Genomic DNA, 69,623 nt, shown 5'->3' on the forward strand with positions numbered 1-69,623 from the left:
AAGCTCCAGCTGTGGAATTGCTTCCACTACCCACTCCATCACGTCCATGGACGCATCTCTCCATGGATTTCATCACAGACCTGCCAGTCTCTCAAGGCTTCAATACTATCTGGGTTGTACTAGACCGATTCTCTAAGATGGTCCACTATATACCTTTGAAGAAGTTACCTTCTGCTCCTGACCTGGCACAGTTGTTCGTCCAACACATATTTAGTCTTCATGGCCTTCCTGCTGAAATTGTCTCTGACCGTGGTGTGCAGTTTACTGCAAAATTCTGGAGGGCTTTGTGTTCTGTTCTTCAAGTGAAGTTAAACTTTTCCACGGCCTACCATCCGCAAAGCAACGGCTCCACTGAGAGAGTTAATCAAGATCTAGAGACTTTCTTAAGAATTTTTATGACATCTTCCCAGGACAATTGGGCTGCCTTGCTGCCGTGGGCCGAGATTGCTAATAATGCTTCCTACCACTCATCAACTAACCAAACGCCATTTCAGGTTGTAGATGGCCTTCATCCTCGTGTTCCCGAATTCTGAAGCCTGCCTGTTTTTGATGTTCTGGCCGTGGAGGACACGGTGCGGAATTTTGCTGCCATCTGGACTCAAGTACGGTCTGATTTGCTGAAGGCATTCTCTCGCTATAACACCCAGGCCGATAGGAAGTGTAGAATAGTTCCATGCATGCAAGTTGGAAGCCAGGTCTGGTTGTCCACCCGGAATCTTCGTCTGAGAGTTCCTTCAATGAAATTTGCACAACGCTTCATTGGTCCCTTCACCATAACAGAAGTCATTAATCCAGTGGCCTATCGTCTATAGTTACCCCCATACCTAAAAATCCCTAATTCCTTCCATGTTTTCTTATTAAAGCCCCTAGTTCTGAATAGGTTCCACAGTGCTCTACCTGCTTCTCCTCGAGTCCAGATGGAGAGAGGAGTTAAGTTTGAGGTCGCCCAGGTCTTGGACTCTCGTCTACGCAGAGGTCATCTACAGTATTTGCTGGACTGGAAAGGTTACGGTCCAGAGGAACGTTGCTGGACCGATGCTCGTGATGTCCATGCTCCCACGCTCATCAGAAGATTCCATTCTGCCAATCCGGAGAAGCCTGGTGAGTGTCCTGAGGCCACCCCAAAAGGGGGGGGGTACTGTCATGGCCAGGGTATTTCAGCATGGCGCTAGGCGGGTGTTACCTGTTAGGTCGTTGTGGCGCGGGCTGTCTGGTGGCGGAGCTGGTGTCTGGCGGGGGGCTTTGGCTGCGCGCGTTGTTGTGCGGGCCTGCTGTCACTCTGTGCTGGTAAAGCTTGATGGCATCTCCATTCCGTTTGGCATGGGCGCCGCCATCTTGCCTTCTGGCCATGTGATGCGGCTGGCCAATCCTGGTGAGTCACATGTTCCCTCCGGCCAGTAACAGCATGGCATGGGGTATTTAGGAAGGGTCAGTGCCTTCCTTCTTTGCCAGTGCAACGTGTATCTGAGCCTAGCTGAGAGGGAGTTCTCTGTGCATATCCTGTTCCTGTGAATTCGCTGTCTGCCAGTCTGCCTGTCAGCTCCTAGCTCCCGCTGGACTACCCCGCTTCCTCCATCACCCTTGCCCATACCAGAGTGCCTGAGCCTGCTGACATCCTGCTCATTTGCCTTAGTTCACTACCTGCATACCTGGCTTATTATTTCCTGCATCACTACCTGCATACCTGCTTGATTATTTTCAGTCTCACTACCTGCACACCTGGACAGCTCTAATTGTTTCTTCTTGGACATTAACCCATTACTCCCACCACAGAACTCCTTGTGCACATTTATATATTCCTGGACTTTTATTTACTGCCATATTTTATGTCTACTCAAGCACTTATTAAAAATCCTAGTTTTATTTTCAAACCCTCTTCTGTGATCGCTCCTGCTACCACCCCGGGTCCACATACAACCCAGAACATAACAATCGTGACAGTCAGATGTATTGGTGGTTGTGGATAGTGGGAGTGCAGGAAAGAGTCACTCTCTTCCTCCTGTGTACAGCGCACCCACCCAGGCCCCATATATTACCTTGTTCCGGCAATCAGATCCTCCATCTCCCCTGCACCATCTTTCCAGTGACATTTGGGAAGATGGCATGCATATGCAGGGGTGCCGAGAGGGGGAGGGAGCGAGTACTAATTACCAGGCCCGGGCTTGTTGGAGGGGCCCGGCGGGGGCCCGGTTCCTATGCCGCCCCGCTTCCGTCCTACCTGTCAGCAACTCAGCACACAGCAGTGGGAGACTGCTGCTGCTGAGCAGCAGCAGTCTCCTCTGTCTGAGGGAGGGAGCGATCACACTGATCGCACCCACCCCCCCTGAATTTGAACCGGGCTGAGTGGCTCACAGAATACTCCTCCCCAGTGCACAGTGCCGCTTCGAGGCACCACAAAAAGGTTTCAAGAGGGCGTGGCCACGCCTCCAGCATTTAGGCCACACCCCTTCCCCTGGGTCTCTGCTTTCACTAGGCAACACCATTTTCCCAAAGACGTCACTGTGAAGATGGTGCCGTGGAGGAGGAGGGAACCGCTTTCTGAAGCAAGGTAAGTATACTTTGGTTGCAGGATGTGCATACCATGCATCCATTATAAATATGCCTATGCCATGATGCTGCAAACAAGGGACATTAAAGAGGTGACCTAGTGCTCACTGGAGTGTGTGCTTGTCAAGCAAACAAGGGCTCATACACAATCTGCCACTCTCAGCCCCAGGGTCCTAATTAGGTGTGGGCGAGCAGGACCGCCAGACCTAGGAGGAGGCGCGGTCTGTGGCACCTGTATTCGGCGGCAGGGTGCCTGGAATTGCAGACTAGAAAGCTGCCGTCTAGTACATACTTGGACGCTCCTGGCGCTCACCATCTCCCCGAGCTCAGCAGCAAGCTTCTGCAGGGCCTCATAGAGTGCCATTAGGACAGTCCAGGCGCTCAGCCTCTCCTTGGTCTCAACAGCCCTGCCCCCTCGTTGTGATGTAATGACATCAAATGTTCAGGAGGCGGGGCTAGCACAGGGTGCATTCTTGCCCTGCACAGCGCTGCCGGTAGTTATAGTGTCAGGGGGCGGGGCTAGCACAGGGTGCATTCTCGCCCTGCTCAGCGCTGCCGGAAGTTATAGTGTATGTATTGTCATTATCCTTTATTTATAAAGCGCTGACATATTAGACAGACCTGTACATTGATGGAATCGTGATACGGATACATTACTGAAGGTAAGCTGGGTACACACTGAGCGATGTGCACCCAGTCGATGTGTTTGCCCAACGGGCTGACATATCGGGTCCTGGGTACACATCTGAGTGAGGTAATGAACAACATTATGATACCTTGTTCCGTCCTTCATTACCTGCAATGGGGCCGCTTGCGATATTGTCCGGTTGGACATGCAGCACTGCCGACTGGACCATGTCGCAAGCATCTGTGGGAGTGTGGCATATTGGCCTGTACACGCTGAGCGATGCGGCCGAGATATTGTTCCGGTTTGGCCGGAAATGACATATCGTGCCGACATCGCTCTAGTGTGTACCCGACATAAGAGGTGCAGCCTGCAGAGAACAATTGATACAAAGGGTGGCAGAATAACAATTGCTGCCACTGGTGGGAAGAGTGTGTGCGGCTACTGTAAGACAATCATTAATAGCCATTAATATTAAATCAGCCATTAGTGACTTGCATTTCTGTGCAGAAGGCCACCTTATTCAGCTCATGGCAGAAATATATGGCAGCCATGATATTTTTAACAAAATAATTCCCAAATTGCTAAGTTAAAAGAGAACAGTGGGCATTAGGCTGTTATTTTGGCCATAGGGTGGTACACAAATATTTAGGTGCTTCAGTGTGGAGTTTTGTTGAGTGTTCTGCAGTGCACCAGGTGGGTAAATATAACTGCAGTGAGCCGATGAAAGAAAATGGCCCCACTTATGTGCTTGATGGAGCGGGAGAGAAGGTTTTGCTGTAAGTATTAAGGAGAGTGACTCCAGTGGCATCACAAGGGGGGTGCGGGCCGCATCCGGGTGTCAACAAAGTGCCAACTCCCCCTCAGCGACAGGAGCCGGGTGCTGCACTGTAGCATTACGTGCAGCACTTGGCTCCTGACACAGTGAGGGAGCTGACACTTCAAATACACTGGTCCCCGGGGTCAGTCCGCACCACCAGGACCCCCCAGAGAGACTAAAATGGGGGTTCGGGCACAGTGGCCACGCCCCTTATAGCAAAACCACGCCCCCTTGCTTTAAATCTGGGCACACTACACTGCTGTAGTACTGACATACTGGGTGTCACCCAGTGGAGGGACGCCACTCAGTGACTCCTTCTGTAGCCAGGTTGATGGGTAGGCAACCTATGTCTCCATTGTAAGGTCACACAGCCATGTTTAAAATCCCAGCTGTGCCTTCATACTGCCAGCACAGCTTCCTGTAAGATAATTCACCCCTCACACTGAAACATATGGGGGTCTATTTACTAAGCAGTGTTAGGAGACAGAGTGAAAAGTGATAAGGTGCCAGCCAATCAGCTCCCAACTGTCATCTCACAGGCTGTGTTTGAAAAATGACAAATTGGGAGCTGATTGGCTGGCACCTTATCACTTTTCACTCTGTCTCCTAACACTGCTTAGTAAATAGACCCAATAGTTTTAAAGGTACTGCTGTATTTGTTCACTGATTTCTCACATTGAAATACAATGCTGATCTGCCTACACAATCCTGTGTGGGAGAGACTGTTGTTGGAAGGTGAATGGACAGTGAGAATGTAAAAAATATGGCTAGAATACCCTTATGCCTCAGAATCTGGATTACATAACATAGATATATAGGGCCTGATCCTATTCCTTTAAAAAAAAAAAGGTGCACACAAAAGTATTTTCAACAATTTCCAAAGCCAAATGCAGTTTTTAACCAACTCAGCAAATGTGTGTATATCCTCAAATAGGCTCTATTTGAAGAATTTTTCTTTAAACAATTCAGTTAGCGGTTCGGCCACGATATGCCATTCCAGAACGGCACATTGCAGCCAACATCGTTACATCTTTCTCGCATCCCGTAGATGTTGAGCCTACTGTAATTGGCTGATATGTACGCAGTCGAATATCTTTGAATTGGTCCCTTAATGTATATTCTGAAGACGAGTCAGACTCGTCCTTAGCACTAATGGAGTTAAAGTATTATTATTAAACTCTGATACAAATATATTACATGCTTCTTTGATAATGGTTACATTTCTTCATATTCTTACACCAATTCCTCTATGTATTGCACATTGCCAATATTATGAAAACTTCCTCTTTGGAACCAATAAACACTTTAGCACCTTCATTAATATGGTCACAGCTACATACTGTCACTGCAACACGTGACAATGTTACAATGTCGACATTCTGCAGGGAGTGGAGGGTAACAGTTAGGCACTAGGGGGAGGGATAGTCGGCGGGAGGGGATATTAGGGTTAGGCACTAGGGGGAGATTTAGGCTACAGGAGAGGAGGATTAGGGTTAGGCACTAGGGTGAGGGTTAGGCACTAGGGTGAGGGTTAGTTTGGAGGAGAGGAGGATTAGGGTTAGGTCCTAAGGTGAGAGTTAGTCTGTGGCAGAGGAGGATTAGGGTTAGATACTAAGGTGAGAGTTAGTCTGTGGCAGAGGAGGATTAGGGTTAGGTACTAGGGTGAGGGTTAGGCTGCGGGGAGAATTAGAGTTAAGTACTAGGGTGAGTGTTAGGCTGTGGGAGGGGAGGATTAGGGTTAAGTACTAGGGTGAGGGTTAGGCTGCGGGAGGGTAGAATTAGGCCCTAGGGGAAGGGCTAGGATTAGGCCACAGGATGGAAAGGGCTAGGATTAGGAGTTAGCGTTAGTCATGCTGGAACCGCTGCATGACAGCCAAAAGTCACCGTTATCTGACAGCCGAACCCAGAAGACACTGCCGGAGCCACAGGAGATCCACTACCAGCTAAGTAACCACCGCACCAGGAAAACACTGTTTTGTTGACTTTCTAATCATGTCGACACTTCAGCCGTGTTCACGTGATGAATGCCAATATGGTGAATGTCGACATGCCAAGCATGTGGACATTACGAACATGTCAATATTGTCATTACTAAAAGTACCAATAAATAATGCAGATAGCCTAAAACACATTAGTATAATGTTAGCTACAACACACAAACAAAATAAGTAGGTATGTTAATCCAAAAATAAATTTGATAGACTAGCAAACCACAATACAAAAAGTCTCATACAATCAGAGGGGGAAATAAAGGCACCTTGCTTATATAAATCAACAGAATTCTGTGTGTGTGCATGCAGGGGTATCACAAACATTTCAAGATAAAGTGACGTATTGGGGAATGAATAGCAGTAATTGTATTTATAGTAGTAATTATAAAGTGTCAATAGTTGCAGTCTTACCATACACAATCGTATAAGCCGAGGCAAACATCATTTAAATTTAATTTTGTATAGATAAGTGTTTGTAGACATTCACTTTGCTATCGGTGTAAACAAAATAAATTCCATTTGCTGGGCCGACGAATCAGTGACTTCACAAATCATCCAATCAGAACTATTTATCTACCAATCTAATTATCTACCAGAATTACGTAACGTTGCCATTTGTCATTATCACACATGTACAATTGCCTTGTAGCGGGTGCAAAACTGTACTTGTCTTATGTCAGGCTGCCCCATTCCCTCTTGTTCCCCCTTACCAGCATATACACAGCAACGTCGCACATTTTATGCTATGCTAGCTAGGGTAGTACTCACTCAGCATCAGCCACATGGAGTGGCAGAGCCACATATAGTGCTAGGTAGGCACCCTAGCACAGCCAAAGTGGCCAGGTGCAGTCATCTTCTGATTGTGTTTACTGTAAATCTCAATCAACATGTAAGAGATTCCAATCAGATACTGACATACAGGGCGGGATGCATCAACTGCAAAAATGCGGTCAAACCTCCGAGTTTGACTGCATTCCCCATATGCACCAAGCTTGACCAGATAGGCAATGCCATCTACAGATCATACTTACCGACTCTGCTGCCCCCTCCTCCGGGGACAGCAGAGAGGGCGTGGTGGGTGAGAAAGTGGGCGGTGCAGGTATGACCACATCATTGTGGCCCCACCCCCCACTATACAATGCCGAGAAAACTGGCATTGTATAGCAGAGACAGGGCTACGATGTCATCCCCCCCCCCCCACTTATGCTCTGTAAGTGGGTGTCCGCGGTTGGGCGTGCGAGTGGGTGGAGTGAGGCCGCGAGGGTGCAGGCAGTGGAAGATGGTGCGGGAGACTTGACTACTTTTCCGGATGGCTCCGTCGTGCGCATGCGCGAGACCCGGCTAGCGATGGGTACTCCGTCGCTCTGGGTCTCGCACCAAAGGGGGCGAGCTGACGATGTTGAGTGACAGCTCGCCCCCTTTGGTGGGCATGCTGGGGGGTTGGCTGCCCAAATGGAGGAGTTCCCATGAGAACGCCTGCCGTTTGGGGGCGGCCCCACTGACATCACAAGTTATGTCAGTGGAGAGATTCCGGCTCTGTTAGAGCCGAAATCTCTCTGGGGCTTGCGGCCACGAGACCCAACCACAAGGGTCTCATCGCAAGCCCGATGGTCGCGATGGTCTTGACCATCGCGACCATCATCATGGCTGCTCGCAATAGCTGTGGGCTGATCCAAAAAAAAAAAGCCCGGCCCTGATTCAGAGCGAGCGGCTCTGAATCAGGCCCACTGTTATTGATGGCTATGTATTTCCCATATGGCCTAACTGGCTATCAAAGCATAAACATGTAAAGACACTTTAAAAAAAAAAGTATTAACTGTAAAATTAAAAGTATTACTGACACACTAATCCTGTAATATGCAAATATATCAGAAAAAATAAATTGTGAGACAAAAAACAAGAGGATACAATCAGCTACTGCGGGTCTGCGTGGGGCATGTTTACCAGTGTCAGCTATTTGTTTTTACTTTTTGCAGTAAGTAAATTTACTGATAGATATTAACTCTATACCTGTAACCAGGTTTTCTCTGCAGTGTTGTCTTTCCCATAGTAAGTAACAGAAGGGGATCTGGGAAGAAAGACTAGTTTTACATGAGTATAATGTAAAGGTTATAGTGGATTCAGAGCAGCATGTAGCTGTCAGATTACCTGCGGCCTCCACACTGCAGTAAGCGAGCTCACTAGTGACAGATAAAGGTATAATCTGAGTGCGACTGTCTCTGCTCATCCACACACAGATGTCATAATGCAGCCTTGTAGGAGCTTCCATAATCTCTTCTATTACCTTCTTAACTTCTTGTCCCTATTCACTGAGCCACCCTTATCCTTCCTGCAATGTGTATTTGATTTCTCCCTTTTGCTTTATTGCTTATTTTTGCTCCTTTATCTGTCGGATCTTTATTCTGGCAGTCTTGTTAAAGGTCAAAACAAAACTAAACATATAAAAAAAATTAAAAAAAAAGGTCCTCTAGCGTGGTGACTTGCCATGTGAAAACTTAGATGCATAGCAATGGTTAAGCCTCATTTTGTAGCACTGAAGTGTAAATTAGACTTAAACATAGCTTTGATAATTAGCTTTGATCATTTGCAATACAGGGCAAACTGCATTTTCTTACCTTTCTCCATGTACTCAGTGAATTATTTTCATAGTGGGGCTGATTCAGAGGTGGCCGCATTGCCAATATTTGCTCAGTTGTCCGATGTTTTTTTGTACTGCACATAGTCCCGATGGTTACCGCTGGGGGACGCAGAACGAATTTGGACGCAGGGAGAGACATTTTCAGGGGGACTTACTGGGTGGTAATGGGGGTGGCTAGCTAGATGTGTGCGTGTCCTACATGTGGAGAAACAAAGTCGCCAACCATTTCCAAAATAAAAAAAAAAACAGTACTACAAAGTCGCTTGCTATAGTACATTTAGATGTGTGTGGCCTAATGGAAGTTAAGTCTGTGAGTGGATACAGATACTTTGTGACATTTTTAGATGACTTCACAAGGATGACGCCTGTACTTCATCAGAGAGAAATCAGAGACTTATAGAAGATGAAAAAGGTTACAGACTCAAGACCCTGAGATCTGATAACGGTGGAGAATGTCTCAACAGAAAGGTGAAACTATTCTTAACAAGATATGGCACAGACCATCAATTGACCATCAATTGACCATTGCTCATACTCCTGAGCAGGCCCGCCGAGAGCCGCGGCGGGCCCGGGTAACAGGGAGCGTGGCCTAATCGCGGGAGGCGTGGCCACGCCCCCCTTCCAGAAAAAAAAAAAGCTTTGCAGCGCGCTGGGGAGGGGGGCACCATGAGCCCCCTCAGCCCTGCTCAAAGTCAGGGGGGGCGCGATCAGTGTGATCGCTCCCACCCACAGGCCTAGGAGACTGCTGTGGCTGCTGCTCAGCAGCCACAAGTAGTCTCCCACTGCAGCTCAGCACATGCTGTGTGCTAGGCTGCTGTGAGGGAGGAGGGGGGGGCGCCGGACCCGGGCCCCAGCTGGGCCCCTCAGAAAGCCCGGGCCCGGGTAATCTGTACCCGCTCCCTCCCTCTCGGCGCTCCTGCTTCTGAGCATCATGGCGTAAGTGAACGAGCAAACCACACACTGGTAGAGCAAGCTACATGAAGGACGCAGGCCTAGACAAGTAGATATGGGAGGTAGCCATGTCCACAGCAGGTATAATACATCTCAGAACTTTTGGATGAATGCCTATGTGCATATCCCAAATGAGAAAAGATGCAAGCTGGATTCTAAATCAGTAAAGTGCATCATGCATGGCTATTGCCAGGAGAGCAAAGGTTACAGATCGTGGAAAACAAATACCAGGAAGATTGTTAAGTCACAAGATGTTATCTTTAAAGAAATGATACAACCTGTAGAAAAGTTGGAAGCTGATATGCAGAGCAAGTATGAGTCACTGGACATGATGAAGATGTATCTAAGTTGGAGACTATCAACATGGCAGTTCAACCACAGAGGTGGTCTTCTGCAAGGTCAAATATTGGAAAACACCTAAGAGGTATGATGAGCAATATGCAAATATTACAGACAGTGAGTTTCAAGGTATTCAGAAGCCGAGACCAAAATCTGATCGGTGTGAATGGAAATCCAAGATAGGCAAAAAGATTATGCAAGATTTAAAAACCATAAGTGTAAAAGCTTCAGGAATGGTGACAGTTACAGCAGTCCCAAGTTTGTGAGTTGAGATATTGTTATTATGGCCCATGCTATCAGTAAAGGGACTTTTGCTGCTGCAGCTTCCATGAAGGCCAAGCTAGTCACATAATATATTAATATATTTTCATGTGTTTAACCCAATTTATTCTACAGGTCACTACACAAAAGCTGAAATTAAATGTTTCTGTAACATGGAGAAGCTTGTAGTGAAGGGGGTATTGAAAGAGGAGTGCGCTACTGCAAGGCTTCATACCCTTTCCCATGATGGCTGCACTGATCACTACTGAGCATGTGTAGGGGTAATCTTGTCTTTAGGGCCTGATTCAGACCCTCCCGCAAGCGGCTGCTTGCTCGTACGTGGCCGATGTTATGCATTTGCACATGCGTATGCATTGCAGTGCACATGCGCAAACTGTTCGAGCGATCGGGAAGCGCTCGCTCACCCAGCAAAGACAGCCCAGTGGAATGAGTGACAGGAGAGGCCATTTGTGGGTGGTAACAGGGGCAAGCCAGTAGTAATGGGGGAGTGGAGTTGCGAACGCAGGTGTGTCTGAGTGTTTCAACGCCGTTTCAGAGGCGTGCATAATTAACAGCCAGCGTCAGAGTACACGTCACCTGGCTGGTTTTTACACAGAAATGCTTGCAGTGCTTGCAGTAGGGTAAAGGTAACCGCAATCGCTGCGGTCAGATCTGATGGAACTCCATGTACCGAGTTCCATCGGATCTGACCGGATCTGTATATACTTCCTGGAGATGACGTGCACTAGTGGGTGGCTAAAGACAGACTAGTGGGCGTCTATAAACACAAAGTGATCGCTCGCCATGACATTTTGGGCCTTGCCTTGTGCCTTGCCGTGCGATCGCCTGCCTTGATGTCACTTAGCTGAATTTGCATACACGCTGGGAGCGAGCAGCCGCATCTAGCGAACGGGTCTGAATCAGGTCCTTTCTGTGTCGCTGCACAAAGCCCTGTATCGCTGCCTCATGGATCCTGCATCTGGCTAGCAGGGTGTTTGGAACGGCACCGTGCTGCCAGAATCGCTGCTGCAGTGCTGACCATAGCATCCTCTGGATGCTCCAGACATGGACACCGCAGCCTATACAGCCCCCAGGAGCATCCTGAGCATGCTTCGGGTACTGCTGTTCTTCAGGTCACTGGCGGCCCAGTGACCCCTCGGCATGATGTCATGCGCTCGGGGGGCATGGCTAGCATAGGGCACCATAACACCCAGCTACGGCGATGGTGTAAAAATGACATAGTGGGAGACGGAAGTCTCCTATTTAGCTCCTAGAGAGAACCTAGTTAACACCTGCTTATAATGTTATTCCAATATACTGACTGCTATTCGTTTGCAGCGTACACTCACCGGCTGGCGAGCTGTATAAAACCCTGTTCCGCTCCATTACCAGTGTGCATGTAACAGTGAGTAAGGCTGTACCTATTATACTTCAATAAACCAACACCACTGGTTAAGTAACTGTGCTGTTCAGTTTGAGTCATCCACTGGTTTGTGTCTACATAACTCGGCAATATTAGCACCTGCACACACATCATTTCCAACAAAATTAACAAGTGCTCACTTATTGCCTTAATTTATATAGCACTACCATATTACAGAGAGCTGTACAGAGAATATTTAGTAATTCATATCAGTTCAAGTGCCATTGGTGCTTACAGTCTAAGGGCTCGATTCAGACTCGCTCACTAGATGCGTTCACACGCTAGATGCGTATGCAAATTTCAGCAAGGCAAGCGATCGCACGGCAAGGCATTAGCACACCAACTATGTCTTAGCGTGCGATTGCATTGTGTATGCAGATGCCCACTAGCCTGTCTGAAGACGCCCACTAGTGCACGTCATCTCCAGGAAGTGTATGCAACCATCGGTACATCAATTACCATCGGCAGCGAACTCAGCACTTGTGGCTGACCATACCCTACCGCAAGCACTGCGAGTGCTTCAGTGTGAAATACAACCAAGTGACGCTGCCTATTAATTGTGCACGCCTCTGAAACGGCATTAGGACGCTCAGGCACGCCTGTGTTTGCACTTCCACTCCCCCGTTTCTAGTGGCCTGCCCCTGGCCCGTCACCACCCACAAACGGCATGACCTGTCACTTATTCTGCCGGGCTGTCTATGCACAGTGAGCGAACGCTTCCCGATAGCGCGGACTGGTTCTCACACTGCGATGCGTACGCATGGGCAGAATGCAGAAATCGGCTGGCTACATGCAAACGCTTCCTAGCGAGCGGGTCTGAATCGGGCCCTAAATTCTTTTTCTCACACACATTAACAATGAACTACCAGTATATTCCTGGACTGTGGGAGGAAAGCAAACATGGGGTAAATCTATAACCTCCACACAGGTTGGAGGTCTGGAGGGTGCAACGCTGCAAGGCAGGACTGGATTACGGATCACATGGGCCTGGAACTGTGTAAGAACCTATCCTGAGAAGGGGAGGAACTGTGACCAGTGCTGTGTGGGTGTGGCCAAAGCCACGTGGGAGTGTACACCCCTATACTATCAGCCCCGCTGCCTCGCTAAATTCATAAAAATAGAAAAACTGCAGAATTTTGTTAGAAAAACAGAAATACAATGTTATTACTTATGATTTATGGCCGACTGTGTGACCAGCTAGGCATCTAATCATCATCATGCCACAGTGGCGTCATGACGGGGGTACGGGGGCTGTGGGCCGCAACCAGGTGTCACCCTCAAGGCGTGCTGGTAACATATGGGTCAGGAATCAGTGGCTGTGTTCAGGGCTGCCATCAGAAATTGTGGGCAGATAGCTGTGTGTTAAATAAAAGAGGATGTGACTGAAGGTGCTTGGGGAGGTGGCCAGATGTAGGGGGAGTTGTCCAGGGAGGAGATAGGGGCGGCCAGGAGATGCCGGGATAAAAAAAGAGGAAGCTACAAGTGAGATTGACAGGCCCAAACAGCGCGGTGACACATGTCGCACCACCCTAGTTTCGGTCCCGGGTTAGGGTTAGGCTGCAAGAGGGGAGGGTTAGGGTTAAGCTGCGGAAGTGGTGGGTTATATGCTTGTACCATAAACTGGCATCCAATTAGGGCAACCAATGAGATCACCACCCAGTCAAGGGTATACCATGAGAGATATCATACAAATAAAATAAAAAGATTTCTAATGCATTACTGGCTTAAAAAAAAATGTAATGCACAGATTAAAACAGATTTTAAAAAATGCAATATGGCAGCTTCAAAACACAAATGGGGAAAATCCGCCTATCAGAAGAGTAGTACCAGCAAGTTGGTACAAATTAGCATCTGAGTTAAAAGCAGGTCTCCGGAATACCATGCAGGCAACCGCTCCAATGGAAGGGGAGACTTAACCGTCCCCGTGCTGTGTGTGACCACCGACGTGTTTCTACTCCGAGTGAGTCTAAAAAGGCTATAATATTTTTTTGTTTTATCTATTTGGCACTTTGCATCTCTGTATGGTGATACTATTTTTTTATTGTCTAGGCGAATTCTTTTTCATACTACTTTTGTTTGAAATATGATTTGTATATCATGGAGCTGATGCAGAATGGTAGCATAGTGGGCGTAATTTACTAAAAAGAAACAAGCATAACAATATAGCATATTTCCATACATATGCAGAGCTGCATGCATCTGGAGATGAGTATACCTCGGCATCATAAGCACCTAGGTTACTACAAGTCACCATCATCACTAGTCTGTACTTGCACATACACTATAGTAAAAGCAAAAGAAAGTGCTCCTAATAGACGTATTTGTGCTTAGACTCTTCCGGCCCGATTCAGAGATGGACGCAAATTCTGTCGCCACTATGTCTGTGTACTCAGCGACTGGGTGAAAATGTGCAAATGTCGCAGCCGCCGGGTTTTGTATTGAGACGCCCACCGGCGGCTTTGCTAATCCAAGCGACTGCATACAAAGACCCAGCTTCGGACACAGATCTGTCAATCATCAAACTTCTGAGTAACCCTACGGATACTGAGTGGCCATCGGAACTTAGACGTTGGAGTCTTCGCAACTGCATATGGAGTCGCAGGCTGAGACACCCCCTGAAAATGGTCGTGACATGTCTTTATTTGAGTAGCCCCCCATTGCTGCCCACATACAGGACCTCATTCAGAGTCGGTCGAAGCGGCCGCACGGTCGTACGGGAAAAGGGGCCGGATATGCAAATTATTCCCTTGCAAGTTGCGGCCCTAAGTTCGGATCGGTAGCTGGCCGACCAAGGGGAGGAAGCGTCTGGAAGTCAATAAAATACGCCCCCTTCTCGTACGCATTGCACGTCATCTCCGGGCATATAAGGATTAATCGAGACCATCTGGAACCATCGGAACTGGTCGTAGAGCTTAAGGTTGACCATACCCTCTCTTAAGCTCTACGATCATGTCAGTGTAAAAACCTCCCATGTCACATGTGCCATGACGCTACTTTGTTAATTATGCACTCCCATAAACCGTATGCACTCCCATAAAACGCCGTTCGCATAATTAGGCACGCCTGCTTTGCGATCTCCACCCCCCGTTTTCAAGCACCTTCCCGTTACCACCCACAAACGCCTCATTCTGTCACTCAAACTACTGACCTGGCTGTGTTCAAGGAGAGAGAAATTTCTGATCATAGCGGCTAGTTTGCGCATGCGCATTGCGAACTTTACGCATGCGCAGTATAGCGAAAATCGTTGGTGTACGACCGTGCGGCCGCTTCGACCGACTGAATGAGGTCCACAGTCCCTGCCCGTCAATCACAAATAAATTCTCACTGCTTCACCATCGCAGGACCATTGCGGCATAGTGTGGCTTATACGCATGTGCAGTACAAAAACAAAAATCGCCCATTTGCAAAAGTATCGCCATTACAACAGTCTCTGAATCAGAACCTTATTGAACTTTGCCTAAGTGAGAAAGTCCTTTTCTCATCTATATTCCACCTCTCTTGATGTGCAAAATAGGTGTGGGTCTGTATTTGTGAGTATCAGCCCCTAAACAGGGTTGGGTATGAAATCCCGGCGGCTGAACAGCCGAACGGGTAAAATGCAAACACCGGAAACCCGAACATTCATAATCCCGACGGAGGAGGTAAGTCCCCTAACACTACCCTTCTCCCCTCCCTTAGGGGTGCCTAACCCTAAAATTCCCGGGGTGGTGCCTAACCCTAAGTCCCCCCCCTGGGGGTGCTTAAACCTAACCCTCCCAGGGGGTGCCTAACCCTGTCCTCCCCCCAGTGACACCTAACCCCCCCTTCCCCTCACCTAATCCTAACCCTCCCCTGGGGGGTGCCTAACCCTAGGTCCCCCCGGGGGTGCCTCAACCTAACCCACCCCCCCTGCGACTAACAACTAAGTGTCCCCGCTTACCTTCGTTCGGGAAGCCGTCCTGTCGGGATTCCGTCATCAGGCTAAAGATCTCGATTTAGACGCCTGTCTTTAGACCCGTGACGGGATTCCGACGAACGGCTTCCCCTCCGTCGCCATCTTGACTGTATCCCCCTAAATAACACATTGTAATATGTGATAATCTATTTTCCATTTATGGGGAACCTTGCACTGGACAGAGAAACAGTACTAGTGAGGGGGGAGGCACAGCTTGCCAGGAAGGTCACAGGGAACTTGCCTTCCATACATCAAGGCTGGCGGTTAGTTCTTTGGAATCAGTCACTAAGCGGAAAGGCCTAAGTAGCTTTTCCACTTGTCTGCTCATTTTCTCCCTGACAGAAGTAATGGATGTGCAGACGCAAGGCAGGGTGCGTGTGGCAATATCTCACGTGGGGGAAGAGCTGCACTGGCAACAATCTCAGCCCAAACAACTAAGTGAAGGAATAAACATGATTATTTATGAATATACAGTAGATGTACTCACAACTGAACTTATAAATAATCAACGGTAATAAAATGTCACAAATAATCCTAACAGCCACATAGGGAAGCACAGGACACTACAGATAAATGTTTGGGTATGATATGTCGACATGGTCATTATGCTGACATTCATCATGTAGAATGTTGACATATCATTCCTGGTGGCCCAGCAGTGACTTACCTGCTCCCGATGGCTGCAGCGGTGTCTTCTGAATCTGCGGTTATATCCAGTGTGTGCGTGTACCGAAAAATTGGGCGTGGCCACATGCCACAAGGGGTGTGGTCACTGAAGAATGGGAAGCACTGCCCTGGTCGGCGGTGCCCCCCGTTGCCAGGCCTTCCATGGTGCCCAGGGCACTTTCTCTGCTCGACCCGCTCATGTTACGACACTGGTCATATCCCATGTGACCATACCAGTTAAGTGGTTAAAAACTCGGATCTTTTAAAATTCCTGCTTTTACCACACCTCCTCTGCCTCAGGTGAGCTAAGTGACTCTGGGCTGGGGCTTTTATTTGCCAGGCATTTTTGAAGGGGTGCAGAAAAGCAAACTTAAGATAACCCACTCTATTTTCCGGACCACCCTTCACTACCCACATGTAACTTTCCACTTGTACACTGATAGATGTTACCATACTGGATAAGGTAAAGTGTTATTACCATATTCACTGCCTGTGTTTATATTAGACTTATACATCTCATAACATGCAAAAGGCCTGGTTAATGTCCTTTCTACTTACAAAACATCAGTAACTACTTTATTGGTGATAACTCTTCACTAGCTGGAGTTGAAGTACTGGGAGCATCTGAATACCAGTAAGCATGTTCAGCTCTAAGGTAAAGGTGCCCGTTCCAATGGGCAACATATCTATAGTGTATCACCGGGTGTGTACAGCGGATATGTCTGTGAACAACATCGTTCACAGACATATCCAATCTGCTGTGCAGCACAGAAAGATATATCAGTCATCTGTTCATGTGTACAGGCGACCCGCCGATTGCCGTTACACATGCTGCAGGGACCAGGCGGTGATTGATAGCTCAACTGGGTGAGCAAATTTAAATGCCTGCCCAGTTGAGCTGTCAAGCCCAGCACATCGGGCAGACGATTGGTAAGTATGTATACACTTGGGTGTCGACCTAGCATGTACCCAGTGATGACCTCTATTAGTGGTTCAAAAAATGTTATCACTTGTCTTCAGGTATTATTCATAACAAAACAAAGAAAATACATACAATTAAGCTGGGTGCACACTGTGCAGATCACTCTTCAGATATGATACACTCCGATCCTCTATACATTTAGCTCCTTTTAGTTCAATGTGTGCTTTCCTCAAGAGGATCGATAGGTCGGCATCACAATATTTAAGCCGGACAAAAATCCCGACCTCCATCTGATGCAGGAGCGTTTCAAACTGTTTAGCAGCTAACGCTTCGGCATACACACCTATGCAATTATCGGGTCATTCGGGCTAATCTCTTGAAGCACTGGGCAGATTTTAATGAGGTTTTCACTGTTCTATACAGCAATGGTCGAGGAAGGTTTCGGTGTATTAACCATTCATCTGTAACAAAAGGGAGCCCAGCAGTGACAATGGCCCTCATTCAGAGCCGTACGCTCTGAGCAGAGTGCACGCTCTGAATGAGGGCCGGGCTCCAATTTCATGGAGCGTCCTCCTGGACGCTCGTATAGCTGTGGGTCACCAGCCACAGGCTATACGAGCGTGCTTTGTGATGGCCGCGATGGTCGAGACCATCGCGACCATCGAAATTGCGAGCCGGAGCCTGCGGTTGAGGTTTTCAACCGCAAGCTCCGGAGTGATTTTGGCTCTATCAGAGCCAAAATCACTCCCACTGACATCACTAGTGATGTCAGTGGGCCGGCTTCTGACGGGAGGCGTTCCCGTGGGAACGCCCCCGTCAGGGAGGCACGCCCCCGGCACGCCCACCAAAGGGGGCGTGCTGTCAATCAACATTGACAGCACGCCCCCTTTGATCGGACACAACGAGCGAAGGACTTTCCTTCGCTCGTCGCGTCTGGCGCATGCGCACGACGGAGCTCCCTCCGTCGTGCGCATGCTCAGTGCATAACATCGACCCACTTGCGAGCGGACAGCCGCTCGCGAGTGGGTCTGAATCAGGCCCAATGTTAGTAAAGAAAGTCACTGAAAAAAAATCTTGCACCAAGCTTTTGTATAGGAGCTGGCCATGGTGCTGAAACAGCAAGAAAGAATCTGAAACTGAAGGCCCCCATACACCTACGCGATTTCGTCACGATTACACGATTTTCGACTCGCCGTACGATCGAACTTGTAAGAAACGTGTATTTTTATTATGAAATTATACGATGCGCGCTCCCGCTGTTTGTACAGTCGTCTCTTCTGATCATATGTGCAGCATATCTTGCCCGTCGTATCCGTATGAGGATCGTGCCGTTTATTTTGTTCATGCGATCCACCGTGTGGCATTTCAAGTCATTTCAATGACTGTTTCCCTGATGAGCCCCTGATGAGCCTGTGAGACAAAGGATCGATCTTACGACTGATCCTGTGCTAGAAAAACAACAAACATGCTGCAGGGACTGTCAAGGAGCTCCGGGAGAATCGTAGGGAAAATGTATCATTCATCTGATCTTATGCTGGTCGTTTAGGTGTATGGGCCCTATGAGTGTTGGAATGAAGCAAGTCACAGAGAAAACTGTTGTGCTGTGTGAGTGACTGACTGCTGCTGCAGGGCCGAGGGGTGTGCTCTGATTGGCTCTCTGATATAGCAATTGGCCGTTAGCAGCAGCCTAGAGGGAGGAGGGAGTTGGGGACTGAGCAGGGTCATGTGTGAGGCAGACAGAGAATGAGAGACAGCCTCCAACGAACCCATGAAGATGCCCTCATGCAGACACAGTAGCCAGGGGAGGCATAGCTGTTAGGAAAACACAACTATCGGAACACCACTGAATGACCGCTTCCATAAACTTGCAAAAACACTACCATCGGAACAAAAACATCAATGGTTAATAACCATCGGATTCCAATGTCAATCCCTATGCTAAACCTCCGGCCACCACTCCTCCACCGTGAAGTGCTCCCTCTCCAGCAGGATGTTCCCACTCAGCCACACGCCCTCTGTGAACAGGAGGCACCTCCCAAGGAATTCAACACTGTTCTCAGACAGGAGCACCATGGCGAGGAAGCAGGGAAATACAGGATACATTGTGCAAATAAGATATTGCTCATCACCATGTTCAGCAGCTGGGGAGGGGTGTGCATGGAGGCTACGGAAGTATGCATAGGTGCCCCAGCCCCGAGGACATGCTGCTGAAAATGCTTATGGTAGCTGCAATACAAATCTCTCATCCATGATCCTTCTGCCCTTCCCAGCACATCCAAGCTGCAGGGCTGTGGTGATACTGGTGAGATGCAGGGGGCAGGAGGGAGAAGCAGGGGGTTGTGTTGAGATGCAGGGGACTGTGGTGACATGGCGTAGGTTATGAGATGCAGGGGCTGTGGCGAGATGAAATTGTTCCTGAGCGAAGCCAGGGTGGGTCCCTAGCAGATATAAATTAAGATAAAGTGTGGGGGACTTTATGGCTTTTGCACACTTCAGGTCATATGGCTGTCCTTGTTTTTTATTTAAGAATTATGAGTGCAATAGACTTAAAGGTTGCTTTGATAAGCAGAATGAGGGTGGCTTCCAAAGCACAGCCGAGCATAGGGATACCCACTGCTGCCTTCTACTATCGATACATATCAGGCAGCCATGCAGCAAGTCTAACCAGACGCAAGTACTGCAGCTCTCCTGAGACTCTGGGAGCTCTCATGCTGCACAGGAGATCACAATGACTAATTTATGCACGCCCATGCCCTACATTTAAATGTTCAGACATGCCTGCGTTCTTCTAACAACTCCCCCCCGTTACCACCCCAAATGCCGATGAACTGTCACTCACTTTATGAATGCTTCCTCTATACGAACGTAGTCGCAAAACAATTGCTGATCGTGGGGTGTTCACGACTGCGCATTAGCAAAAAATTGCTTGTTCTGCATAAATATCGGCATTGTGTACATATCTGAATCAGGCCCACAGAATGGGCGCTTTTGCATTAGAGGCAAAGAGAAACAGACACACACTGAGATGCATATATGGATATCAGCAGCCATATAGCTCTGGGTGTCTGAGGGCTAATGCAAATATATGGTAAGTATGATTACTGTCGCCAACATTAGCTAGCCGCTTCTGATTGGCTGGTTGCGAATGAACTGCTGCAGCTAATAGACTCTTACTAAATTGTTAATTATATGCTTTTGTGGGTGTACGTACATAAAATATGATTTATCTTGCTTTTAGAATGGGATGCGACCTCCTCCAGATGGGCTTTCACTGATGTGGTTATATGCCATGCAACCATGCCCTCCCTCTACGTACACATATGACAGTGTCTTCACTAGGGGGGTGTGGGCCACACAATCTGAGGGGGTCACACCAAAATGGCTGAGTTGCTCTGCTATTGTGGTGTCACCCCCTCAGATGGTGGCAACAAGCGAGCAGTGGTAATAGATGATGCGCGCCTGAGCAAGTTATCCACTGTGCCATGAGAGAGGCAGGGGCAGGAGCTAGGCAAGCGCTTAGCATGACGACAAAGGGGGCGTGATATGTGGTCATGGCCTGAAAACGTTGTGCAATAGCGAGCGTGGCTTTGTTGGCAAGAGGCCACGACCCTTTCGCAAATGCATGCGCAGAGGACCATATGAGAGGTGACACGGTGAGTACAGCGCACTGTTGACCTTCAGACCCTGTCGACCTATTGCCTGTCTAACTTCCATTGTCTACCTTTTTACTGTACACTGTGACCGCATACCAATAAAAAAAATGTACGTCTGAGGAGATTTTTGGAAAAAACATTTGTCTGTTAAGGGGTAAATCACACCTAATAGATGTATTTTTTACATCCAAACAGATTTTAACAAACTTTCCTGGGTTTATGTATGCCTTGTGTGAACCTGGCACCTATGCTACTGGCTACTGGTTCAGAGCTGGATGTAAATGGAGATGCCTGCAACTAGCCTTTTTTTTTTTTACATGCGTCTTTTTATAGCTTGCTTTTTTTTTAAGCATATATGTCCAACACAGCATGACCACATTTTAACTAGACACTTGTCTAAACTAGTCTAAAGGATTAATATAAAGGAAAGATGTGTTCAAGTATCTACATTTAAACCTAGCACATGCTGTTGAATTAATGTCATTTGTATCTTCCCTGCAATAAATGTCACTTATTGACAAAGTAAATATAATAGCAGCTGATAGTTAATTTCTTGGTGAACAGAATTAGTTTACTCCCTCGATGACTAAATACTTCTTTACAAGTGTACAATTAATTTGAACTTGATGTAACACTGAACTCCAACACGGCGCCAAATGTAATAGGGTAAGAATTTAGAAAATGTGAGAGTTTTGCACACTTTTTAAACTCGGCCAATGTAAGAGAGTCCGAGAACATGCAAACTCGCATATTTCAGACTCAAAAAACTTTCACGATTTAAACTCTCATCCAGATGTTTTGCCAAGATACAACTTGTAATAGTGTGAGTTTACTGCTAAACTCTCACATTTTCTAAACACACCCTATTACCCTACATCAACAAAACCATACTAGCAGTAAGAACCTACAGACAGCCATCACTTATAGAGAACGCTACTGAGTGAATGACTCGACATATTGACTCGAATCTTGTAGACGTTCGAATAATTTGAGCCACGAAATGTTGGTGTTTTCCTTGGGAGCCTGGAAGGAGTGACTCCGGGGACCCGGCTGGGAATTGGCGATATATGAAAGTGTATAAAGATATTACACTGTAGTAAAACAAACACATGAACTGTAACTCAGGTAGTGGGGTATAAACAGTGAGTGTGTGTGGTGCTGCAGTCACACAGCAAGCACAGTGCATCGGTGACACGGTACAGCAGCCCCCCCGTTGCACTGCACATCGCAGCCGACCCACTCCCAGAGTATCGGCAGTCTGCATTCCCAGAGGAGTAGTACACCGAGACACTGTCTCGAGCCACTACGCTGAGCTGAATTACGTGGCTCGACTTCAATGTCTCGCTTTGCCCATCGCTAACCACTTATTTCAACGCCTGGGCTCCTATGCCAGCTAGGGTATGCTGGCTCAGTGATCCCAGCCAAAGCCCTGTGCATTCAACTACCCATGTACCTCTTGGTTTTCTCTTTGTTCTTACCATCTTGGATAGAGATATTAGGTACCTTTGAGAAATTATACCTGTGGCTAGTCTTATCTAGGGAAGACAGGCTATAGTGAATAGCACCACCTCGCTCCATCCCCTTTAACCTGCTGGAACTGGCACTGTTGTCAAGGACAGACGATATCTGGAGACAAGCAAGTAAACATGAAGAACAATAGCCAACAGTCCCTGAAACTGGAGGTGTGTGGAGGGGGGGATGAGGAGGGCTCAGATTTTACCCAACCTCGCCCGTTGTTTCAAAAATATTAAATATTCTTTCTCTTTATGCCCCCTGCCCTCAGGAAGCCCCCTCTTCTCTCTTCCTGGCAGGCAAAGGTTTGGCTGAGGCCAGGCATGCCAGCATATCATTCTGGCACCATAACAAACACTACAACACTTCTGATTTCTACCCACATCGGTACTGGGAATTGTAGGGTATGTGCCTGGCATCATATACAGGGGAGCCCCAGATATTGTTAACCTTAGCCAATGCCAGGACCCTGCTTTCCTCATATGCTGCTGGCTGCTGTATAATCTAAAACCGTGATGAGGGCAGCTTAATGTATACAATGCACAGCGTGCAGCAATAGACGCGCTGACTACATCTCTCTCCTAAGAGCCTGCTGCTTGCCCCCAGGATGCCCCCATCTAGACGTAATCATACCCCTCACTCGCGACTCGCCCACCACTTACTGGCATCATGTGTGACGTCACCTCCATCCTCCCCTACAGCTGACCAATCATAACCCTCAGACATTGCGAGATAGGCGTGACCTGTCAATGTGTCGCGCTCCCGCCCCTCCCCCCATGAGCTCCCGGTTACCGGTATTCCGGCCCAGCCCCCCTCATCTCACAGCCCCGGTGACCAGTCAGCCTCCTGCCCGCCGCACCCCGGTGTGTGTCACGTGTTGAGCGTAGCCGGTGATGCGCTCCCGGGCATCCTGGGCTGGGTCAGTGGTGAATGAATGGCAGCAGGGCGGGGCCGCGCTCCTCCTCCTCCTCAGTATATTACGCACACGAGGTCGCTGCTCTGAGAATATGGCGCCGAGGAAGCTCTGACACCGGCATCTGCACTGACCGCCGCTACATCCCCGGGCGCACAGTGGTGAGTAGTGTCACCCCCTACATTTATATATATATATATATATATATATATATATATATATATATATACACACACACACACACACCTCATACATCGCAAGGGTGGATGCTGTAGATAGTATCCATCAGGAGGGGAGGAGGCTGCTGCTCTATGTGCCCATATACCGTGTGTGCCCCAGGAGCTGACACTCGGATCGGTGTAACCCCTGTCACTATAGAGCTGGGTGGCGGTCTATACCTGGCTATACTCTGTGTCCTCCGGACCATACATTGTCTCAGTGCATGGTGTATCATGCAGCAGGCTTGGTTACTGCCGCACAAGCATAGCAGTCTGCTGTTAGGAGATTATTGTGTATCTTGTATGTATCTGTACAGCGGACACCATTGTGCAGAGCTTTGCAGAGAATCTGTCACGTCAGTCCTTCCCTAACAGGCGCTGAGAAGTTACAGCTTGGTGTCCTCTGTGGCTTGCAGGGCCCTATTATACTGTGTATAATGTACGATGCTGTATTACTGAGCAGTGATGTGGATGCTGGAACATTGTATCATGTGTTATATCCCTGTATATACAGTGTAACCGCTGTATGCTGGACTATAGTGGACACGTGTTCTCCTCCTGACCGGGGGATCTTTGGGGTCCTTCCCTTTGCCCAAAATGGGCCCCCTAATAAGAGGATGGCACTAGGCATATGGGTGTGTGTTTTCCATATCCGATATTGTATACTGTATCGTCTAGATATTTATTGGCCGATCTGCCTGTAGGTAAATCTGGTATGAACACAAAAGCTGTTTTTCCTCCCTTGTATGTTTTTATTGTTTTCTGAAGACAGAACATTGTATCACAAAGTTGCAGAGGGTTGTTTCATTGGGCCACTGGACATTCATCTCCCAGTAAACGAGTGTAGAAATTGTCTCAGTGACCTGACCTGTAGTGAGTCACACCATACACACAGGTTCCCAATGACACCGCATGCAGCACATTGTACATTATCATATATAGCCCATTTAGAAGATAGATCAGTGACTGGTGACAGATGGTGATGTGTATATAGTTGGCACAGGTATATTAATGAGTTACCTATCTCTCACTCATACTGTGGTGTTGGCAGCAGATGCAGGAGAAGTTGGGTAACTAGTGTAAAGGACCTTGGGCACGTCCTTATCTCCAGTGCCTGGAATGGTACACATTTATAGCATGATCTAAAAGGAGCATCTGAGATTGATGACTGGCTAATGTACTTGTCGTTACATATGTGAGGTACAAGGAAAATAACACATCTGTGTGATGGCTGGAAGCCTGTACTGTCCCAGTGACTGTACTCAGTGTAAATAGTTGCCATCCTGCACTGTCCTGGTGACTCTCTACCAGTGTGATAGCTGCCATCCTGCACTCTCTGTGACTAATAGTTACTTTGGTATAGATTAACAGAATGCAGGATGGTAATAGCTGCCATCATGCACTGTCTCTGACTCTGTATCCAGTGTTATAGCTGCCATCCTGTACTGTCTCTGACTACAGTGTGATTACTGCCATACTGCATGATTTCTGGTGCTCTATACCAGTTTGATACCTGCCAGCCCCACATTGCCCCAGTTACCCTGCACCAGGTGATTGCTGCCATCCTGCACTGTCTCAGTGACTGTGTGATAGCTGCCAGTCACACACTGTCCCAATTACACTGCACCAGTACCATAGTTGGCAGTCTGCACTGTCCTGGTGACAGTGCACAGCAGGGCCGTAACTAGGGTATTGCGACCTATGCCATTGCGCAGGGCAGGGGGCACTGTTTGGGCCTGTCAGTTTTCCTGTTTATTATCATTCTCACTTGTAGCTTCCTCTTCTTCTTTTATCCCCAGCATCTCTTGGCCTCCCTTAGCCCTTCCCAGGGTTGTCTTAACAGCAGTGTGGGCCCTGGGCAAAGCAATGCACTGGGGCCCCAACCCACCCATTCATGAGAAAAAAATGTAAATGGTCAATAAAATTAAACCCTCCTGCATGCCCATCAGACCTCCCGCACATGCAGAGAGACTCTGGGGCCCATTTATTAAAGAATTGCAAAAATGCGATCAATCAGGGCATGCAGTATCGCCCATGATCGCATTGCAAAATGCAATCATAGCAGCCAGATGTATTAACCGGCACATGCAGGGCGAAGGGCTCCGAAAGGAGCCCGTTCCTGCTATGTGGCCGGAGTGCATTCGGGGCTGCTGCGCATGAGCAGTCCCGCGGTCTGCACATGAGCGGCGCCCATTGCCGGCGGAGGGATCGGGGAGATCCCTCCGCTGGCTGATATGCGGTGCCTATAGACTACAGCGGCTAACGCGATCTTCAGAGTGATAGCTGGCATCTGCACTGTCCTGGTGACTCTGTACCCTGTTTGATGGTTGTCAGCCTGTGCTATACCAGTGACTCTGTACCCATTGTGAAAGTTGCCAGCCTGCACTGTTGGGGTGCCTCTGTACCCACCCAGTGTGATGGGTGCCAGCCTGTGCTGTTCTGGTGACTGTACCCAGTGTGGTGACTGGCAGCCCTGCATTGTCCCTACTGCTCTGTAGCCAGTGTGATAGTTGCCATCTCCCACTATCCTCGTGACTCTGTACCCAGTATGATAGGTGCCAGCCTGCGTTGTCCCTGTATGCTGGCTGCCAGATCCGCACTGTCGTGTTTACTCTGTAGGCGGTGTGATGGGTAACACTGCCTGCTCTGTGTAGTCATCGTACACATAATTGTACGCACATTGTGCAGCCTGCCTGCCGGCCTCGTACCGCTATTCATTTGTCAGTGTAGTAGGATATACGTCAGTGTCCTTTATCGGTTCGGGCACTGTGTGGAGCTACAAGTACCAGCATGCCACGTCGGCCAGAGGCTGACTTGGGGGTAATTATTGGTGTCTGTGGAGCTTTCTTGCGTCCTGAAGAGCATTCACCGCCGCTCAGTCTTTCCCGGCTCAGTCATGTGGGAGAGGCCGCAGCTACGTACTGATGATAATGAGTAATGAATGGGCCAGATACAGCCGGCTGCTGCTGCTGCTGATGGTGGTGGAGCCGCCGAGCTTGTGCAATGGAGGAAATGTCGTCATCCCGAGTGACTCATCCCCGGCCCCCCGCCATGCCCCTTCAGCCCTGCACGCTGCTGGAATGTGGCCAACATGGCGGGCGGCGACCATCTGCCTACCTGACAGCCGCACATGCCATGCAGGGCTGGTGGTGCCTACATCGGGTAGCCGCACATGCAGGCCTGGTAGTGCCTACATCGGGTAGCCGCACATGCAGGCCTGGTAGTCGTAGTTACTACAGCTGGTAGCTGCTGGTGGTCCCCTAGTTGCTACTAATGTGCCATCATGGCAATGCAGATGCCCAGCTGAGCACTGTATTCCGGCAGCAGTGCTCATGGCTACGGGGCTGTGTGTGCCCATGGCTGCGGTCATCATCCTGTAATACATAAATTACCTACAATGCAGGAATGATAGGTAACCTTAACTTTTTATTTGTTTAAATGTTCTGGCAGCACAGCAGCTTCCTTCCCAGCTGTAAAGCCCAGATCTGCAGCCTAACCTGGCCGCCACAGAATGTAACGCCATAATAAAAGGCACGGTACACTCTGCCCGGGATGACGTTGGAGGAGCAAGTGATAAGGCAATTTAGCAGGGACAAAGGGGAACATGTATCAAGCAGTGCTTCTCAAATCCTAGTTCTCTGGGCCTGATTCAGACCCGCTCGCGACCGGGTCGATGGTGCCCTAGTGCGCATGCGCGAGACCCAAATAACGACAGGGTAGCCATCGCTATGGGTCTTGCACCAAAGGGGGCGTGCTGTCGATGGTGAGTGACAGCACTCCCCCTTTGGTTGGCGTGCTGGGGGCGTGGCTGCCAGACGGAGGCATTCCCATGGGAACGCCTACCGTCTGGGTCCGGCCCCACTGACATCACTAGTGATGTCAGTGGGAGTGATTTTGGCTCTGATAGAGTCAAATTCACTCCAGGGCTTGCGGTCACCGAGACCCTACCGCAGGGTCTCGTCGCAAGCCCGATGGTCTTTTTGGCCGCTCGCATATGCTGTGGGTGGTCACCCACAGCATATGCGAGCGGCCAGGAGGCCGCTCCAAGTTTAGGTAGGAGGGCCATGATTCAAAGCGAGCGTTCTGGTCAGAGCGTTCGGCTCTGAATCAGGCCCTCTGTACAATGCTGGGTACACTGAGGGCCTGATTCACTACGGTACGCAAATGCAATAGCGATTACGCACGTAGTTCAACTGCGATAGTATGCTGATTGTTTGTTTGTGATCCCAATGCCACCGCTGCACTACATAAGGACGCCACTTTACCTTACACACATCCGTAATGTTTAGCAAGACTGCGAAACCATCGGTACCATTGAGTACCCTCACAGCATCATGCACACTTGCACAAGCCCTGACCTTACCAGAAATTGCTAACTTCCACACACGCTATCAAGCCTCAGGCTGCATTGGGCATGCAGTGGATAATTTATGCACGCCCCTGAAAACGCGTTCAAATGCACTGGCACGCCTGCATTCAGATGAATACTACCCCATTACCACCCATAAACGACACTCCCTGCCAATCACCGTGTTATGGGTCTGCGTAGTCACTGCGATCGCAGTCCCGAACACAATGGGTAGTTCACGCACTGCGATGCATGCACAGTACGCAACAATCTGTCGATTGCGGGCGTATTAGCTACTGTGGGCCTGATTCAGACCCACTCGCAAGCGGGTCGATGTTGGCCCAGTGCGCATGCACACGACTGAGGCGGCTCTGTCGTGCGCATGCGTGAGACCCGGATAGCGACGGGCAAACCGTTGCTCCGGGTCTCTCTACAAAGGTGGCGTGCTGTCGATGTTGAGTGACAGCACGCCCCCTTTGGTGGGTGGGCCGGGGCGTGGCTGCCCAGACAGAGGTGTTCCCATGGGACCGCCTACCGTCTAGGGCCGGCCCCACTGACCTCACAAGTGAAGTCAGTGGGTGGACTTCTTGCTCTGTAAGAGCAAGAAGTCCACTGGGACTTGCGGCAACGAGACCCTACCACAAGGGTCTCGTTGCAAGTCCGATGGTCTTGACCATTGCGACCATCATCCTGGCCGCTCGCACCAGGAGACCGCTCTAAAAATACAATAGGCGGGCACTGATTCAAAGCGAGCGCTCTGAAAGAGCGTCCGGCTCTGAATCAGGCCCTGTGTTCCTTGCTGAGACAAGAGTAGGGATGACAATCGATAGTTGGCAATCATTGATGGTTAACAGCCAATGGTTCTCCACCATCGATGGATGAGTGGGAGACCTGTTTTTGTTTTGATGGGACAGAGCTGCCCCCTCCTGTTTTTGATTGGCCCTCCGTGCCCTGAGCAGTGGTGGCCATCAATTTTTCACCATAGATCAGGGGTGGGCATTACACTGCCCTCCAGCTGTTGAACTACAAATCCCAGCATGCCTTGCAACAGTTTTAGCATGTCCAAATAGCAGAACTGGCAGGGCATGCTGGGATGTATAGATATGCAACAGCTGGAGGGCCACTTATTGCCCACCCTTACCATAGATGGTTTTTGTGCCATTGATTGTAATAACTGATTGACGTCTCACCGATGACAATCCCTACGACAGAGTGGCCGATTGGAAAACTATACATTACCAATCGGCTGCTCGACTTGTCTGACCTGACATCAAAAGTGGACGGGCATTTGTCCGCCCAGTTGTGATGTCTGTGTCCTCTGTCCCTGAAGCAGGTTGCCCGTAAACACATGCACCGATGTATATCTACATTGGCTGTGCTGCATTGCTGACCTGATGTTTGTGAACTATGTTGTTCAGACATATTGAGTGTAAACACCTGTCAATGCTCTCGCGATATATATTGTTCGTCGTTCAAACAAGCAATATATCGACAAGTGTGTAGCCAGTATTCTAATGCATGTTTTCCAGGTCTCCTCACAGCATCACAAGTGAATTAATAAGAGCCACCTGTGAATATTTTAAAATGCCAGTCAGTAATGAATACACCTGTGGTCTAGCAAGGAGCTATGGAAAATAAAGAGTGGAGTAGTTGCCCATAGTAACAAAGCAGCTTCGAGGTAACATTTATCAAGTACAGTATATAAATTAATAGGCAAAAGCTGATTGTTTGCTATGAGATCCTCTCCATTCTTTTAGGTTTGATGTGTAGTAGGGAGGACCATCCGCAAGGCAAGCATCTCTGTAAATCGCTGCAGAATATGTGTACGTTATATAAATAGCTGGTAATAAATAATAATAATGGTTGTGTGCTGTTGGCTGCAAGAACTTGTGCATGCTCAAAGATGCTGTGCTGTGGACATCACATGCAGGTGCCTGCAGCTAAACTTAGGTTTAAACAGCTGTTGCATGGGCACTAAAGAAGGCTTGCAATGGTTGGCAACCTCAGCATTGAATGGAAATTTATCAGGAACATGATGGTTGCTAACTATTCGCTTATGTCCATCCCTAGTGTGTGGCCAGGGAACCATGGGGCAAATGTATTAAACTGAGAAGTTGCCCATGGCAACAATCGGCTTTTATTTATTTTATAGACTATGCTATGGGCAACTTCTCCATTCTTTAGGGTTGATACATCTCATCCTGTGTTAACTCAATTGTTAGCCAGATTCTGGAGGTTGTGTACTGCGTCTCCAACCCCAGCCGCCATGTGGCCCCCAGCCTGCCAGAGAGCCCGGGTTATTACTGTAATAATGACGGTAATATTAAATATTGCCTACAGCCCTCCTCCATCTCTCTGAATAATAGAAGTCGGAGCCTGAAGCTGGCGGCAGGTACTGCTGGAACTTGTAGTCCCGCGTCCTATCTCCCCGCCGCCAGTGCCTGTAAAGAGTCCGTGCTCTGTGTTACTGGGGAGGATACGGCCGCGCTGTCATTCTTCCCGGTGCTCGCATCCGGCTGCGGTGACACCGCCAGCTCCCTCCCAGCAGCATCGCTCCTCCCTCCAGTCAATGGGTGGCTGGTTTTGAACACTGGTTTTGGCGCCATCCCTCCCCCTCCTCCTCGCTATAGCGCTAGTGCTATTCTATTGCTGTTGACATCGAGCGGGAAGGGAACAAGGGAAAAGGCGCCGGCGGGTGTAGCAGCTTCTGTGTAGCGGGAGGAGAGAGCTCTGGTCTCCGGGACACGGTAAGCGGTGCCCGGTGCTGGCACATGTGCCTAGGAACTTACCCTGTGCCCGCCGTTAACTGCGGGTACCTCTGCATTACCCACCTTGTTACTCTGCGCCCCTCATTGTCCTATACTCGCCTATAATCCCCCGTGGGCATTATGGGACTTGTAGTTCTACAGGGAGAGGAGGGACGCAGGATTACGGTCTTTCCCTCCAACTCTGCAGAATTATAATCTCTCTTCTTTCTAAATCCTCACTTGCCTGTCATCGTTTCCATAGTTTATGAAAGCAACAAAGAGCTTTTTCACAGGGGAAAGGAATATTCCTGCTTTCTCCATTGATGGTATCTTGCAGTGCAGTCAGATTTAAATTATGCCCCTCTCAAGTGTGTTCCTCATGTACCCGCAGTCCCATGGCACACAGTGGGCGTAGTGCAGGTCACCGTGTGCCATGATGGTATCTTGCAGTGCAGTCAGATTTATGCCCCTCTCAGGTGTGCTCCTCATGTACCCGCAGTCCCATGGCACACAGTGGGCGTAGTGCAGGTCACCATGTGCCATGATGGTATCTTGCAGTGCAGTCAGATTTAAATTATGCCCCTCTCGGGTGTGCTCCTCATGTACCCGCAGTCCCATGGCACACAGTGAGTGTAGTGCAGGTCACCGTGTGCCATGATGGTATCTTGCAGTGCAGTCAGATTTAAATTATGCCCCTCTCGGGTGTGCTCCTCATGTACCCGCAGTCCCATGGCACACAGTGAGTGTAGTGCAGGTCACCGTGTGCCATGATGGTATCTTGCAGTGCAGTCAGATTTATGCCCCTCTCAGGTGTGCTCCTCATGTACCCGCAGCCCCATGGCACACTGTGGGCGTAGCGCAGGTCCCTTCTCATCCTTTGTACAACTTTATAGCATTACCTCTGTATGGCATCATGTTTACTGAGCTGGCGAAAAGTAGTGAAGAGACTGGGATACATGTATCAAGCAGGGCATAACTCCTTTTTTTTTTTTTTTTCTGCATTATCCCGGAACAATGAGTTACGCTTGCTCTAAAATGTATTAAAATCAGATTTCCCCACGGTCAGCCTTTTATCAGTGGCGCATTCGGCATGTGTAAACAATGTTGTAATGTATGTCCTGCAGTAAGCAATGAAAAGCTGCTCTTTTCATCACTTGTGCCCTAACACATGGGGATCTATTCAGCAATTATTTATTTTTTTACATAGAAAAATGTGGAAACTGACTTCAGTATTTATGTAAATACCCTATTCAGCTATGAGGTAACGAAGAAAATGACGTAATTATCTTCATTAATTCCAATCTTGCAGGGTACCGTACTGTAGGCATCATCCACTGATCTCTACAGTACTTTAATGCTTTTTGCTATTCAGCATGGCAAAAAGTGGTAAATTACTAGAAAAATCATTACTTTATATAACGCCATCTCAGAATGGCATTCTATGAAGAAAATGCATTGAATTTCCCATATCCTGTAACACCGCCCAAGTCTCCGTCCCTGCTTCCCGGTGACCGCCGTCAGGTAAGACCAATTGGAGCCTGTTAAACCTGCTGAAAGTGATTGACATGTATACAGACTTTATATTAGCCTGTATACATTTATATTTATGTGCTGTTATATTTAAGGTATGTGTGTGTGTGTGTATATATATATATATATATATATATATATATATATATATATATATATATATATATATATATATATATAATTTTTATTTATTTTTTTCATTTTAAATATAAAAGCACATGAATATACATGTATACAGATTAATATAAAGCCTATATACAAATCTATTTGAACAGGCTGGAGTTGTACTTACCCCTCTGCGGTCATCACAAAACAGGGACGGAGACTGTTCGGAAGCGCATGACTGCGGAGGAGCAGAAACAGAAGGGATTGTTTTCGGAAACGGAAAACAATGTCTTCTGTAACATCGCAGGTACAGCGTGTTACCGCAACCTCTGTACCTGCAAAAAATATTGCTGAAAAGGGGCCATAAATATTTATAATTGATAAAAAAAATTGCGACTATGTTGCCAGATTAATATTCTGGGCAACATCGTCACTATTGCTGAATAGACCCCATGGGGGTAGATGTATCAGTGGCGTATCATCAGTGTTTATCTGGACCTGCTTTGCCCATTTATCGTGGTGAAGCTGGTCCAGCCATCGGCAGGATATATTCTTTGTGTCAATTCACTTCTCTGGCGAATTCCGCTCTCCCTCTGACGGCTGTCCTGTTTGTAGTTTTAGGTTTCACTGCACAGGCGCCGGGTCTTTTCCTCCAAGCGGCCCCTGCACTTTTTTTGTTTGCACATGCATGTTTCACAATAGACTATTGCTCTCCTCAACAGACTTTATTAACAAATAAAACAAGATGTCAGCTGGACGGAGAAATGAAGAGTAGACAGCAACAACGCCACTCTGAGGTGGCAATCGTTACAGGAAAAAATCGGAATGTTCAGTGCTACTGACAGTTCTTAGACTCACTGGCCACATCAACACGTGTTTAAAATTGTAGCGCCATTATTACAGGGGAACACTGCACCCCCATCATTTACCGCAGATAACTGCATTAATAACTGCAGCACATAATAGGGCAGATGTATTGTAGTGCCACTATAACGCTTGCTGCTTCGCCTCTTTACCGAGGTGACGCAGGAAGCACTAACGATGAGATGTATTGACAGCTCATCGGTCGGAGCAGTGGATTGAAAATTCTCCCCCCTCCGGTGATCCCTGCCTGAGCACACAGCGCATCAGCCTAGTGCTAATGTACTGTCTCTCTCACTCCCAGCCGGCTCCACTGAGCATGTGCGGGATCTCGCAAGTATCGTGAGATCCCGTGTGTAGCCCCCGCAGCAGGGACAACGATGTCCCTGCTGTGGAGATAGGGCATCACCAGACTGCAGCTGTCGATGGCGATAGCTGCAGCGGGTGGAACGGTCAGGCGAACTGACCGTTCATACATAGCCCTGCCCATCGGCGCTGCTATCTTGTAGATAGCAGCGCAAATGATGAAAGGGGCACAGCGCCCCTGTCATTTACTGCCCAGACCCCCAATCATACATGGGGGAGAAGCTGTATCGGCACAAATAACGTGTGCTGATGCCGTTTTGGCGGTTAATATATCTCCCCCAATGTGCGCAGTTACTGTTTTCTCATCTATCATCACTTCATAAATCTCCCCCGTGGCACCATCTAAGGATGGCACTATATTTTACTTTAAGGCCTGTCACGGCTTCCCATCATCGCACCACTGGACTCCAGAATGAGGTTTCACAAGGTCCTGCGCAGTGCACTCGCCAGCAGCAGTTCTGTATCGCTAAGCACAAGGCTGATGCAATACAAGCCGGGCGGAGATTGCCTATCGTGCCACCTCTCCAGTGAATCATTTTACTGTAGCTCAGTGCTAAAGCATCCTTCATAGCTGTGCTAAGCGACGATACACGACATCACTGGGTACTGATAAAAGTGACCCCTGTGCTCTTCCTGCTTTCTTCAACGGTGCATTGCTCACTCAGCACCCATACTGTGTATGCACGGGCTGCACATGTGCACTGGACGACACCTGTGTTGGCATCGGAATGGGTATGATTCCCGTCAGCAGCAGCCCGACAGGAGCAGAGTGCGAAGCAGCGCAAGCCCAACAGCGCTGGAAATCCCGATCGTGGATAGGTAAGTATAGACTAACCTAACCCTCCTTAGAGGTGCCTAACCCTAACCACCCCCTTCCCCGCTGCCTAAACCTAAGTCCCTCGGGGGGGTGCCTAACCCTCCCGGGGGGGTGCCTAACCCTCCCGGGGGGGTGCCTAACCCTCCCGGGGGGGTGCCTAACCCTCAGTCCCCCCCGGGAGCCCTAAACCTAACCCTCCCCCCCGCGGGTGTCCGCTCGCGGCGCCCGGCATCACTACGATCGTGATGCCGGTCTCCCGGTGTCGGGGAAATGCGGGCGTCTACATCTAGACACACGGCATTTCACCCATGCCGGGATAAGACAGTCGGGAAGCCGGCTGCTGGTATTTAGGCAGTCGGCTTCCCGATTTGCTTCCCTTGGTGTTGGCATCTAGCCAGCAACACGAGCTCAGCGTGAGTTTTCTCTTTGCTGGATCAGGTGATTTTCAAAGTATGTCCTAACAGGTAGTGTCTAAGTATGGCGATTAACAGTTGTGCAGTTTTAAACCTGTATCAGTATGGCCAACATAATGCATCAGATCTTGTCATTGATAGATGTATATTCTCTCCCTCGCGTGACCTGTTTGATAGTAACATTCATATAGTATTGTATGCTGTGTTCTGTTATTTTCCATCGCACTGGTTACCTAGTCATTCTCTTCCCTTAAGGCAAGTGCATACTAGTCCAGCTTAAAGTAACATGTAACCTGGAGAGTGGGTTGGGGACTGCAGTCTGCATTGTCACATGCTTTAATGGAAATATTCTTAATTGCTTGGCAACTGCTGGAATTCATATTCCCTTTTTAATCTTGATGGGATTAAAAGATTTAAGATCAAATCCACTATGCTTAATTTGGAAAAAAAAGTGTCTCCTAATGTTTCTATTCACTTGTCCATATGAGGCATAACAAACCAATAGTACCACTCTAGCGTTATGAGCAAGAGCAAACAGAGTTATGCTGGCCATACACTAGTACGACCAGCATAAGATGCGATGCAGCATACGATTTCCCTTGAACTCCCTGGCAGTCCCGGCCGCACAATTTGGTGCTTTTTGACACACAATGTACATACGATCGCACGTACGATCATTCGCCCCTATACGACTGGTCGTGATACGATCGATCGTGTGACTCACTAAAAAACGTGATCATCTTATAGATTTGGCCTTAATTTAAATAGAGGGCTGGGCTTCACCAGGGGGTGTATAAAAAAAAAAAAAATGGCACCTATTTTAGACACAATCGTGTCTGCTGCTCCTCTCTGCTCACGATGTCATTGTAAATGGAGCTTGGGCGTGTACAGAAAAATGTCACTCAAATGACGCTGCTAGGACGGTCAGACGCACGATGCATCACATGCACAAATATACAGGGCGATCTGCATTAGACTACGACAGATCATATGGGCTGCACGTCTGATCATAAAATATGATCTAAGAGCAGCGGGAGCACGCATCGGATCGTATTCCTACCTAAACACTGCACGATTTGCACACAATGCATCGTAAGAGGAGTCTAAAATCGTGCAATCGGTACAGAATCGCGCTAGTGTATGGCCAGCATTATAGGTGAAACTTTGCCCCTGTGGAGTTGAGCTAGAATGTGCCCATGTCCCACCTCCAAATCTACCTGCACATTTTGCTTCAACTGAAGTTCAGTTTGATTTTGCCATGGGGTAAAACTGCCCCTTTCATTTTAATTTATGCCTAGTAAGGCCTATGATGTAGGCACAAAAACTACTTGGTGTGTACAGTAAGGTTGAAAAGTTTCATATGTGAGGCCACTGGTATTGATAGAAAAGACTGCCTTTTCCGGGTCTAGCTGCCTCCTGGGCCATTTCTTCTATTGGGTCACTGAACCTGTTAAGAATCTGATGAATTCTGTGCTTAGTTTTTTTTTCTATGTTTGCTTTTATGCCGACCTGGCATAAATAATCCACAATTATTAACACTAGTCTAGAAGGACAATGACCGCGATTCAATTCAAAGCGATACAGATTACCCCCAGGAGGGAGCTCCCGGAGCTATTCTGTTCAGCACACTGTTAAGTTGAAAAATGACGGTTCTCACGACTTAAACTGGGTGTTTAGTCACGAGAACCGGCATTCTTCGACTAAAGTGCCGGCTGCGAGGATGTTAGCGCCGCACAGAACCGGAAAGCAGCCGCGCAGCCAGCACTTTAGTGGGATTTCTCCTCTCACCCTCAGGAGGGTGCGAGAATAAATCCTTTAGTCGGACAATACATCGTGCTGAATTAAATAGCTCCGGGAGCTCCCTCCCGGGGCTGTTCAGCATAGTCTTGAATTGAATCACGGTCAATGAATTGGGTGGTTTATTGTTTTGGCATGTACATGGAGGACCTTGGCCCTGGCCATGAATCTCTGGTCTGAGCATGTTTTCCACCTGTATTTTATGATTGTTGCAGACTGTTTTGAACTTGTTACATAAGGGACTAATAAAATCATAACTGCTTATCCTAATAGATAGTGGCTTCTCCTTTTTAGTCTCAGTGCAAGTGCTATAAAATAGGTACTATTTTCTATCATCAATTAACCTGTTGGTCAATTCTGATACTCTCCTGTACTTGGTATAAGACTGGGATACAGCCACATGGAGGGTAAGCAAAGGAAGTGCACGCCTTGTTTGGCCATGCCTTAAGTGCACATAAATAGGTTGTGGTGAGACTTTATACCAGAAAGAGAGCTGCCCAGCGCACACCCAGCTCTGTCTGATCAGTCCTTAACGCATCTTTCCTTTCTTTACAGAATGAAGAGTCTGCCTGTTTCATTGTTTTTGCACCATGGAATTTTGTTCATATCTAACCTGCCAGAGCCAAAGGAACTCTAGAAAACCCATTTGCATACGCAGCAAATAACAAAGACTTTAGTCCGAGACTCTCGGCCCTATTCAGTTTACTGCATATTTAATTTTATAGTAATTTATTGAATTATTTTCTTACCTCATTATTTTTTTTGGTTTACATATTAAGTATTTAATTTTTTTTTTATTATCTGATTTCACATTGAGCCAAAAGTAAATATGGAATCAACAACCGTTTTCAGTGTAGTTACGAGCACCTTCGGCTTTGAGATGGGAGGTCCTATGACTGCCTACCTTTGGATGCTTGTGCTGGGTTTTGTCATCGCCTTTGTGCTGGCTTTCTCGGTTGGTGCCAATGATGTAGCAAACTCCTTTGGCACTGCTGTAGGCTCTGGTGTGGTAACTTTACGACAGGCTTGCATTCTGGCATCTATATTCGAAACCGTGGGTTCTGTTCTGCTGGGCGCTAAAGTGAGTGAAACCATTCGCAAGGGTTTGATTGACGTCAACATGTACAATACTTCACAGGAGCTCCTAATGGCTGGGTCCATCAGTGCTATGTTTGGTGAGTAAGCCTTGGACTATAGTGAGCAGTAGTGCAACACTTGACATTTGACATGGTCCTCTTTTTAGGATACAAATGACTGTCTAAGGTGAAGGCATACTTAGAAATTTTGTTATGTGTCCAATTTCTTTCAGGCTCTGCCGTTTGGCAGCTGGCGGCTTCCTTCCTAAAGTTACCGATCTCTGGAACACATTGCATTGTTGGGGCCACCATTGGCTTTTCTCTGGTGGCAAAAGGTCAGGAAGGAGTTAAGTGGTCTGAGCTGCTCCGCATTGGTGAGTCACATAGTCTGTCTCCTAGAGGCAACATTCTTGTTTGTTTGTTTTTTTATAGAGGAATGAAATACAAACTGAGGGGGCGATTCAAATGTTTTGGGCGCCTGTAGTTCTCGTCTAAAGTGACGGGAGCTATTTGTTTACGTGGCCAGCCTGTGCTGGTCATGACTGCTGCACTCTTGCACCCAAAATGCATGGGATTAGTTGTGTAAAGTGGATAAACCCAGCCGGGCACCTTTAAATGGCGTCCAGTTTTTGGGCGCAATTTAAGGCACCCAAAAGCTGGGCGTGCTGCAGTGGACCTTCAAAAGCCCTACTTTGGGCAGCTTTCTGCTCTCATCTCAGGCAGTGCAAGTAGAAATCTGCAATAAGTGATGGTTGACCAAAAGAATTTAATAGCTCATGGTCACTTTAGACAGGAGCTACTGGCTCAAGAAATAATGATTACACCCTGAATGTGTTGGTGCACCAACAGTAAATAGGTGCACATTAGTAAGAGTTAACTGAGATCCTCTTAAGCTTGCCAATCTTGCCAAGTATATGCCGACTTGATCATTGTTTTTCAACCAAACTCACTTGACTAAGATGTTTTCCGACGGTTCCAAAACTGTTTGAGATAACCCGGAGCGGAAAATCTGATTGGCTTCTTATCCCGTGTGTGTGGTGGGGGGGCTAGGTGTTGAACTGTTTAGTATATTCATTTGTTCAGGTCGTTGCAGAACTGCATATGTTGGACTGCTCAGATATGAGGATTTATTGCCCATAGTTATTGCAGTTTAGTGATTAAGCTTAGTAACTTGATCCTCCTTTGTTAGCAAAAAGGTATTTGTGGTAAAATCTAAAAGCATCTGGGGGGCTATGGCTTATCACAAGTGAATTGAGCACAACACTGACTGTTAAATAAAATAATTTTATTCCCCTTTCACACTGAAAATGAAAATCCTGATTAATTCACTTTTACTCAGTAATTTGCTAAACAACCTGGGATTTTTCCCTATGTGAAAGGGTCATCCCGGGACTAAATTCCCAGGTCTCCGGCCCTGGTTTTTTGCAGGGTCGTAGAGTATTAAGTCCCGGGTTGACCCTCTCTCGCACAGGGAAAAAGCCAGGTTGTTTACAAATTACTAGGTAAAAGTGAATTACCCAGGATTTTCATTTTCCTGTGTGAAAGGGGTATCAGACAGAAAATGGCAAAATGCAGGGTAAAAGCTGGGGTTTTTGCCATTCGCTGTCTGAAAGTGTTATAATTGTGATTTACAACTGGCTATAAGACCAATATCTTTTATGGTGTAATTGTGTGTAAACATTTTTACTTGACTATAGAGGAAGCTGACATTCCGCTGTCTTAGTCATGGGATTTACATGGGAAATATTTCATAAACTACTGGAATAAATCACGTATGGTGTTCCAATTTCACTTTTTTTTACTTTTTTTTTTTTATTATTTTTTTCTTCCTTTCTGGGTTTTATATATTTGTCCTTTTTTCCTGGATATATTATTTCCCATTAACTCCTCTTTAAAATAGACTTTTCATAAACCTAATTATTATCTTGGTTGTCATAACTGTTCTGCTTAAACAGGACCTTATTCAGAAATAGCATGCTGCCATATTATGTGAGAAGTCAGTTACATCATGTGCTGGCTTTGCAGAGGTCACATTGTTTTTGTCTTCACACAGAAATGTAATTTTAATATCTGTATGGCTACAGGCTTTTAGTTCTCTCTTTGATGTAAAGTTACAATGACTATAACATTCTAAGACCTTCACTTTGTTTTGTGTTAGGTTAATTTATTGCCTTTTCTGTAAGTGCCGGTAAAGCTAATGTAACTTTCTGTTTTATCTTCTAGTGTTGTCCTGGTTTATTTCTCCTCTGTTATCTGGAATTATGTCTGCGCTGCTCTTCTTCCTTGTGCGAATGTTCATCCTTCACAAGGTAAGTTGTCTTTACTACTGTTACCGAAAGCCGGTCAGACAAGTCTTGAACATATTTTCAACCCTGCGTTGGCCTCAAAATATTTCTCTGAAACTTGGAGCGTTTTAAGAATTTCTTCCAACTTCTATGGGAAGTGTTGCTGATTTTCTTCTGAGAGGGCAGGTTAGCTGATTTACACAGACTGCTATGGCTCATCTAATCTGTTAACCACCTACAAATCCCATTGTTACAGCTATATGTTAGGTGTTTTTTTTTTTTTTTTTTCCATTCATTGTATACACTGATCTAGTTTGTGGATGCTCCTGCAAGCTGCACATGATTGCCTCTCAGTGTATAGACATTAGTGTTGTGGTGCGCTCATATTGCATGGCACAGTTGCCAAACAACTGGTGAGCTACTGGTCCAGTTGCCCTACCCTAGGTTAGATGCAGGTCTGATGAGCCATGCTGTACATGGCATGGTTGATTGCCCTCCGCGGTTGGATGTTGCAATATCTGATCCAATACAAGGGACTAATGTATAAGCTCACACATGTTCTTATAGCTGATGAAATTAACCAGCCAAGATCACCGCTTTAGTCTTCCAATGTTGATCCCATTAGTACTTCATTAGTATTATGGCTTCGTGAAGTCTGCAGTCTGTTTGTTGGATATGGGGGATTCCTTGGTGTAAGGGTAGTAACAATGGTAAACTGAACTACTGTATGTATTAATGGCTCCTTGTCTCCATAGAGACAGAGGGGTATTGGCATATAGTGCACATCAATAAGAACATGCTCTGTTTGCAAACTCCAGAGACACTTTCTGCCATTCCTATGTCCACTGGGTCATTGTGTGTAATTATGCTTCCTGGTCAAAGTGGGCAGGAGAGAATTTTTTTATTTGGGGGTGTTATCACCCCGATGAACCATTTCCTGGTTCCACCACTGATGTGATGTATGGATGAGAATGTTTACTAGGTCTCGTCTTTTACATTACTTTTTAGAAGTTTTTCATGAATTACTTCCTGTTTTACAAACTACACCCATTATCCCATATGTGCATGCAATTGTTACATTATTCACACCAGCTACTTTATAAGTATTTTTTTTTTATTATTATTGTTAGAAATTGGGAACTTAGTCTGTAAAGCTGGGCATACACGTCCAGATAAAATGCCTGACAGACATTTTATCTGCCAGCCGCAGATGTCTGCGGCATACACTGAGATTTCTCACCGTGCATGCCCGACTGAGCAATATTTAACCCTCGGTTGCCCGCACACATGTTACAATTATCGAGGCAATCTGCGGATATCTGGCGGATCGCCCAGATAATTGTAGCGTGTATGGCCAGCATAAGATGTCTTCATAAATGTACCCCAGTGTTTTGAATGTTGCAAATTTTGATGCCTGCATTCTGCAGAAATACCCTTCTATGCCAGGATGTGATTGCAAATGACAACTGAAGGGTAGCAGCTGTTCATCCCAGTGCTAGGGTCCCTACCTGGTTGTGCCCACATCTAGCAGTGACTCGAAGGCTGCAGTTTTCATATTTAAATCTTAATCTCATTATCCATAGAGAAAGTGACCAAATGATAAATGTGATATTTCTGCAAGTGTTGTAGACAGATCACATGGTTTTTCTATATACAATCAGGGATGATGTACTTTCCTCCCTGCACACAGTTGCGTGTGTGCCGCCTTTTAGTGCTTGGTACTGTATATGTTCAGATAATCTTGCATAGTATCTCTGCTATCCTTATAAGTATTGCTGATCATGCACAGTCCTCCATGACCATGAGTGGTCATAATCTGGAGTCTCCGGCTTTGCAGCCATGCAGGACTGGAATAATGTGCCCAAGTTTAAATACACCTAAAAGCATTCAGCTGCATTTATTCCTAAAGGTGCGTATACACACAACCAGTTTTTGAACGATTTAACTATACCGACGTCGTTATCGTTCGATCGTTCAAAATATCGTTCAGTGTAAAACGATGAACTATTATCATTCATGCACGTTCACGTTTGTCGATTGTAGTTCAGTGAGACTGGCCAACTGAACGATTTTCAGAAGGTGCAACATTTTTCCTTCAACACACAGAAAATTGTTTATTAAGTAAAGTAAAACCAACTACTTTGTAAAACTATTTTCGTTCACTTTTTCAAGGGAAAAACTGAACGAAAATCATTCATTACTACTTTGTGTGTGTGTACGCACCTTTTAGAATTCATGAATCTCTTGTCTGTCTGCAGTGTAAAAGCATTTTTAGGGTTAATACAGAAATTGTGCTTAATGCTGTAGTGCAGTGGTTCCCAAACTTTTTCAGCACCCTTAAGGTCGCCTTCATTTTTTTCAAGGCACCCTTAAGCCAAATTACCTGTAATAGTGCTCCTTATGCAATGCCCCCTGTATGTAAAATTCCCTGTAGTACTGCCCATTATGCAATGCCCCTTGTAGTTGAGCCCATTAAGCAGTACCCCTTGTAGTAGTGTCTCTTGGGCAATGCCCCCACACCCCTGTGCAGAACTTGCCTGCATGAAGTTCACGCTGGGGACCGCTCCTCCTGTCATCTGTCCCGCTGCGCTGACTAGATCAAGCTCGTTCCAGCTGGAGCGCAGGATGCTCACAAGTTCCCAGTGAAACATTGCGAGGGGTCATGGATGACGTCACCCACACGCCTCCGTGCACTGCATCACTGGGAACGCTGAAGCGATCAAAGGCTTCTTTAGCCTCTGATAGCTTCAGAGGCCAGCAACCCACTTTCTGAAGGATGCTAATGGTGAATGCTTTCAACACTTGCTATGACTTCCTCATGTTTCTCATAGACCAAGGTATTGTCTCACATTTCACTAAATCAATTACATTAAACATTCTAAGAAAAACTTTGAGGCCAAATAGTGAAACGCCCTGTATAAACCCTGCAGGGGGTGGTGCTCTTCCTGTGTGTTCTATTTGAGGAAAACATTCTGTAATATTCACACACTGACTTTCTATTTCTGATAAAGGAACAACTGCTAAGCTTTTACATTGGGAAAATTCATACCCTACTTTGTAATCTGTACCCTTGGTTAGAGTGCTGTAATGGAGCTATAGAATAGGTAGAATTAGAACAGCACTGCTGCCAAAGAACGTGTGTAGACAGCCATTTTGGTCCATTTTGTGATGCAATGTTGCTCCTTTTGCAGGCCGACCCTGTTCCTAATGGACTACGTGCCCTGCCCGTCTTCTATGCCTGTACTATCAGCATCAACCTGTTCTCCATTATGTACACTGGTGCACCCCGTGAGTAACCTTTTTATTAAACTCTTGGTCTGTTGCCTCTGGCATGTACACTTTGAGCCCACCATTAAACCCAAAATTTACTACTTTTACTTTGCAGGACTGAAAACTTCTAGAAGTCTGCTGGCCTGTGCCCGTTACAGAAGGCGGCAGGCTAGTGTATGCTGACAGTTCTAACCTAAATAGCTAACCAACTTGGCTAAATCACTGCAGCTATTTCCTCCCAGCTCCTTCAGTAGTGCAATTCTGCCCTCTCTCACTACCTCCCCCTTCAGCAATGGCGGTGACTATGAAGATGCTACAGAAGAACCACTTACATTTCACCTCTTTCCCTCTTACTTTTTACTCCTTCAAGACAGAGCCATACATATATGTACCATGTTTCCCAGGGTTAAGCCGGCCATACACTATGGTCCCCACACATGGTGCAATCGGGTGGCCGGCCGCCCGTTATGTCGGCTCCCGCATAGCGCTGCATGGGATCGCTCATCTCATCCTCTGATCAACTGAACCTGCAGTAAGATCAGGGGGTGCGATGTACGACCCCACAGGTGCGCACTCGGTCTGACATCAGCCCATACATGGTGCGATATAGCAGCCAAATCGTACCCATCAGTCGAATTGGCTGCTTTATCGCAGAGTGTATGGGGGGCCTTTAGTGTTAGGAGCAGACAAGTTGAGCACAGACTCTACTTAAACTATTAGACATATATATATATATATATATATATTTGTTTTTTTTTTAAAGAATACAATGGAGAAAAACAAATATTCCAAATAATGACTCCTGCACAATGTTCTAGAACTATCCTGCACTGTAGCAGACTGCAGTATGGGCTGTAATCCCTGGCCCATAGGCATCTGAGGGGTCAGCCTTGTACACTACTTCTGGCACAGAACATTTAAATGGATTTGATAGGATTTTATGCCTATATTAAACGTGCATAAGGGAATACAAATTCTACTTTCCCAGTATATCCGATAGACCAATATAATCTTTTAATACAACATTACCATATTTTGGGTAGTTATGTACTATTAAACTGTGAAGAATAGAAATGCTTAATTTTAAATTTTTTTTATTTTTTTTATAATGAACTTTTAAAGCACTTATATGAAGTTCTCCTTTTTATTGATAAATTAAGCTTTCACATGCCTTATAGCGTTGGCGTGGCATAGGTTAAAGAAAAACCCCTTAAGAATTAGTCTTTCATTCCACCTTGGCTAAATCACTACAGCCATTTCTTCCCAACTCCTTCAGTATTGCAATTCCAGCCCACTCTCACTACATCCCCTTCAGCAATGGTGGTGACTATGAAGATGCTACAGAAGAACCGCTAAATATTGCTTTAGATTTATCAGAAGGGTGCCTTATAGTGTTGGTGTGGCATAGGTTAAAGGAGAACTCCATAAGAATTGTTTTCATTCCACCTCTCACTCTCCAAACTGCAGGCGTTCCAAGCATCAGCCTCGTGCTGTTCCCTTGGAATGGGTGGTTGGAGGGTTAAGGAGCAGAAAAAAAATGTTTGCACTGTTATGATTCTCAATGACACCAGTTGACAATGCACGTGCTACATGGGGTGACTGCCCTGTCTGTGTACATAGGTTACCTGCAGATAGGTGGTCAGTCCCTTATATATATATATATATATATATATATATTTTTTTTTTTTTTCTCTCTTCCCCTGGCTTCACCCTTATCAGTCACCGGCCTGGGCCAGGAGACATAAACCTTTGTTAGTATGTATTACCTGTCTCACTGCAGCAGTGTGCTATGTGAGGCTCTGCATCAGTCAGTGTTTACTAATAGTAAATGATTTAACCTTGTGAATTGGTTATTTCTTGCTTATCTGCACATTTCCATAATTTTACCGTCTTAAATCGCTATGATCTATGTTAAAAAAAGTAGATGCATAATGAGCATCCGTTTGTCTGCCAAGCAGGGATTGGAAATCTGTTTTACCGTGCTGGGTGTTAATAAGTAACTCAACAGCCAGAGTAACACTTTTTTTGGCTTGATTGTGGGCACTGCCACCTAGGAAAATAATTTCTTAAAGTGGCCCCTAGCCTGTTATTCCCAGGGCTTTGCTGTCTGTATAATATATAACCCACAGATTGGTTCTGCTAACAAATTCTAAATTGTGAGTGGAAGATCCAATCCTACTTTATTGTAGCTTGTGATTGGTCCTCCAGCCCCCTCTCTCTCCTCCTTTACAGTCAGTGCTGTGAAGAAAGTGGTAGTAGTGCAGCCTTGATGATGTACATAGAGGCCTCATTTACAGTTTTAAGCTCCTTCTTTTTTTTTTTTTTAATTACTTTTCACACCATTTCTTTGCTAAATATGAGGCCTAGAATGAGCTGAGGATTTGCCATAGCCTTTAGTAAAGATGGGTCCTGCTTGGTATAGTTCTTGTGAACAACTTTTTTGTGAGGAAGGAAATAATTTTGCTCAGTGTTGATAACCAAATGACTTTGGAGGTGCTGTAATATAGCTGCGACCAGAAGACCAATGACTCCTGGCACTTAAGGTCTCTTGACAGTGATTTCTTATGGCCCAATGTTAATAAAATGCAGATAAGCGCTGTCTAAAGGGAAGTCTCCTTTTAGTGATTGGGAAGACATATAGTATAATGTTGCTGACCTTTCTGCCGAATGGTTACAAAGGGAATGATTCCAATATGACCATATATACTTTCCGTTTTATCACATTATGTCGCCTTGCTAGTTGTAATGTATAGCAGCTCAATATAAATAAAATTGAAACAGAAATGGACTGAGAGCATTAAAATATGTGGCAAAAAAAGAATTTTCATTAAAAGATATTATGAAGTATTATATTACATTCATAGCTCCTTATTTGGATTGTTTTTGAGTGGAGTCCAACCAGGGTTGGTAGAAAAGCAGTGTTTTTATTTATTTATTTTTATTTCAACCCTGATTTAGAAATCCTTAAAACATGGTTGTTCAAGGTTTCAAAAACATTTTTCTGAAATCTTTAATGCAAATAAAACCAGTGTACATAAATTAAATAAAAAATTTTTCCAACATAATGCTTTAAGCTGTCTGTGATGTTGATCTTTTATGGAGGTGGTGGAATGTGCTATCCCTACCTTTTTGGTGTTTCTCCTCCCCTCCGATTCTCGACCCATATAGGCCCTAATCAGTACCCAAGCTGAGGAAGTTATGATGGGCTTCAGAGCGCATGCTCCCGCTGCATACAGGCCTGGAATGTCTGGCTGCAACGGGCTGCGGCTGCTCACGTCACTCCGGCGGGTGGTAATCAGGGCTCCTGGCGGTGCGCTTCACTCTGCAATCACTGACGCGTTTTGTGCATATACTTGACAAGATGCAGTATATGAACAAAACGTGTTGGGGACTGCAGGGTGAAACACCGCTGAGAGCCCTGACTTCCAATGACCGTCAGCCAGAGTGATGCCATCAGCAGCGTCCAGGTGCTCCAGGCCTATATCCAGCGGGAGCTGCGCTCTGAAGCCAATCTTTATATCCTCAGCTTGGGTACTTATTAGGGCCTATTTGGTCTGAGATTTGAGGAGAGGAGCAACACCAGCAAGGTAGGTATAGCGCATTCCACCATCTCCATAGCAGATTAATATCAGACAGCTCAAAGGCTTATGTTTGACTCCACTCTCAAAAACAATCCAAATAAGGAGCTATAAACCTAATATAAGGCTTCATGCTATCTTTTAATGAACATTTTTCTTTTTACATGTGCCTCATATTTTAAAACGCTCATACCATCTGTTACATACAGTAATAAATATACTAGCATCTTGTCCGGATTTACTACCACTGTGATAAGTGATGGTCTATTCTAGCAACTTGTAACTGGTAGGAATGTGAAGCTTAACAACCTGTACACCTTTAGCTACACACACCGAGATCCTTTATCCGTGACTAGCGCTGCCCGGACCTGCAAGCTGAGCCCTGATGGAGTTATGTTTCTGGAGCTGCACAATTGGAAGGCTCTGCTGCAAGGGTCGGCTTTCATGTGTTTCTGTTCATTCTTCTAGTGCTTGGATTTGACAAGATTCCCCTGTGGGGCGTCATCCTCATATCTGTGGGGTGTGCGGTGATCTGCGCTTTGGTGGTTTGGTTCTTCATTTGCCCCAGAATGAGGAGAAGGATAGAACGTAAGTGTCCCTCTGATTTCAGTACTTTTTTTTTTTTTTTTTAATGACCTTGTTCAGTGTTCTCCCCAGGCTGTTTTCTGCGGGCACATCGCCCGGCAGAAACAGCCTGCCGCCCGGCACTATTCCCCGCCGACCCCCGTTGTGGAACATTGGCCTCTGAAGTGACCGGAGGCTAAAGAAGCCTCCGATCGCTTCAGAGGCCAGCGTTCCCAGTGATTCACTGTGCACGACGTGAGGAGCCAGCCCCGCGCGCCTGCTGGATCTAATTAGATCCAGTCAGCGCGAGGGAGCGTCCAGCAAGTAACGGTAAGTGCTGGGCTGGGGCCAGGACCAGTCTGGGGGCACTGCATAAGGGACACTATTAAACCTGGGGGCACTGCATAAGGGGCCAGCCTGGGGGCACTGCATAAGGGACACTATTATACCTGGGGGCACTACATAAGGGACCAGTCTGGGGGCACTTCTTCAGCCAGGGGGCAATACATAAGGGCAAAGTTAAACTACAGGGGACAATGCATAAAGGGGAAAACTACAGGGGGCGCTGTATAATGGTGACTTTTGACTGAGAGCCAGTGGGGGAGCAGCCTGAGACCTATTGGGCCGGATTGGTAAGGGAGATGCCCATTTTCCTGGCACGTGCATAATTGCGAAGGCCCCCACCCGGGGGAGAACACTGTTTATATCCCCAAATGGCTGCAGCACTTCAGACTGTCTCAGAAGCCAGTCATTACTCCCATGGTGTCCTACTGCAATGCATGTGAGATTTATGTGGGACCCACCTATTCTTGTATTTAGATAATGTATTGTAATGTAGGAGATAGTGAGCTAACAGGCAGTGCTGTGTATTTTGCATTAGTGTAGGGTTTATATCCTGGTTGTGATAGTGGTGACTGCAGTACTGGAAACTGTTCAGCAGCTTCTCTTCTCATGATCATGTTCCACAGGTGAAAAGAAGTCGAGCCCTTCTGAGTCCCCCTTGATGGATAGGAGCAGAGACAACTGTAACCTGCTGAAGCAGGATTCAGACGTGAAGTTGCCCATTAATGGGGGCATCACTGCTGAGACAAAGGTGCCAATTATAGACATGGTGTCTGTGCCGATACCATCACGCACAGCAGAGGAGCGGACAGTGACCTTCAAGATGGGTGATAGTGATGATGTTCCAGAGAGGGAGAAGTGTCGGAGCATGGAGACCAACATTGACCAACCTGGGAATGGTAATTGACCTAGCCCTGTTTTCTGCCTATTAATTATCTTATACTGGGTAACTAGTGTTCTAGAAAGCACTTATTTTCATTTTGGCCTTTATATCTATTTGACCCTTCTTACACTTTAAGGCCTGTCTTTCATGGTGTGCCTCCTCCCCTCTCATATACATAATCTGTGAAGTGTTTCTCTACTGCTACTGTAAGATAAGACCATGTAATCATGACTAACCTGCTACAACTGGTGGTGGATAGCTAAAGGGTGGGTTTTAGAAAATTTCTTGAAATCCTTAATACCAGAGGTCTACAGCTAGGTACACACCTGTAGTGTTCACTCTAGGTCCGGTGCCGGACTTAGAAACTGCACTACATCACGTACCCGAAAAGGGGGTGTGACCACGAGAAAAGGGTACATGTCTTTAAGATATACCTCTTTTCATCGCTCTTGGGGGCTTGCCTGGATTTTAGGGATATGCCGTGCTGTCCCCTCTATGTGAATAGAAGCTATGTGCACGGCATCTATTCACTGACTATGATGGCTGCATCTCTTTCCCATCCGCGAGACACTGGTCCGTGGGTGGGGACTGCACCTGCCATGTTTTAGCGGGAATGCTACACCTGAACGATGTTTCATGCAATGGCCGATGCAATTTCACTTACAATCATACGATCCCAGAACACATGATTTTGAGCGTACACACTATGCAATATGACTGATATTGTATCCAATTAATCGTTTGTCCTGTACATACGTGCAGTCGTGTGTATACACTACACCACTGCCTACATCACATCAGATGGGACAATGCGAAGAACGGCGTGTGTATACGAAAATCAGGTGTACACATAATACGAAGGTCGTGTAGATTGGTTGAAACTACAAAGATCTCATGATATATCGTATAGTGCAGACCCACCTTAACAGCCTTTCTGTGGAGACTATTTAAGAGTCTACATATTGAACACTTCACTTGCGGTTTGCTACGGTCTCTCATGTGAATGTTAATCTCCTTGTACTGCTAGGAAACATTCACCCTTCAAGCTCCATTTAAACTTCAAATTTGGGGCCATTTAATCCTATAACATGTATTTGCAAGTAGCCTTTCTCCTTCTAAACTGCGTAACCTGTGAGGTATAGTCGGTTTGTACCAGTTCTAGCCCTTATTCATTCATTATTACTGCACGTAAGTTGGTTAATGAAAACCTTTTTATGTATGGAGGGGCTGTAAGGTTGGGCTAGTGTGACCATGTCCCAGCTTCCTCTCCAGGTGGTCATCAAAGATCCAAAATCTTCACCTGAGATACTTTTTCTACTTCAGGGTCCATAGGGTATCCACAGGATACCTTGGGGGTATAGGCGATGGTGACAGACATCCAGGCACCACAGAGTTAAATTCTCAGCCTCCCAGGATGCACTGGGGTCCCTCTCCTATACCCCGCCCCCGAGCCTCAGGCCACTCAGTTTTCGTTGGTGCCTGGCCGGACCAGTCGCACCGTACAGAGGGGCGTCTTTTCAAGGCCCCTGAAGATTTCTTCGCAGCTGTGGCTGCACAACTAGAGTGCTCCAGCATAGGACAGTCAGTATTGACGTCCATGCTGTCACTCCTACACCCCGCCGGTACCGATCCAGGGATGCTGGTTGGTAGCTGGGGTCACAGCTAGCGGTGACCCAGGCTACCTGGACTGTGGCCGGATGCACGGGGGACAAGGTAAGCGGTGGGGTCCCGCGGTGGGCACCCAGCGGTAACACAGTCCTTTTTGGTCCCCAGGCAGGGGGCTCCCTGGGGACCGGCTGCGCGTGGGGCCAGGTACTGATCCTGCGCCTTCCACTAGACCACCAGGGACAGCGGACCGCAGCATGTGCGGTACAGCGCGGCGTCCCAGGGGTTAATAGCAGGCCAGGGGAGAACGCCTTCCCTGTCTCACAGCCGGTGTCTCCCCCGCTGCACAGTGTCATTCCACAGTGGTCTGAGCGGGCTGTGTCAGCGCTCCTCCCCCGGGCCCTGCCTCCTCTCTGCTCCTCGGTGGCCATTTTCTCACTACATGTGCTGGGAATGACAAACGCTGCTGGAAGCTGTTACAGGTGCCATTGCGGTCCGGGTCCCCCGCATACCTCTCCTTCAATAAGGTCAGTGTATGCAGCACTGTTTCCTACCAGGCTCTGGTCTGTGTAGTTGATCGCAGTGTTTGTAATGCAGGATATTATCTGTGCATTGTATGTGACTTAAATGCTAGCGCTGTTTGCCTGTACTTTAATTTCTGACTGTCAGCCTTTTTTCCTATCCCTGTTCTTCTGCTACAGCCCTTGCGGTGCGGTGTTGCAGGGTGTTTATTACCTCACAGTAAACGTGGTTTTTCTGTGTGGGAAGTCACATACGCTCCGTTCACAATCCTCATGTCTGAAAGTGAACGAGGATATCCTCTTCCAGCTATAATGTACTGATATCATGTGCAGTTAGCGGAGGGATATGTAGACGCTGAGGGTTTATGGAGGGCATGTTGTATTGTATATCACGCCCCATTTCTGTCACTGTGCCTGCACAAAAAGGGACCGCCCTCGGCTGGCTAAGATGTTTACAGCCCTTGTGGGCAACGCTCCATGCGTTTCCCCATAGGGGTTCTCGCAGCGAGTGGTTGTCTCATCACATGCAGGGGTCCCTGGGCAGTTGATGGTACCCCAGTGTATCCTGTTTTTCGCCCCCCGAGGTCTCGCAGGAGCCTGTGTGGGTGAATTTATTGTCCAAATGGTATAGCACCTGATGGACGTTTTGCAGGGGGAGTCACCATTTCGGCCGTCTAAACGGCCTTTCGGGTCTCAGACTGGTAAGGACATGACGTCTGATGACGGTGACATTATTGACTTTTTCAGACACAAGCCCCTTAGTGCAAAGGAGGCGTAGTCTGGGTCTAAAGTCTATATACCTGGCCTTATACGGGCAGTCCGTGCAGCTTTGGTTATTACATATCCCCCGTGGCTAAATCCAACTATGCCTTCTTTAAGGATAAGGGTGTTGCCACTGTAATTCCTCTATCTGGTCAGGTGGATCATTTAGAGGAGGCGTGGGAAATCCGGGTAAGGGGTTCCAGCCTCAAAAACGGTTGACCTTTTGCATACCCCATTGCGGATAATTATTTTTCCGAATGGGAGTTACCTTTACGGGTAGATTCTCATGTTACACGCCTAGTGAGGAGTGTTGCGTGGCCCATGCCCTCCAGGTCCTCCTTGAAGGAGGTTACACATTGCAAGGTGCAAATATATTTAAAATACAATTATTCCCTTGCTGGAGGGGCTTCCAGGCCGGCTATGGCCGTGTGCTGGGGGGCCAGAGCCATGGAGCGCTGGGTAGGTAACTGGATCTCTGCACACTGATTCTCCAGCAGAGCAGGTGTATAGTGGCAAATCCTCAGAGACTTAGCCACGTTCATAATGAGACAGTCTTACATATAGCCTGCTCCTTTCCAGAATCTCCTCGGCAGCAGTAGCGGCTCGGCAGCAGTAGCGGCTCGCCGCTCCCTGTGGTTGCGCTCTTGGAAAGCGGACGCAGATTCCATTTGGAATGCTTTGCCTTTTACGGGACAGGTCCTGTTTGGCCCTCATCTGGACACAATTGTGGCCCCGCAGGCAGCAGCTACGTCTGCCTGTCTGCCATCGCCTACAGTCCCATCGGGGTCTGGGGTTTTGTCTTTTCGGCCCTGTGAGGCCAGGGTAAGTCTAAAATATAGCTTTCCAAGACAGTTAGTAGCCAGGAAATCTGCTCAGCCATAAGAACAGGCTTGGATTATAAGACGTCCTACTCCCAAGTTGGACTATAAGCCTTCAGCCTCACGGGACGGGCCTCCTCTCGGGGGACCCCAGAGTTGGAGGCCGGCTTCTCCAGTTCGCCCAGTGCTGGTGTCTGACCTCCACGGACACTGGGGCAAGAGAAGTATTTTTTTGAATGTATGTCCTCTCCTCCCGGTAAAAGCCTCTCAGACGGTTTTTCATTACAGGTCTTCTGTCAATTCAAGACAAGGCCCTGTAATTTTTGAGGGTGTTACACTCTATGCTACAGGCAGGAGTTATAGTTCCTATTCCGTTGCCCCAAAGGGAAACTAGGTATTACTCCATCCTCTTTCTGGTACGGAAACCCAATGGGTCTTACCTGGACATCCTCAGCCTCGAATCCTTCAACAACTTCTTAAGGGTTCCTTGGTTCAGGAGGGGGACCCTGCATTCCATCATTCAATGGAGCCTGGGAATTTTGTGGTGTCGTTGGATATATTCAGGGTGACTACCTGAATGTCCCTATTTTCTTCAAACACCAGTGTTTTTCCTCAGGTTTGCATTTCCAGTTTTAACAGGGTCATGGTAGTTATGGCAGCCCACCTGCAGATGCAGGGGGTCCGCTTGTTACCCAATCCGGGCGACCTGGTGTTACCAGAGTCTCCAGAGATACTTCAGTGCCATCTGCAACGGACAATATCTGTGTTGCTACGTTAGGGCTGACTGATACACTGGAAATGGTCCTCTCTGATTCTTCAGAGGATGCTCCATATCCCAACATCTGAGGATCTTTGTGATTGAGGAAAAGATCTCTGCAGGCAACTGCGTACCTTTGCCTGTAATGCAGAGTCGCCGAGTGTCTATTCACTCGGCAATGTGGTTCCTGGGGTCCAGGGTGTCGCTGTTTGACATGGTGGAGAGTACCCAGTGTCACTCTAGAAAAATTGATCCTCTCCGGATGGGATGGATTGCCCCATAGGATAAAGTCTATAGTGCTTTCCCCGAAGGTTTGTCTCTCTCTGGCCTGGTGGCTGCGGATAGCTTACCTAAACAAGGGGCACCCCCTTTGGGATTGCGCACCGGGTCCTTCTGACAACGGACGCCAGTATCCGTGGCTGGGAAGCGGTGCTGGTCCACACTTGTTCCAGGGCAGGTGGACTCCAGTAGTTTTTGCGCTTTCCATAAACATCTGAGAACTCTGAGCAGTATTCACGGTTCTCCAGCATGCAGGACAGGTCCTCCACGGAAATACCGTGCAGGTACGGTTGGAAACGTCATCATGATGGCTTATGTAAACCACCTAGGTGGTTCCCGAAGTCTGGCGACACTAACAGTGGTGTCCCGAATTCTGGCTTGGGTGGAAGGCTATATCCCTGCCGTCATCGGCAGTGTTCATTCAGAAGTCCTCAGATAGAAAGCAGGCTTTCCCAGCCGTCAGGACGTGCATTCAGGGAAATGTCCTCTTCATCAGGAGGTGTTCAATCTTCTGGTGAACAAGTGGAGCCTTTCAGAGATGAGACTCTTATGGTAGACGTATGTTGGTCCAGTGGACCTTCTAAGTTGTGTACCTCGTCCCTCCGTTATCCCTTCTTCCAGTAATAGCAAGAAGGAGGCGCGCTTCTGCTGATAGCTCGTGCGTAGGCCAGACGGCACTATTACTCAGATCTTTGGAGTGTTTCAGTTAATACTCCGAAGCTGTTACATCTATGACCAGACCTGTTGTCTCAGGATCCTGGCTGATACCCAGACCTGGGTTGTCTGTCCTTGCCGGTGTGGCGGTGGAGACTGCCCTCTTAAGGTCTAGGAGTTTTTCCAGCTCTATAGTTAACAGGGGCTCTGTCCATGCTAAGCTCGGAAGCTTTTATCTGCAAGAATTTACCATTGGGTATGGCATACTTTCTTTCAGTTGCCGCCCTACAGGCTCTGCTCCTCGGGTGTTTCGGATATCCAGAGTGTTGGCTTTCCTACAGGTGGGCTTAGATAACGGTCTTCGCCTTGCTTACCTGACGGTGCAGGTTTCTGCCCTGTTGGTTTCATAGTAGGATTGCTACTCTGATGTCCGCACCTTTGTGCAGGGTATACATTATATTCAGCATCCCTTGGTTCCTCCTGTGGCTCCTTGGGATTTGACTGTGGTCTTTAGGGCTCTCTTGAGGACCGCCATTTGATTCACTGGGCTCAGTGGACTTCAAATGGCTTATGGCTAGGAATGTATTCCTTCTGGCCATTGATTTGGCCGGTAGGATCTCAGAATGGGGGGCTCTGTCATGTAGACCTCCCTCTTTCTCATCTTTCCTAGGAACAGGGCAGTGCTTCGCACTTGCCCTGGTTTTGTACCTACGGTGGTGTCTAGTTTCCACATCAGTGAGGAAATTATAGTACCTGCCTTTACTTCCCCAGTCCTGTCTGCTGGTGAGGCCTCTTTGGATGTGGTACGGGCTCTAAAAATTTAAGTTGACCGTACCAGTCCATTTAAGAAATCAGACTCTCGGTTTTGTCCTTTCTGGTTTCCATAAAATGGGTTGGTCTGCCACTGCGCTAGCTTTGGCAGGATGGATTCACAGGTCTTCCTGTTCCATCCTCGTTTAAAGCTCTTCCACTAGGTCTGTGGTTCCTTCGTGGGCAGCTCGACGTGGCGCTTCAGCGGTGATTGGCAGCCACGTGGTCATCTGTCCATATTTTTGTAAGGTATTATGTTTTTGATACCTTCGCCTCTCAGGATTCTTCCTTCGGGCGGCGGATTCTCCTTACAGCACAGGAGCGTCCCCACCCTTAAAGGATACTGCTTTGGGACATCCCCAAGGTATCCTGTGGATACCCTATGGACCCTGAAGTAGAAATTATGAGATATTGTAAGAACTTACCTTTGTTATCTCTATTTCTACGAAGTCCATAGGGTTCCACAGGACTCCCGCCCTGTCGCACCTGTACTGCAGATGGGCTTTGATCTGGTCACCGGTTTCTCCGTTTCCTTCTGGTGAGAATGTGATTCTTGTGTGTTCCAGACTTTCTTCTCTCTCTTTTTTTGCTCCTGCTCCGGCCTATGGCTTGTTACGAAACTGAGTGGCCTGAGGCTCGGGGGCGGGCTATAGGAGAGGGACCCCAGTGCATCCTGGGAGGCTGAGAATTTAACTCTGTGGTGCCTGGATGTCTGCCGCCATCGCCTATACCCCAAGGTATCCTGTGGAACCCTATGGACTTCGTAGAAATAGAGATAACAAAGGTAAGTTCTTACCATATCTCATATTATGTACTATTCTCATATCTGTTGCCTCAGCCCATGACACTCCTATTCCGCAGTTTACATGGTTGTATATGACCTAGAGGGAATGAAAATGTGACACTTCGGCTTTTCACCCACTATTTATGATTAAGAGTCACTTGACAATGTTGTTTACCTTCTACAAGCTCGACCTGCACGTGAGTCAGTGTAATTGGAATGCTGCACGGCTAGGGACAACTGAACCTATAAATTCATAGATAAATGTGTAAATAGTCTGCTTTATGAACAATGACCTAAAAAAAAAAAAAATTGTTACAAGCATTTTGACCCTCTACTGCCACCAGCAGGCCAGGTTTTCAGACTTTGTGCTTGGGTTGTATCAAAGGAATGTGGTACAGAAGGCATTATAATATCTTGCCAATATTAATGACCCTGAAGCCTCCTCATTAACTGGGAACTTGGAGCCCCATACATGACATCTTCCACGTGCAGGTTATAGGTATTCTATAGTCCAGCATTGATTCTGGTACAAGTGATGCAATGTTTGCTTTCATTGATGTGGTTTGCATGGATTTGGGGCAGGTCACGCACTCCAAAAGAGACGTTTGTTTGATTTGCGTGCTAATTTTTCTCTTCCTTTCTTTTAGGTAGGGTACAGTTGCCAAATGGGAACCACGTTCAGTTCAACCAGGCTGTTAGCAACCAGATGAATTCCAGCGGGCAGTACCAGTATCACACAGTGCACAAGGATTCTGGCCTCTACAAGGAGCTGCTGCATAAACTGCATTTAGCCAAAGTAGGAGACTGCATGGGAGACTCCGGTGAGAAGCCGCTGCGCCGAAACAACAGTTACACCTCCTACACCATGGCCATCTGCGGAATGCCTCTGGATTCTTTCCGGAACCGGGAAGCTGAGGCCCATCCAGAAGAAGCAGAGAAGCTCACCTGGCACGGAACTGAGGGGAAAAAGAGGGGCCGCATGGACAGCTACACCAGTTACTGCAATGCAGTGGCAGACACGCACAGTAATGTCTGCGCAGAAGAACAGGAGGAAGGCGGCACAGAGGGAGAAGTGGCAATCAGGAAAAGCAGTAATTCTTCTTTAGAAGAATGGCATGACCAGGATAAGCCTGAGGTGTCGCTGCTCTTCCAGTTCCTACAGATCCTCACTGCCTGCTTCGGCTCCTTTGCTCATGGTGGAAACGACGTCAGGTCAGTGGTCATGGGGGTCAATGTGAATGATTTTGTCACGTCCTCTCCACTGTATACCATGGAAGGGTTACTTGTAATTAAATCCTTTGGGTGTACTTCAGGGGTGGCCAGACTTTTGGACCAAGTGATCTACTTTTAAAACTATAAAACTTTTGTGATCTATCAAACTGGAAAAGGGGGCGTGGTATGCAAAAAAGGGGCGTGACTTTGCAGCAAGTGACGTGGGGTCGGTCCTGCCGAAATCATAGTATCCCCAATTCAAATTGCTCCACACAGCAGCACAATCTTATTCACATTACACCATATAGTAGTGTCCCTTATATACTTTACGACACACACTTATGTCCCTTTTATTCACCGTGCCCCCTGTAGTTGTCCCAATGTAGAACAGGCCCCACTCCCTTGTGCAGTACTTATCTCTCTTCACGCTGGGCACCGCTCCACGCCGTCAGCACTCCCGCGTAGACTTTGCTGCTGACTGGATCTAACTAGATCCAGCAGGCGCGCAGGCTCCTCACAATGTGGATGCAGTCACCTGCACACTGCATCACTGGGAACGCTGGAGAGGTCAGAGGCTTCTTTAGTCTCTGATCGCTTCAGAGATCAGCGTTCCACGTTGCTGCAGCAAGTTGGTCGTGAGCTACCAGTAGATTGCGATGGTGCTGGTGTACTTGCTAAGCGGGGGTGCTTTTCAAAGCCACTTGCTGCTTGTCCACAGTTCGTGCTGTGGAATTTAAACCTTAATGGGAAATGTTACTGTTTTTTTTCATTAAATATTGCGGTTTTAAATCCTGCAGCAGGACCACCGATAAGTGGTGACTTTGAAAAGCTGCCGCTTAGTAAAAACTACCCCGTGTAGTCTGTGTGTGCTGTGCTTCATCTTCCTCTGATTCTGCTAATCTTCCTGGCCCAACTGCTTGTTATAGAAAGACTGCACTGAAGGCTTCTTGCCTCCTACAAAGAGCACTTTGGGCCAGATGTAATAGGGTGAGAGTTTAGAATATGTGAGAGGCCAATGTAATGAGTCCGAGAACATGAACTCGCCTGTTTTTCAGACCCCAAAAAAACTCACGATTTAAACTCTCATCCAGATGTTTCCCATTTTGAAGATACAACTTGACCAATGTCGACTGCTAAACTCTTACATTTTCTAAACTCTCCCTATTACATTTGTCTTTTTGTTAAGTTTAATACATTATTGCTGGTGTGTTTATGGGAATTGCTAAACAATTTTTCCGTTTGTCTCCTACAGCAATGCTATTGGCCCATTGGTGGCCCTCTGGTTGGTATATGAGAGCGGGGATGTGAACACCAAGGCTGCCACCCCCATCTGGCTGCTCCTCTATGGAGGGGTTGGTATCTGCATCGGTTTGTGGGTCTGGGGACGCAGGGTCATACAGACTATGGGCAAAGATCTAACTCCAATTACCCCCTCAAGGTAATATACATAAACCTCTAGAAGAGATGGGGCTGGAATGTATAATGGATTACTATGGCAAATAAAAAGTTACAATGGAACTCACAAGTAGACACCTTTTATACTCCTGTAAATGTGACTATAGAATGTAGATAAAGACAAAGTAGTCTTTTGTCAGTAACCATAAATCACAAGAGTGGGTTAAAATTAGGCAAAATTACAATGTTTAATAAACCTTTTTCTACAAAGCACTGACCTGTCCCACGGTGTTGTACATTGAGGGGATCATTACATACAATAAACTGAAATAAATTGCACTAATAAGGGTTCTTGCTAATCTAATTTTGGCTAATTTATCAATACAGTAGCAACTTATTTTTGGCTGTGGAGTAAATATGGTGTAATACACATTATGCTGATAATGAGCACGGTCACCACCCACGTATCTTAACCAAACCACATTAGGGAAGATGTATTATAAGCGGCACGGATTTACCGAGGCGAAGCAGTACCGATGAGATGTATGAACATCTCGTCTGCTGTAGTGGGGGAGTGAACCCCCTCCCTCCCTCCCGGTAATCCCTGACCGCGCCAGTCTGCACTAGCCTGATGCGCTGTGGGCTCTGTCTCTCCCCTCCCAGCCGGCTCCAGTGGGCATGCGTGAGATCTCCCATGGACAGCGTTGTCCTACCACCACAGCAGGGGCAGCAGTGTCTGCAGCTGTTGAAAACCGCTGACCTTTCATATGTTGGGTGGCACATCGGTGCACTATCTTGTAGATCGCACCCCTATAATTTGACACCCAACCCTACATTAATACATGGGGGAGAAGTGGTATCAGCACAGATAACGTGCGCTGATATCCCAAAAAAATACCATATCGCTCTTTCATATATCTTCCCCCCCCATTTTTCTTTATCTGAAAATGCATCCAGAATACATTGTCAAAGAGGGATACTTCTATACTAGACTGTTGTGACATAGATCAGACTTTATAAACTGTAGCCTGAACAAGTATTTTTTTTTTTTCAAAAGCCTCAGCTCTGCATTAATATCCTACGTCTCTCCTTTCAGTGGCTTCAGCATCGAGTTGGCATCTGCCCTGACGGTTGTCATTGCTTCAAATGTTGGCCTCCCAATTAGTACCACACATTGCAAGGTGAGGATGGTGTGCTCTGTCCTGTTGTATCCTAATGCATGTTGGCATTGCTGTGATTGAAGAGTATATTTAGTTCCTGATACCTGGTGGAGGGTGTAATTGCAGTAAGAGGGGTAATGGATTTGTTCTCATGACTATAAAATATCACAAGAGGAAATCTCTGCTTGGTGTTTTGCAGGTTGGGTCTGTTGTATCGGTAGGGTGGCTGCGCTCCAAGAAGGCAGTGGACTGGCGGCTCTTCAGAAATATCTTCCTGGCCTGGTTTGTCACCGTGCCGATCTCTGGCCTCATCAGCGCAGGCATTATGGCGCTCTTCAAATACGCCATCCTCCGGGTGTGATACTACCACCACATCACCCTCTATAAAGAAATTGCTTCTTGAGACCACTGATCACTGCACGTAGCCCATCAGTACTATGCTATGAGTAACACAGGACACGCGTGTCTTTCCTTTCTCCCAATCCCTGTAGAGTGGCTGAGATAACTTATGTGGAATATGCAATGTGCCCACTCTGCAGGCATGTGGTGGTTGGTGGGGGGGGCAATCTTAAAGAGTAGGAAGTGGGTTTAAAACGGGATTCTCGCTCTCCCTTTGTGCTGTAAAACTGCTTTTATGCTTTAGAATATTACAAATCAACCCTATCTACCTGTATCCACACACCAATCATTCCTCAGTATTAATGTTCTATGTACATAAAACTGCGTGTACGTCAGCATTTCCTCTTCGCTGTAAATGTTTGCTCGTCTTTGTTTATATCGCACCGAAGAATTTGTTCTTTATGTTGTTTTTTTGTTTATTTTCTCTTATCATATCATTTCCTTCACTGCCAAATAGGCCTGCAAACGACTGCACAGCAACTTGGCGGAATGGGTGAGGGAGCTGAGACCTCAATCCATGACTAGCTGCAGTTTTTATGTTCTAAATAAATATGGGAAACTATTACATTTTATTTTAAAGCAGAATCCAAAGTATGAGTTTGGTCTTTGAAGACCTCCTTGGGGTAGCCTTACTAAAACTTAGCAGGGTAAGTAGAGCAGCTGCCTGGAGCAAACCATCAAATTCTAGCTGTCGCTAATCTAGCATGTACTGGATAATTGATGGCTACAATCTGGTTGGTTGCTATGGGCTACACCTCCACTTTTCCTCTTAAGATGTCTTGTAAATGTACGCCCTTGTCTGTTTGGTGGGAGTGACGTGCAGCTCCCACTGCTGAAGGTGCAGTTCCAGTAACTCAGGAGAGTTGTGACCATGCAATTAGGATTCCTGTCCTGCATAGTGTCCATTCCACTGGTTTGTTTTCATCTTTGTTACTGGTGAAGCTGAAATAAAATCGCACTAATTCAACCACCACTGTCTTCCGAGTCGTGTATAATAGCTAATAAATGATACAATTATTTTACTACAAACAGGACCCCTCCCCATAGACTTGTATATTTATAATTGCCATGTGCTTGGTATAATATCTGTGCTACACATTATGCAATTCTTTTTAATAGAAGTTGCCAAATTTTGACCACACAGATTACACTGGCCGATATTGGGAGATTGATGCCAAGATTTTCTGTCTTGGCCGGTCGGATAATCAAAGGAATGCGTCTGGACGGTTTTTAGCATTTTTATTGTCAAAATGACCGTTCATACACACTATCACAGAATCATATATGAATTAACTCCACCTGTGGATCTTTAAAATGTAACAGTGAGTAATGAATACACCTGTGCACCTGCTGGGTGACCTGCAAAACGTGACCTCTGTGGGGTCCTGCGGACCGAGTTTGAGAACCACTGCACTATACAATCCGCGATCACCCAATTGTTGGCAAATCGGCCTAGCTTTCCAGTCGAAGTTTTAAGGATCTACATGGTTGTCCAGATGGTTCAATGAAATTGACTGACTTGTACCCCAGTTACACTGTAGCTAAAACACGGGTTATTGCTAGGTGTAAAAGGGCCAGTGTTGGACTCCCAGGTCGAATGACCAGGCAATTCAACCCCTGTAGCTTGAAGGGTTTAACACTGGAGCGACCTGTGCAACCCTGCAGTGTAAACTGGTAACCCAGGTCGCCCGACCTGGGTCCCGTTAACAGCATGGGGAGATCTGGATTTCCTAGTGCTTGGAGATGTTGAGTTAAATGTAATAGGGTGAGCGTTTTTAAAAGGTAACCTCTCGCAATACTACATAGGTCGAGTTGTTTTTTTCAAAATGGGAAAACATCTGGACGAGTTTAAACCGTGAGTCTGAAAAACATACGAGTTTGCATGTTCTTGGCTGAGTTTTAAGTGTAAGTTTATTTAGATTTTCTAACTCTCACCCTATTAAATTTAGCTCGTCAGCTCCAAGCGCAGGCAGAGTTCCACTGTGTACACGGGTGCAGTGTGAATGATGCCCACCCAGGAATAACCTGTGTGAAAGGGGTCTGACCCAGTTTGGAGCCATGTTCCATATCCTGGGTCAGACCCGGGACTTGGATGTAAAAGGGGTATAATTAAGTCACCTATGCTCAAGCATGGATATCTATTAAACTGTTGGGATGCATTGAGGGCAGAGTTTGGGAACCTCTGATCTAGCAGCAACATACTAATCCTTTACATCTGTCCCTGACCCGGTGGAGATTGGTGTAAATATACACACACACACATTGTCAGAAGCTATTTAAGCTACCATTACGTGTGTAATTTTTCACTTCTATTTTCTAATCTAGTGGTAACTTTGTCAGATAGCAGAAATAAGTTTATTGCTGAGTTTTACCATGGGGAACGCCTATTCTACAATCCTAGTTTGTGTGGAATCCCTGGCCTGCTACACAGCCAGTCTCCTGAATAGAAATTGAGCCTCATGGCTATTAGTCAGTGGCCCATGCAAATGGCCATGCTCAGTCACAGGCTGGTTGCCAATATTTTTCATTTTATTTATTTTTTTGGGAGGATAAATCTTCATTGAAATTTATTTTTTTCTTTGTTGGACAATCCGTTATTCTTTAATACCATAAGTTGCATACTGGATTACCCTGTGAAAAGGGCCTCCTGCTGTTACTAAGCTCTTGGCGTGTATCATATTTATAATACCAAATACTAGTTTTTATGAATTGGTGTGGAATAGGAACAGTTTAGGAGGGGGGAGGGTCACAGAAAATCTCTGCCTAAAACTCATAACACTCATGGTTTAGTAGCTAATGAAGGCTGGGTTATGCAGTGCTGTCAGCTGAACGCTAGAATGAAGGATTGGTAGTAAGATGGACTGTGTTCTCTAGCAGCCGGACCTGTAATTGTACGTACAGATTGTGTCTGCCATGCTTTCTCCTCCCCTGGAGCAGTGTTAGAGAAGAGAAAATGGATGTGATGTGCCCCAATAAATAGCCTTTCTATACTGCCGTCAGTTTTGTATCTAATGTTGCAGACACAAAAGGAAAATTTACAAGTGCACAACTCCAACATTACTAAGCACATATATAATAAATTTTTGCAATAAATAGAGGTTTAGCATAATCATGGTCAAGGTTATGGGCCCACCACTACGTCCAGGTAACCTCTTAGGGTAGGTCCCCAGACTCTGGTTACCACCTCCCGTTCTATATATCCAGGGTGTGCAGTCTAGGACACTTCTCCGGAATGGGTATGAAGTCCCAGAGGCTGAGCAGCTGCCAGTTCAGGCAGGTAACTACCCTATTCCTCTCTCCTCCCTTAGTAGTGCCTAACTGTAACCTCTTCCCTAAAAAAAAAAAGAAAGCCCTGTCCCTGACGCGCTCCCTAAACCGATCCTTCTCCCGACTGGTTGGACTGCTTCAGGGCATTGCAATATAATACCCTTTTCCTTTTTTGCACCTTTTAGTCTGTTTATTATATATGTAGCATTTTCATTCACTTGTGTGATGCCCTGGGGTGGCTTAGCTGGACTGATGTGAGGGTGTCCCGCGCCCTGGACTTTGTAGGAACGAAAATCTTCTCATTCATAAGACTGCAACATTAATGATGCATTGACATGCTTACAGCCACTAGAAGCTCAGCCGTATAGTACATACATTTATATAATCTGATGTACTACATGTGGCATTAGCCATTTATTCGCCAGGCAGAGAAAGTCCTATATAGCCTTGTCTCTATTCTGAAGGAACATTACCAGGCACTGTTCTATAAATACCATAGCAACATCTTCTTTCAATGTCATACAAACACCGTTAATATAAAAGCAGGCTTGCCAACATCCTGGCAGCCCCCTCCGTGAGGGACCAGCCAGGTCGGACAAGCAAGGGGGGCATGGTCGGGGATAATAACCGGCAATGGGAGTGGGGTTAGGGCATGGACACGGAATCGTCTCATTTTGGCCCCGCCTCACAATGGCTGAGATTTTTGGCATTGTGGATCGGGGTGGCGTTGTGATGACTCGATTCGGGGGGGGGGGGATTGGCTAGACTGGTCGGCAGATGGTGATAGCTTGCCTGCCTGTCCAGGGGGCTGGGAGCGGCACCTGATTTTGTGGGAGGCTTCTGGCTGAATCTGGAGGGTAGTTAAGTATGATGACATTCATTTCCTTTGTTCAGAAAAAAAAAAATCTCTATTGAAAAGTGAATTTAACTAATATGTAGATTAAATATATAAAAATGCAATATTTCCAAAAACAGCCTATAAATAACCATACTAAGATGTCTATTAGTATAGTCACATCTAGATTCTTCCCCTTACCAGGGAATAGTACCTGATGCCACCAATTCGGTGATCACTACTGTTGCCTGGCTACACTTCTCTCTGTATGGCATCTGGCAGTGATGACCTCTCATAATGAAATCCATCAAGACTAAGTTGCTCGCACTGTACTCAATATCCTGTCGCTACAACTCTTCCTGCTTCACCCTGGCGAAGCAGCATCAATGATATGTAATATCTCATCTGGTAGAGGGGGAGGGGGTGTAATCCCTGCCAGAGCCCACAGTGCATCAGTCTAGTGCTGATGCGCTGGGTCTCAGCTCAGGCCAGCTCCACTGGGCATGTGCGAGATCTCACAAGCAGCACGGCAGCATCCACAGTTAGGGACAGTGCTGTCCCTGCTGTGGTGTTAGGGCAACGATAGCGGCAGCTGTCGGAACGGTCAGTGCTACTAACCGTTCATAGCTGTACTTTGGGTGGCACAGCGGCACGCTATCTTGGGGATAGCAGTGCCGATAATTATGGAGAGGAGAATGGGTACTAATTTCACCCAGGCTTCTTGGAGGGGCCTGGGTCCACCTGCCTCCCACTGTCAGCAGCTGGGCTGCAATGGGAGACTGCCTCCCCCTGGATTTGTGCCAGTTTAGGGGGCTCACCGCTCCCCCCTGCATATGGTTTTTTTTTTTTTTTTCTTAGAGGACATGTCCCTGATAGTAAAGGGGCCTGGCCCGGATCTCCATGGCCCTGCCGATAATGACAGGTGCGCATATTATTATTATTATTATTATCCTTTATATGGCACCACAAAGGTTCTGCAGCACCTTACACAGTATGGACAAGGACATGGTTTATATACACATAGCTTAGCTGCATAACACAAGCAGCAGGGCCTCAGCAACCAAATGTTAGGTGCCAATTGGGGAGTTAGGAGTAAAAGAAACTATGGGGCATATACAATTGGGCGCGAGGTTTAAAATCCTTGCGCCCAATTCCGGAATACTGTGGGTATGCGCGCTCCCGCTACCCGCGGTATTCAATTTAAAAAATAGTGGTGGCGGGGTTTTCAGCTCTGAAAACCGTGCGCCGTGTAAAAAAAAAAAAACACCTGGCAGGGGGTCTCTGCGGCTCCCCCTCTCTCTTCTTACTGGAGAGGGGGCTGCTGGGAGATGTAGTTCTCCCAGCGCCCATTCTGGGGGGGTCTCTCTCTCACACACACACACTCACCAAGCTGCAGAAGAGCCGGCTCCCGACGCTGGATGCAGAAGACAACGCTTCGGAAGGTGAGTAATTAAGGACTAATTGGATACTTCCAATTACTTAATTAGTCCTTAGGGGGGGTGCCGTGGGGGTGTCAGAGCAAGGCCCTGTGATTTTTCCTTAAATCATCGATTTTAGGACAAATCACTCTTGCTCAGGAGGTGCATGAAAAAAAAAAAACCTCCAAATGCAATTTTTTTTTAAAAAACCACGTACCTAATAGAATGGCAAAAAACCCGCACCTGCAGGAAAAACCTCTTGGGTGCGGGTTTTTGCTATTCTCGCACACAATTGAATATGCCTCTATAAGTAGGAATATGCCTCTATAAGTAGCCTATAAGTAGGCTTGCTCGTGCAAGCTTACATTCTAAAGGGCAGACAGGGGCGACACAGATGGGGTAGATAGCGAGGAAGGATCATGGAGTGGTGGGTTAGGATATGTGCTGTGGAATGTGTGTGTATAAGATGACCTGATATGTCAAAATTAAATTCTTCATACATCTATCTCTATGACAGAAAATAGATTTTGTTTATGTGTTATTTACATGAGAGATGTATAAAATAAAGTTGTAGCACTTTAATTATTGTGTGTTACATTTTAGCATCTAAATACATCCTGGTAAAAAAATGGATATATTATGGGACTGTCCTGCCATCCTAATACAGTAGTGAGTACTTTAGTCCCAGCTGCTGGGTGCTATGCCATACTCCTTTGAGTGGGTGCATCTCACATGCTAGACCCACCCACAAATGGGTGCAGCCATCCCCAACATGCTGTGGTCCCAAAGGATGTTGCTGTATTCGGGCCCAGAATTTCTCTTGGCAGCCTGGTAGGTGTCAGGCAGAACCAGGTGGGCATAGTGGTGGGGTAGCAAGGCCATAGAGGGAGGGAGGTGGCTGAGAGTGGAGGAACAGGAAATGCGGGGGAATGAAGCAGAGGGTTAGAAAGCAAACTGATGAGAGAAAAAAGGGGGAACAGCAAGCGGAGGAGACAAGAGGGGGAGGATAGGGATGGATAATGTAGAGGATTATGTGGCCATCCCGCTTTCGGCTAAGACGGGCCGGCTTACCTTTGTTCGTCTGTCGAGATTCCGGCATCAGGATTTCGATGCCTATGTTTAGTCCCGAGTCGGGATTTAGAGAGACTGCTTCCCGGCCGTCTGTATTTCAACTACATCCCACATGAACTACCTTCTGTATGACATGTAAATAACCTTGGGCCTATTAGTAAATATCTATGAACGAACACCCTTTTTAATATAAACTTGTGTACCGCCAGAGATAGTAGGGCAGATGTATGGAGCTATGGGAAGTGATAAAGTGCCAACCAATCGGCTCTCAACTGTCCATTTTCAAACAGCCTGTAACATGACAGTTAGGAGCTGAGTGGCTGCTCATTTAGCACTCTGCACTTCATCACTTTCCAGAGCTTCATACATCTGTCCCAATGTATTACCTCAAATCGCACAACCACTGATTTAGGGCATGTTGACGAAAGGGTTTGTTTATCCATTGGGTTCTGAATGGAATGCTGAAGCGCTAAGGGTGGAGTTAGTGGGTTCCTTTCTTTTTCTTAAATATATCCAATCGGGGCGTGGCCTGACTGGCAAGCTGAGAAGACATACTTCACCTCAGCTCCCGCGGGCTATTCATTAAAAGTGCCTTTTTTGGGGGTTCCCTGCCCTCTGTCTCCAAGCAGGTGCCCATTACCACCTGCCATCTCCACGAGCATCTACCCTCGGGTTCCAGGAGACCCCGGCGATGTTTTACACAGCTGAGGCCTGTCTATGAAAGGAAGCCGCGGCCTCAATTAGTCGATCCGGCCGCACATCCCGCACCCGCCGCCTGCCTGCTGCCGTTATCTGCTCCCCGCTGGATAGGGCGGGCGTTGATACCCCCTACCGCCTTCCTCCAGGCGCCCTTAGCAGACTGGGATGGCGGTTCTGTGAGGCTGAGCGGAGGAGCTCCAGCCCTGTGTCTGCACCTGGCCGCCATCTTGGATTTCGCCAATGCGGCATCCCTGCACTGCGAGGTTCATTCCACCGCCCCTTCTGTGCCTTCTCACACCACCGGAGCCCTACCTGTTCCTGCCGCTGGTCGTGGCTGTGTCCCTGGTGACCTGCGGAGCCCCAAATTCTCCCGCGACCTTGGTCCTGGAGACGCCTGCTTCTGGTGGTGCAGTGGATGTCAGCAGACCTGCACTGGGGGACATCTGACTGGACTGTCTCTGCTCCAACCCTCCTGGGACCGAGTGGTGGGATCTCTACACCCTTGCTCCCTTATCAGCCTGCTTGGGGGTAGTGAGTTACTGAGACTCCCTTTTGCTGCATTCTCCTTCACATCAGCTTACCATATATATGTGGATCTGGCTCCCCCCTGTGGCGACTTAATATAATTTCACTGATTTGTGAAGGTGCTGCTACCCTCCTATCTCTGGTCTAGCTCATGTTAATATGTAAGGCCTAGGTTGCCAACTCAGGTGACTCTATGTAGCCGCTCAATGCTATACATGTTGTACCACTAACAGGGGAATGTAACCACCGCCATCCGCTCACCTACCTAATATACCATACACCTATGTAACTCCTTTCCTTATGTGTTCCTGATGCGCAAGAGCAAGAATGATACACAGAAGAAGGAGCCTCGGACGCCAAGGGTCTCCACCTCTCAACCGAATCCTACCTCTATCTCACATTCTATGAGTTCTCCTGTAGCTATATCTGAGCCTACTCCAGGGACTTCACCTGCTATGGCTCTTTCTCCTTCGTCTGGGGATACCCATTCCCAAATGTCCCAACTAAGAGGTGAAATGACGGAAATACTTACACACGTTAGGTCGCTCCCTTCTAAACAAGACATGCAGGCTCTTGAATCACGGATACAGGACTCTCTCCAGACCCAGATTTCCTTAGTCCAAGCTGATGTTAAACATCTGGGCTCCCGTATTGTCACTCTAGAGGAGGAAAGAGACTCTGTCGACGACCAGTTATCTCAACTCCGCGACTTGGTTTCTCAACAATCCTCAGACATGAAGGCCAAGCAAACCAGATTGGACGACCTGGATAATAGGGGCCGCCGGAACAACATTAGGATTCGGGGGCTCCCAGAAGTTGTCTCTCCATCCGAGCTGATCAATGCTCTCAATAAAATCTTTGGGGAAATCCTGGATTTCGACCCTAATGACTCTATCGAGTTTGACCGTGCACATAGAGCTCTCCGTCCAAAGGGCCGGGCGACTGACCGTCCAAGGGATGTTATTTGTCGGATCCATTATTTTTCACAGAAAGAGATTATCCGAAAGGTTCGCAATTTGGAAGGAATGGGACTTTAATGGAACCAGGTTGCAGATTTTCCAGGACCTCTCCTGGCGAACTCTCCAACAGTGACAATTGCTGAAACCCTTGACAGATTCCCTGCGCAAACACGACCTTAAATATAGGTGGGGCTTCCCGCTCTCTCTACAGGTTACCCATGCTGGCAAACATCTATCCCTCCAGTCTCCCGCAGACTTACCGGATTTCTGCTCTGCGCTAGGTCTGGAGAATATTACCCTCCCCGACTGGCAGGCCTTTTCGCTTCCATCCGTTGTTCCCTCTGGTCGCCCGAGGAAGGACCAATGGCATCAAGTACAACATGACAAAAAGAAACCTAGAGGGGATACTTCTCCACAAATGCAGGACCCTACTTGATCCACGACGGTCCTACTCTTTGTTTCCTCTCATATTTCCTGAGTTCTATAGAATACTATAGGCATGTTATTATTCTGTTGGATTATTAACGGTTGAGATTTATCTCTTTACAGTTCTTCTCGATTATTTGCAGGAATAATTATGGCTAGATTTTGCTGATCCCCCTACCTTAGGAAGGTATGATAAATGCAGCTAGCCTTTTTATTTTTATATATTTTAATTATATGATCTATATATGTCTTTTTCTTTTCTTGTTATTTGCCTATACAGGTATTATAGATGTATTTACTTTATATTTAGGAGTTGTATGGTATTGTTACTATCACTTTTCATGTCACTATACGGAGGTTTTTTTTTTTTTTTTCCCTGTGTTTCTTTGTTTTTTAAAGTGCTACTATAATCTTTATTGGATGGCGAGGTTACTACCCCCCTGTGTGCCCCCTACCGCTTAATTCTTCCCGTGACACGGGTTCCCTGGTGGTTCCCCTTTTTGTCTGGTAGCAGTATTCTACTGTTTACAATGTTGTTTTATTCTATTACTGTCTTTATTTTTTTTTTGTCTTACCCACTTTCCTCTTGTTCTTCCCTTTCCCTTTTACCTTTTTCTCTTCCCATTTCCTGTTCTCACTTTCTCTACAGCTCCTCCAGTTTTGGTGCGATTGGTTTTATTTCTCTATTTATTCCCTTTATTTATGGTCCCTTCACTCCGTATAGTGTCTAGAGGGCTGAATGTCCCCGAGAAAAGGGCCCAGGCTCTCTGCTCTTTCCACGCTGATGGGGCGGATATCGTCTTAGTCCAGGAGACCCATTTTCGTCACTCTACCTCTGCACCATGATTAAGTAACAAATTTTATCCCACTGT

At 47.0% G+C, this 69,623-nt stretch overlaps 1 protein-coding gene across 2 annotated transcripts; it reads left to right on the forward strand.

Moving 5' to 3' along the window:
* The first annotated feature begins 23,104 nt into the window (after positions 1–23,104).
* On the forward strand, positions 23,105–60,518 carry SLC20A1 (solute carrier family 20 member 1). 2 transcript variants are annotated; one of them, XM_088443304.1, is made up of 11 exons: positions 23,105–23,356; positions 36,953–37,572; positions 37,707–37,847; positions 39,697–39,782; positions 42,950–43,046; positions 47,075–47,194; positions 48,139–48,411; positions 56,033–56,597; positions 57,850–58,035; positions 59,089–59,173; positions 59,352–60,518. In XM_088443304.1, the coding sequence occupies exons 2-11, from the start codon at positions 37,227–37,229 to the stop codon at positions 59,511–59,513; spliced, it is 2,061 nt and encodes a 686-aa protein (XP_088299430.1). In that variant the 5' UTR covers positions 23,105–23,356; positions 36,953–37,226; the 3' UTR covers positions 59,514–60,518. The 2 variants fall into 2 exon arrangements, with proteins under 2 accessions (XP_088299430.1, XP_088299431.1); XM_088443305.1 differs by lacking the exon at positions 23,105–23,356 and adding an exon at positions 30,350–30,508.
* Positions 60,519–69,623: the final 9,105 nt, after the last annotated feature.

Source organism: Taudactylus pleione, unplaced genomic scaffold (genome assembly GCF_031769625.1).
Source record: "Taudactylus pleione unplaced genomic scaffold, aTauple2 ptg000329l, whole genome shotgun sequence".
In the NCBI taxonomy this organism is placed as follows: domain Eukaryota; kingdom Metazoa; phylum Chordata; class Amphibia; order Anura; family Myobatrachidae; genus Taudactylus; species Taudactylus pleione.

What these genes read in the sequence shown, in the direction of transcription:
- SLC20A1 (XM_088443304.1), top strand. Translation starts at nt 37,227, where the DNA reads ATGGAATCAACAACCGTTTTCAGTGTAGTTACGAGCACCTTCGGCTTT. An exon ending in GTCTGAGCTGCTCCGCATTG is followed by an intron (nt 37,848 to 39,696) that starts GTGAGTCACATA and finishes TTTATCTTCTAG; the next exon opens with TGTTGTCCTGGTTTATTTCT. An exon ending in ACTCCAATTACCCCCTCAAG is followed by an intron (nt 58,036 to 59,088) that starts GTAATATACATA and finishes CTCTCCTTTCAG; the next exon opens with TGGCTTCAGCATCGAGTTGG.